Raw genomic sequence first — 72,089 nt, 5'->3', positions numbered from 1 at the left:
CAAGCTTTTCTCTCCAGGGAGATAACTTCTCATGATCAACTTTTTCAACATTTAAACAAGAAAATTGATTTTTAATCAGAGAGTATAGTCTGTACAGTTGAGAAGGCATTTTCTTTGAAGAATTATTTTCATTTCAATCAAGAAATTTATTCCAATCCAGTTCATTTTCAGAGTTAATTGATGAAAATGAAGAAGAGACTCTTTCTCTGATTATATGATTTGAGCTCATCTTTACAACTCTCAGAGTATAGTTCATACAGGCCTTTTCAAATCTAATAGCAGGAGGAGGAATTGAAGCTTCAATTTCCATTGCTTTAATAGAAGATGATTTGAATGCTCTCAGAATTCTTCTCAAGACTCTGTTTTACAGACTTTGAAAGAGTTCAGTGAAATTCTCTTGATTATTTCATCAAACTTGAACTCCATAATCAGCTACTGATGTAATACAGGCTATATATAACTGTCTCATAGTCTGGAAGAATAGACCCCTCTCTGTATTTGATAGTCTGATTATGTTGTTTAATAGTCTTTCTGCCTTGACAGTTCTTTGTTGAATGTGATATTTAAAATTCAACTTGAAGTTTAACCATACTTCTAATTATTTGATATTTACACTGGGTTTAATTTCTCTATTTAAAAGAGTTAGAGATAGTTCTTTCTCATTGAATCTAGAAAAGAAATGAATTAACTCAGTTTTATCTATATTAAATTGAATTTGATTGATATCTGCTCTAACAAAGATTTCCTTTGCAGCTTCTTCAATTACTTTTAAATTCTCTTTGATAGTTTTTGAGCTGTAGACTAGATCAATATCATCCACATAACTCAGAGATCATACTATTCTCATATTTCTATTTTTGAATAGATATGCAGTGTATATTGTAAATAAAATGAGTGAGATTGAAGATCTCTGTGATACTTCTATTTTTATCTCAGTCTTATCTTGTTTCATTCCATCAAAGAAGAGTTGTATAATTCTTTTAGATATAAAACAGTTAACTCATTTTATTAGAGAAAGTGACAGTTTTAATATCTTCAATGTCTGAATTAACTTTGACTTTGAAACATGATCAAATGCTTCTTTTATATCAATAAAAACTGCAGTTGAGACCAGATCCTCATGCTTTGCTATTTGAATATCATGAACAACTGAGAGAACAGTGTTAATTGCAGAACACTGTTTTCTATCTCTCATTTATTCACTGAATAAAAGAGAATCATCTATAGAGCTTCTAAAAGATAGTTGAGTAGCTATTATCTTTTCTAAAACCTTTTCTATGCAGTTCAATAGAGATATTACTCTATATGACTTAGGAATTGAAGTCTTTCTATTAGGTTTTGCAAGAATCACTTCAGTGACTTCTCTCCAGCATTCAGAATGATATTCATTTTTCAAGAGATTGAAAAAGAGCTCAAAATATTCATTCTTTAAGTAGGAATATGTATTTTGAATAATCAAGTGATTAATTGAATCAGGATCTGCAGCAGTTTTAACAGAACTTGAGAAGATAGCTGACTCTAATTCATCTTGTGTAAGATCAGGCCATTCTCAGTCATTTTCATTAATGTAGTTGAGAAGTGATATATTCTCTTCCTCTGAATATGAATCTGAATCTGATGAGTTCTGAAAGAGAATTCTCATGAAAGCTTAACATTTTGTCTTAAAAGAGTTTGCTGTATATGATTCATTCTGAAACTCACATTCTAAGGCTGAAAGTTTTGCTACACTTCTTGTTTTAGTATAGTTAAAAGCTTTAAAAACTTTCTTTTCTTATGCTTCTTCAAGAAATTTATTCCAGCAGTCTGTTTTAGCTCTTTTAATATCTGAAAAATATTCATTTCTGACAGTTTTGAACTCTTCATCAGATATTATATCATTCTTTCAATCTCTTCTAGTAGCAGCTAATTCTTTCCTTTTAGATGAGATATTCTCATTTCATCAAGATTTTGAATACTCAGAAGATTTTCTTTTTGAAATATTATCTCTAACACTTGTTAGAATAATAGATGTAATAAGCTTCACTCTATTCTCAAGCATTTCATTTGAGATATCTTGATCAGAATTTCAATATAGCTCATTCTGTCTTTCAGATTTTAACAGTTTTATACTTTCTTCAACTGCTTTTCAATCAGCTTTTTCAAAGTTATACTGATTAGAGAGAAGAGGATTTTCACTCATTTATTTTTCACTCAGTTCAATATCAAATTGAATAATCTCATGATCTGATTCTGATGTCTCATTTGAATCAATAAACCAGTTTACAAGTCTTCTTTTCATTAGATTTTGTGACATGAAGATTAGATCTATAATAGACTTCTGTTTCATATCTTTTCTAAAAAATATTTGTTAATCAGACTTATTAATCAAATCTATTGAATGCTCAAAAGTTCATTCAATCAGATTATCAGCTCTCACTGCTCTCTTACATTCTGAATTCTATCAGAGATGATGTGTATTGAAATCTCCTGCAATTATAGAGTTTCTTGATGAAGTTATGTTCAGAAATTCTCTATCAATTATTCAGATATTGTTATTTTTCTTCAATGACTTTTCATTATAGATATTTATGAGCTGTATAGTATCAAACTCATTTTCTTTATCTATAATATCATCTACCAGAATATCAGAGTCAGACATGATATCAAATCTTAGATTAAATTAATATCTTGATCTCTTTCTTTCATAGATTACTACTCTTGACTTTATCTCAGACTTTTGAGATAAAAAGCAGTAGTAGCTTGAGTGAGAAATGACATATTTTTACTCAGCATCAAAATTCAGCTTCTGAAACAGTATAAAATCAACTTTTTATTCAAATGCAATTTGAAGATAAGAATAAATACAATTTGAGTTTCTATTCACATTATTTTGAATAAATGTGATTTTTGAAGAGTTTTTAAACTTTTTTTGTTGTTTTTGTTGTATATTTATACTAAAAGAGAGTAGAGTAGAATCTAATCACTATCATCAGATAGTAGATTATAACTATTCTGAAAAGTAGAAATCTCAACTGCCTGTATTATATCTAGTTTATTATCAGAGTCATTTCTCAATTCTCTAATCTTAACAGAAGTTTGAGAATTCAAATTCTGTTTACATTTAGCTGAAGAATTGAAGTTTGAAGACTTAGATAGTTAAGAGTTTCTTCTTTTTAAGCTTACAGTTGTAAGTCTACTGGCTTGACTCTTCTCTTCAGTTCTAGATTAACTTTGAGCTTTATCTTTTCTCCAGTTCTTTTGAGTTCTAGAAGCAAATATACATTCTTTTAAGCTAGATACATGTTTTTCTTTGCAATTAGAGCACTTAAGCAGAGTATATTAACAAATTTCACCTCTTTTTGAGCATGTTTCACATTTATGCTCACTAGTTTTATGATCTCTGGCACAGAATGCACATTTTGAGTCTCTAAAATATGAGATTGCAAAGTGTTCATATCTTTGACAGTTTGAATACTGTGTTTGAGCTTTGAGATTCATTCTTGAGTCTTTGTATTCATGAACTCTCATTTTCAAATCTGCTACTCTTACTTCAGAGATCTTTGACTGTTTAAGTGTTTTTATATATACTAGAACAGAGGCATTTCTCCTGCTTTGTCTGAACTCAATTGAATTTAGTCATATAGGCTTCTTTCTCAGTTGAATAGAGTTGTATTCTTTCAATTCATTTTTGAGAAGTAGTATTCCTTCTTCACAGTCAAAAATTTCAACTGAAATATTATAAAGAATGAATTTGTCTCACTTTTCATCTCTTTTAGATAGAATTATTGTGTTTAGCAAAGATTCTACTGCTGACTTTCAGAGATTCTTATTCTGAATAAGGAATTCAGCACTGAATTCAGATATTGTAGTCAGAATGATAGAGTTTTCAAAGAATGATAACTCAATTGAAGCTATAACTGGTTTTTGAACTTCAATATCAGTCATTAACTGAGAAAAGAACTGCTGATTAATTTCATTTCTGATTCTGAAAATGAGATTTGAGTTTAGCTTATTTCTTTGCAGAATGTCCTGGTTTAAGACTTTGAGAATGAGTCTTCTATTTCTGAAGATTTGAAAGTTTTTCTCTTTTTGCATTTTCTTTTTCACTTTTCTATGAATAGAGACATGAGCAGTATTCTTCTCAGTTTTCTCAGGATTTTAAGCAGGTTTTGAGACAGTAGGTTTAGAGACAGCAGATTCAGCTGCTTGAGCATATATTTTCTTCTGATTCAAAGAAGAACAAGAAGTAGGAAAAAAGAAAGAATAAGAGCAAGATGAAGAGTCAGTGATTATACTAGGAATTTTCAAGGTTTTTTGAACTATGTTTGAGATTCCAAGTTTGAACTTGATCATCTTCTGTAGTTGTCTAGCCTGAGTATGAAGAATTAACAGAACTTCTTCATTCATCTCACTCAGACACTGCTTTTCAAGAATCTTGCTTACTTTTTCAAGTTTCTGTATTTCAAGAACTTGTTGTTTCTCTATTTCTTCTTTCTTTCTTCTCTTCAGAATTTCAATCTCAGGAATAGCATTTGAGAAAGCATCTTTTTCCACATCAACTGAGTGTATTTTTAAACTCATTGTTTTCACTCAATGAAAATGTGGTTCGGAAGAATGTACGACCGTCGGATAATAACGCGGCCGCTTCCGAACTACTAGCGTACGCGTACGAGTGTAAAGGGGCCATAGTGTACGCTAATTAATTTAGTGTATGAGATTACAATATAAGAAGCTGGTGTACACCTGTAATTGTACACTGGCTTAAGCAACCTTTGAATCACATCTGATAGCATGTCTAAAAACCAGTGAGAAGCACAGGCTCCTCCAGGGCGTGATAATTCCATCTACAAAGCAATTCATAGTTATCATGTCAGTGTGGTCCTAGAATGCCTCAAAAGATAGTGTATGAAGAGTGGTGAGTGAAAGAGCATTCAATTGATGCTGCTGCTTCACTTATTAAGGGAAAACTCCACACTCAGGCAAATGCCACATATGTGAACAGATGAGGTGTGAGAACAGAGATGAAAGCAGTGAACCAGATTCAAAGAAGACCACTCTCCACTCAAAGAGATAAAAGAAGGGAGTGGCCACCACTGAAGTTGTATGATGATAACAGAAATTATATAACAACACAGTGATATAACAATAGACATCATATAATCAACAAGAAACTACTAAAATGAATACCTTCTCTAGCTGATATGAACAACACTCTTCTCTGCTATCTGAATCAGAAGATATGCAGAACCTCTCAGAGAGTTTACTCAAAGCAGTAAGAAAAGCAGCTGAGACTGCTGAACCAGAATCAAAGCTCTGTATGTATATGAGGATTCTAAACAAGATTGAGACCTTGTGTACACAGTGACAGACTGAGACAGAAGTCAAATAACAATTAGCATTCACTGCAGATTAAGCATTCACTATGAAGAGCTTCACTGATACAATTATCATCATCAATAAGAATAGAGAAAACCAGATCTTAGGCCTGCAGCAGAAGATTGAATATTTACACAGATAGATAACTACACTGAATCTGAAGATCTTATCACAATTGTTCACAATCTCTCTAGAAGTATACACATCATTGAAGATCACTGTGCAGAATGAGAATCTGAGTATGAAATATATCAAGTTAGAAGATCTGCTGAAGTTATTAAGCTTCAATGATGACTGAAAAAATGATGCTGCAATCAGCTGACTAAGTCAGATGCAATCATATTATCAGATCAAATATGAACTCACAGACAGATAGTCAATGAAATTTTAACAAGTCTTAAGATCTGCTGCATTTCTACACAGAAAAGCAAAGTCATTATAAATAACTGATAAAAAGATGAATCTCACAGATCTGAAGCAATATTCATTCTCATAAATATGAAATGAGTTTTTCAAATGAATCTTGTACAACTTTGAGAAAGTGAATATATGAGATAAGTGTTATAAACACTTCACTGAGTGTAGATAAGTGAGTGATCTTATATCATACTTCACATACTTCAGTTTATACTATCTCATATTGAATGAAGAGCTTTCAACATCTTTCTGTTTACAGATCTTCATTCATGATCTCACACTTAAGTTGAGAGTGAAATGAAAATGCTTAACCTTACAGTCAGATATAGTGAAGAAAGCATACAACATTCTCATTGTATGAGAATAAGCAAGTCAATTGTAACAGAAAATACTGCAATCAAGTATATCTCAGCAGAGAACAGATAATCAGACTTCTATGACACAAGTCATACATCTGAACATGATGAATCTAGATCTGAATATCATTGCTAAAGCACTGAATTCTCTGAAAAAGAAATTCTCTGAGTGAAAATCTTGATATCATGAGCATTGAGCTTGTTTCAACTGTGAATGTCAAAATCATGATACAAAAGATTGCACTCAGTGTACATAGTTAAAAAACTAGCAGAATCAGTGAGCTCAGAGACACTCACTGATATTCTATAGAAAGTCTTCAAAGTGAAAGAGATGTCTGTGTTAGATGACTCTCTGAATCCTGCAAATGCAAAGAAGAAGCAGGCTCCTGACTGAGATGCAGGTGAGGATGAAGTGAATACTCATCTCAATGTCTTGAGGCCTGAAATGTTAATGTATAAGAGGCACTTGAATAAGAATTGAGAGATGGCTGCAAAAGTATTAGTGAACACAGAAGTTTCAATACAATATATTGATGATTATATAATCTGAAGATTGAAAGAGGTCTGCTAAGTGAAGAATCTCTGATACATAAGATTATCTGATAACTGATATTTAATATCACCTACAAAAGTAAGAGTTCTCTTGCACTTCAGAGAATGATCTTGCTATATTTGAGTGCAAGAGCTGCAGAACATAAAATACAACTTTATTCTCAGACTCAATTGATTTCAAAGGTTCAATCTGCAGATTCAATGACATACATGTCATATGCAGTTGATTAATAGGAAGAAAATGGTTCATACAATTCTATCAACTGATATGAGAAGAACATTCCATGTCCCTGATATAGAAGAGTTAAATCTGCTTACATATCAACAAGCAAAGAGAACAATTCACAAGATCTCATTCAAAAGCATTCTGTATGTCATATGAGACCTGGAAGCAGAGAAAACTAAGATAAAGAATATGCAGAAGAACAAGCATATGAAGAAGCTTCTGAAGAAGTATAGAAAGATCTTCTGAACAGATCTTTCACTGAAATTGCTGCTGAAATAAGAATTTGTACATGAGATTGATACAGAGGATGCAAAATCAGTCAATCAGAATGTGTACTCTCTGTCACAAACACATCTCAAAGAATAGAAGTGTCAGATCACAGATCTTCTAGAATGTGATCTCATATGACTCTTATTAAGTGTGTAAGACTTTCCAGTTCTATTTGTGAAAAAGGCAGGTGAGGAGTGACAGATGTGTATTGATTATCAAGCACTTAATAAGCTTATAATCAAGAATGAATATTCACTGCTATAGATTTAACAACAGTTGAATACAGTCAGAAACATTTGATATCTATTGAAGATTGATCTTCTCTCAGAATACTGACAGATCTGTGTAGATGAACTGTCAGTCTCACAAATCACATTTAATATGTAATGAAGAAAGTTCAAATTTCTGACAATGTCATTCAGTCTGACAAATGTGTCTGTCACTTTTCAAATGATGATGAATATGATTCTTCATAAACAGAATGAAACCTCATGTCTTGTATATCTCAATAACATTCTAGTCTTTTCAAACTCATATAATAAATATCTGAAGCATCTTGATGAAGTGCTTATAACTCTGACAGAGTATAAGCTCTATATTAAATCAATTAAGTGTGTGTTTGAAATGAAAGAGTTGAAGTTTGTGAGATATGTAGTGAGTGATGACTGTATACACCTCATTCTGAAGAAATTGAATGTCATAGTGAATTGACTGTGGCTGAGAAATGTACACTATGTATAACAGTTTCTTGAGTTAGTCTCATACTACTGCAGATTTATCAAGGATTTTGCATGAATATCTGCATCACTCTCAGATCTCTTAAGAGAAATGAATGCAAATCTGTGAAAGAAGAAGTTTCATTCAATTATCTGAAATGCTGCATGTGAAGAAGCTTTTCTTACACTGAGAGAATGTATAACAACATTCTCAGTGCTTATTTAATCAGATTGTAATAAATCTTTCTACATTGAGATGAATGCATCTGAATGAGCTATCAGAGGCACTCTTCTACAGATGAATAAGAATAACAAGCTGCATCTGATGATGTATGATGATAGGAAACTATCAGACACTGAGCTCAATTACTCAGTGTATGAAAAGAAATTGCTAGTGATTAAGCATGCACTGACATTGTGAGATAGATATATTGACAACAGGCATACAATAACAGTGATCACAGATTATGAAAGTCTCATCTATCTACAATTGATGATAAAACCTTTCAAATACTTAGTACATTGAATCTTGGAGTTTCAAGCATACAATCTTCATATCAAATACTGAAAGAAATCAGACACAGTGATGCCTGATGCAATCAGTTGCAGACCTGATTTCATGAATGAGAGTTCTGTGAATCAGATATAAGAGATGTTTGTGTTAAATACACTGAGAGAATGCAAGAAATTAGAATGAGTGAATGTCATGATCTCTCACTTGAAGAATGACAAGATATTGAATGATAAGTGTCTTATGAAAGTAGTAGAAGAGATGCTTCTGAACTTCAAGCTGAGAAAATTGGAAAATAACATTGTACTTTACTGTGATCTAGAATATGCAGAAGCTCTCTATCTAGAATCTTCATTTAGACATGACTTGATGGCTTATATGCACAAGGAATTCAGTCACTTAGAAAGCTCTGAACTCATGAGTGTACTTGAATCAAGAGTATACTGATCAAGCATGGCTAAGAACATTCAGACATACACTTACAAGTGTCTGAATTGTCAGGTTGTGAAAGAATCTAAGAAAGAATTAGAATGTGAGAAAGTGCAATATCAGATGAAGTGTACAATACAACTGTTTGAATGATGAGAGATGAACCTCATAGACATATTACTGTGAACATCAAATGGAAATTGATGAATAATCACTGCTATTGATTACACTACTGGCTGGCCAGTTGTGAAAGCAGTTTCAGAGATGATAGAGAAGATGATGACAAAGTTTCTATATGATAAGATCTATATCAACTATGAAATACTGCACAAGATTCTAACTGATAATAATGTGAACCTTGTGAGAGAAGTGATGAGGCATTTCATGAACTAGTTACAGATAAGATATTATAGAACAACATCATATCATCTGCAGATAAATAGAAAGATGAAATACTTGAATGAAATCTTAAGCAACATGCTGATGAAATATCTAGTGAGCAAGTCTACAAGACTATGAGATGAATATCTTGAGCAGGTGCTATTGGCCACGCGGATTTGACAGCATGCAGTCTTCAAGTGTTCATCATTCTACCTGTTGTATGAATTGCATCCGCGCATCCCAGAGAATGCTTTGAAAAAGATGAGAGAGAAAGCAGTTGTGAACACAGCAGGAACAGCAGTTGCAGATGCAGCAGGAACAGCAGTAGCAGTTGCAGATGCAACAGTCATGGACACAGAACCAAGATTGAAAGAGATCAGCCACACACGTGCAAAAGCTAACAAGTTACTTCTGAATTGAGCAATTCAATCAAAAAGAATATGAGACTCACTTGTTAAGAAATCAAGTCTCAAGATAAGAATGTGAGTTCTTGTATATAACAAGAGTTCTGAGAAGTTTCAATCTAGATGATTTGAGTCATATAAAATACTCAAATCACATTCTCTGAGAACATATGCATTGAAAGAACCAGAGAGACAGATCTTATGCAACTTAATCAACAGTTCACAACTTGTGAAAGCAAAAATGCAAGACTTGAGTGAATTATGATCATTCACAGCACTATCATCAGTATTGAAAAAGAAGAGACTTACAATTAAAAAGCCTTGTGAAGTAAGAGAAATCATAGACACTTACAAATCAGATAATCTCACTTATTTCAATCTTTTCATGATTACAAGGAAAGAATGAGAAGAAATGAAGAAATCAGATAAACATCACACTTTAATAAGTGATAAGACTGTAGCCAGTTATATGATAATGTGCTACAGACAGCAGGTGCAATGCAGCAAAGAGCAGTCTCAAAGTAGCAGACTTGCATATGAGTCAGATTACAGAAGAAAAAGGAATTCAGAGTTGAATTCAACTGTTTATATCAGTTCAATTGTGAAGATCACAGAGAACAAACTATCTGAAACATCTGTGAATGTGTGAGATTAAGTCATCTCAACCTCTGAAGACACTCAGAGATCAGATAAGATTAGTTTTAATAAGCTGTTTACTGTAGTGATCTGAGCAGGTGAAGAGAGACAGTATAATGCATGAGATAGAATTACAAAGATGAAAGCTGCTGAACCTAGTCACTGAATACTATACTATATAGAGGTTGTGTAAGAGTAGTGACTAGCAGATAAAGGAAAAGTGTAAGAAAAAGAAAAGAAATAATGAATTGATCATCAACTGTAAGAGTCAGCTGTAAAAAGATAAATGTTATCATACACATCTCATTCATTTTCATACATCACATGTTTAATCTATTTTCAATGCCATGTCATCTGAAAAACATCAAAAATAAAGGAAATCTCAAAACTCAAGATCTGTAAGAGATTCAAGAGCTGTAAGTCACTCTCACAACAACACTGTACATGTCTCTGATTCCTCTATCACTCTGTGTATAACATTAATGTCATTTATCACAAGATTGGCTGGAATGCCAATATAGAAATGTGTATGTGTATATATAGAGAAATTGAAGAAGAGCGCGAGACCCGCAGGACCAGGAGTCAGAACAGAGGGAATGAAGGCAGAAGAAATGAAAGAGAGAGACACAGGACCAGACAAACAACAGAAGTCACCCAGGACTGAATACTTATGACTCAGTGTGCACACAACCTTCTCTACAGAAGAGAGAGAGAAAGCAACAGAAGAAGCTTAAGAGTAGAAGAGAATAGTTTCAGCAGTGTTATCATCTTCAATTAAAATGATCTCTGACACTGAAGCAACTAAGAACTATTATTAGTATACAAAATCATGAAAACAGAGATAATAATTATCAAATGAACACCCACTGATCTTAGAATTGTACATGCAATTACAACACACACAAGGCTTCTCAGAAAGAGAGAGAAAGACACAGAGAAATGCAGAAAGCAGAACACAGTGTGTGAACAGCTCATTTTCATAATAACATCTCAGACAAGGTGTACAGGCCTCACACCTGCGGGTGTAAAAGAGTATAATATCCATGTTTCTATTTCTGAAAACATGAATATCTTTTGCCTGCATCATGAAGTCAGACAATAGATATCAGAGAATAGACTGATACAGATCTATCATTCTGAAGGAATTCATCAGAGTGAATATCTCTGTGATGTTGAACTTTACAGTCATAAAAAGCTTCTTGATATCTGTGAATGTCATGACTTCATGCATAGTAAAACCCATAATGATTTTCTCTAAGAACAGAAAAATCAGCATCAGAAAGAAAAGATGAAAAGAAAAAAGACTTATAATCTCAACACTGTTAAGAGAGAGAGTGATTCTCTGATATGAATGAACAATTGCTTCATCATAAATATTTAAAATAAACATAATAATCAGTGTTCATGACTGAGCTTCAGATAGTTATATTGTACACAGTCTTCATATAATAAATTATTCTAGAGGTCAGTAAGAAGGGCAGAAGTGTACACACTGAAAGAGATAGTTCATTAAGCCTATACAATATCTTCTTGAAACAGGGAGAGCTGATAACAAAAGCAGAGACAGTAAAACCAGAAGTAGCAGAAGTGAGAGTTGCAGAAACAGAGGTAGCAGGAGAGGAACCAGGCACAGAAGCAGGTATAGAAGATTGAGAGAGTGCAGCAGAGAAAGGAACAGAGAAGGCAGAGAGAGACACAGAAGACTCAGTCACACATAGCATGAGTAATTTCTTTATTATCATGTTCTTTAAGTTCTTGATCAATGATTCAACACTGAGTTCACTATCATCAGCAGACACAGATCTGTCAATGTGTGAAGATTCTACATGAATAAAAACAACATATCAGCATCTGCGTCCACACAAAATTATGTCAGAAAACATGATCAGAAACCTGCTGAGAAGAGAAACAGTTGAGAATGTATAAGAAGATGAAGAAGATGTGTCATCATTCATAATAATACATTGTTCTGATAAATGTTAGAAGATAAACAAGTTCTGATCACATTTCACAATGCATTACACTTACTGCTAATGAACTGCCTGGTATGAGCACTACAATGACACTTGTTATGAAAATGAGAGACCATTGCCAGAAACGTGTACAATGTAATAGATGAACAGATAGAAAGAGTTGAATAGAAGAAGAAGTAGAAATCTTGAATGAGATGATGATGTTTAATGATGACAATGATGAAGATGATGATTGAAGAATGAGAAAAGTTAGTGAATAAGTGATGTAATATAGTGAAAGTTTCTTTGTAAGAGTGTATGTGAAATGCTAGCTGAATCAGAGATAGATCACATGATTATAAAATGCTAGTGGCAAGCTAATCTGCATGAAGCTAGGGTGTACAACATGGTCACATGGGTGTGACTGAATCTGATGGGGGAGGATATGGTTCAGAAGAATGTACAACTGTCAGATAATAACACAGCCGCTTCCGAACTACTAGCATACACATACAAGTGTAAAGGGGCCATAGCGTACGCTAATTAATTTAGCGTACGAGATTACAATATAAGAAGCCGGCATACACCTGTAATCGTACGCTGGCTTAAGCAACCTTTAAATCACAAAAAGTTGGTCAGACTGTTTCAATTGAGATATTTCTAAGTCTGTTTTCAATTGAAAAGTTGGTCAGACTGTTTCAAAAGAAGGATAAAAGACTTTTATATATAAAACACCTGATTTTTTTCACACTAGTTCAGTAACTAGGTTAGATTTTTGAAGAGAATCTAATAAACTAAAATTGATTTTTAAGATAAATCAATAAAATCTTTACAATCTCTTTCTTGAGATACAGTGAGAAAAAGTATGATATCAATTGATAATAAATCAGATGATATGACAGTTTTTGAGAGAAAAACTGATAAAAAATAAATCAATTTTTTACAGAGAAATTGATTAAAACTATTTAATTTTATTCTAAATCATTCAATTCTCCTCACACAACAAGTGTGCAACTCAAATCAGTTAATAAAGAGTGTAAAAAAGAATTAAGTATTAATAAAAGCTCTTCAGTCACTGAAAAAGTAATTCTTACTTAAAAGAATATGAAATTATGACAGAAAACAACTCTGTTTTTAATTCTTTGTAAGAATATTGTATAAAATCCAGAGAAAAACATCTTACTTTTTCAAGAGAAGTAAAAAACTATTTCTAAGATCTTTTTTTTGCATTAAGTGCTGCAGAAGAATGAGATAGAAACTGCTAAGATATACACTACTGTATACTCTCTATTAAGACTTTCTCTCTTCAGAGTCTTGATATTATAGAGAATATAAGTCTGTTTCTATATAATAATATAAATATTATCAGTGAGATGTAGAGGAACTGGTTATTTATATCTCAAAATAGAAGACTTTGTCAATGATTATATCAATATAGAGTTAATTCTCAAATTCAATAGAAATCTAGTGTTGCTGTTCTCAATCCCTTGCAGAATCTATTGAATATTGAGGTATTAAAACTAGATTTAATATATCTCACTGTGCAGGGATCAAAGGCTCAGTCAGATCTTGAGGTATACTGATTTTATAGTTGTTATGTCTGCTGATTATGTATTGAGTACAGTTACTGAGGTATCTTTTTGTACTTTTCTGTTGGAAATGGGCCAGATTGAGAGAGGTGGTACAAGGGTGAGACTTGGCATTGATGTCTAGATACACTGAAGACAGACTGTGGAGGTTGCACTTCAGAAGTGGCTGTTGATTATGTGCTTGATATTATTGCCGAGGTATCTTTTTGTATTTTTCTGCTGAGGATGGGCCAGATTGGGAAGGGCGGTACAAGGGTGAGACTTGGTGTTGGTGTTTTGGAACATCAAAGATGGACAGGGTTTTCGCGGAGGTCACTCCTCAGATATCTCCACAACTACAGATTGGGGATCTTCCAAAATTGAGAGGATTGGTGCATATGGCTAGGTCTCTTCACCTTACAATTTGTATGGCAATTTGGCCCGGGGTTGTGGTGTGGTAGGGGAGAATGAGGGATAATCCCACGCAGGAGTTCTGAACGACGTCTGGTTCACATTTGGCTGGATAACTCCACCACCACACGGGGTATGCGGTCGGCGATGGGGTCAAAATGCTCGTATGATCGAGGGCTTTTCAATGGATCTATCGGCGGGTTCTTATTCGAAAAATCGAGCGAGTTCGTGGTGGAGCGGTTGATGAGTTGTACACTTGTTGTGTGAGAAGAATTGAATGATTTAGAATAAAATTGAATAGTTTTAATCAATTTCTCTGTAAAAAATTGATTTATTTTTTATCAGTTTTTCTCTCAAAAACTGTTATATTATCTGATTTATTATCAATTGATATCATACTTTTCCTCACTGTATTTCAAGAAAGAGATTGTAAAGAATTTATTGATTGATCTCAAAAATCAATTTTAGTTTATTAGATTCTCTTCAAAAATCTAACCTAGTTACTGAACTAGTGTGAAAAAAATCAGGTGTTTTATACACAAAAGTCTTTTATTCTTCTTTTGAAACAGTCTAACCAACTTTTCAATTGAAAACAGACTTAGAAACCTCTTAATTGAAAAAGTCTGATCAACTTTTCAAAAGAGTTCAATACATATCTCAATTGAAACAGTCTGACCAACTTTTCATTGAGTGAGAAAAATGAGTTCAAAAATACACTCAGTTGATGTGGAAAAAGATGCTTTCTCAAATGCTATTTCTGAGATTGAAATTCTGAAGAGAAGAAAGAGAGAAGAAATAGAGAAACAACAAGTTCTTGAAATACAGAAACTTGAAAAAGCAAGCAAGATTCTTGAAAAGCAGTATCTGAGTGAGATAAATGAAGAAGTTCTGTTAATTCTTCATACTCAGAATAGACAATTACAGAAGATGATCAAGTTCAAACTCAGAATTTCAAACACAGTTCAAAAAACATTGAAAATTTCTAGTACAATCACTGACTTCTTATCTTGCTCTTCTTTCTTCTTTTCTACTTCTTCTTCTTTGAATCAGAAGAAAACATATGCTCAAGCAGCTGAATCTGCTGTCTCTAAACCTGCTATCTCAAAACATGCTGAAAATCCTGAGAAAACTGAGAAGAATAATGCTCATACTTCTATTGATAGAAAAGTAGAGAAAAAAATACAAAAGGAGAAAAACTTCTAAATCTTCAGAAATAGAAGACTTATTCTCAAAGTCTTAAATCAGAATATCTTGCAAAGGAACAAGCTAAATTCAAATCTTATTTTCAGAATTAGAAATGAAATTAATCAGCAGTTCTTTTCTCAGTTAATGACTGATATTAAAGTTCAAAAATCAGTTATAGCTTCAATTGAGTCATTCTTCTTTGAAAACTCTATCATTCTGACTACAATGTCTGAATTCAGTACAGAATTTCTTATTCAAAATGAGAATCTCTGAAAATCAGCAGTAGAATCTTTGTTAAACACAAAAATTCTATCTGAGAGAGATGAAAAGTAAAATAAATTCATTCTTTATAATATTCCAGTTGAAATTTTTGACTGTGAAGAAGAAATACTACTTCTCAAAAATGAATTAGAAGAATACAACTCTATTCAACTGAGAAAAGAGCCTGTATGACTAAATTCAATTGAGTTCAGACAAAGCAGAAGAAATGCCTCTGTTCTAGTATATACAAAGACACTTGAACAGTCAAAGATCTCTGAAGTAAGAGTGACAGATTTGAAAATGAGAGTTCATGAATACAAAGACTCAAGAATGAATCTCAAAGCTCAAACACAGTGTTCAAACTGTCAAAGATATGAATACTTTACAATCTTCTATTTCAGAGACTCAAAATATGCATTCTATATCAGAGATTATAAAACTAGTGAGCATAAATATGAAACATGCTTAAAAAGAGATGAAATATATCAATACACTCTGCTTAAGTGCTCTAATTGCAAAGAAAAACATATATCTAGCTCAAAAGAATGTATGTTTACTTCTAGAACTTAAAAGAACTGAAGAAAAGATGAAGCTCAAAGTCAATCTAGAACTGAAGAGAAGAGTCAAGTCAGTAGATTTATAACTACAAGCTCAAAAAGAAGAAACTCTTAACTATCTAAATCTTCAAACTTCAATTCTTCAGCTAAATGTAAACAGAATTTGAATTCTCAAACTTCTATTAAGATTAGAGAATTGAGAAATGACTCTAATAATAAACTAGATATAATGTCAGCAGTTGAGATTTCTACTTTTCAGAACAGTTATAATATACTATTTAATAATAGTGATTAGATTCTACTCTACTCTCTTTTAGTATGAATATACAATAAAAACAATAAAAAAAGTTTAAAAACTCTTCAAAAATCACATTTATTTAAAATAATGTGAATAGAAACTCAAATTGTATTTATTCTTGTCTTTAAATTGCATTTGAATAAAAAGTTGATTTTATACTGCTTCAGAAGCTGAATTTTGATGCTGAGTAAAAATATGTCATTTCTCATTCAAGCTATCATTGCTTTTTATCTCAAAAGTCTGAGATAAAGTCAAGAGTAGTGATCTATGAAACAAAGAGATCAAGATATTAATTTAATCTAAGATTTGATATCATGTCTGACCCTGATATTCTGATGAGTGATATTATAGATAAAGAGAATAAGTTTGACACTATACAGCTCATAAATATCTATAATGAAAAGTCATTGAAGAAAAATAATAATATCTGAACAATTAATAGAGAATTTCTGAACATAACTTCATCAAGAAACTCTATAATTGCAGAAGATTTCAATACACATCATCTCTGATGAAATTCAGAATGTAAAAGAGCAGTAAGAGCTGATAATCTCATTGAATAAATCTTTGAGTATTTAATAGATTTAGTTAACAAGTCTGATCAACAAACATTCTTTAGAAAAGACATGAAACAGAAATCTATTATAGATCTAATCTTCATATCACAAAATCTAATAGAAAAGAGACTTGTAAACTAGTTTATTGATTCAAATGAGACATCAGAATCAGATTATGAGATTATTCAATTTAATATTAAACTGAGTGAGAAATAAATGAGTTAAAATCCTCTTCTCTCTAATCAGTTTAACTTAGAAAAAGCTGACTGAAAGACAGTTAAAGAAAGTATAAAACTGTTAAAATCTGAAAGACAGAGTGAGCTGTATTGAAAGCCTGATCAAGATATCTCAAATGAAATGCTTGAGAATAGAGTGAAGCTTATTACATCTATTATTCTAACAAGTGTTAGAGATAATATTTCAAAAAGAAAATCTTCTGAGTATTCAAAACCTTGATGAAATGAGAATATCTCATCTAAAAGAAAAGAATTAGCTGCTACTAGAAGAGATTGAAAGAATGATGTAATATCTGATGAAGAGTTCAAAGCTGTCAGAAATGAATATTTTTCAGATATTAAAAGAGCTAAAACAGACTGCTGAAATAAATTTCTTGAAGAAGCATAAGAAAAGGAAGTTTTTAAAGCTTTTAACTATACTAAAACAAGAAGTGTAGCAAAACTTTCAATCTTAGAATATAAGTTTCAGAATGAATCATATACAGCAAACTCTTTTGAGAAAAAATGTCAAGCTTTTATAAGAACTCTCTTTCAAAACTCATCAGATTCAGATTCAGAGGAAGAGAATATATCATATCTCAACTATATTGCTGAAAATGACTGGGAATGGCCTAATCTTACTCAAGATAAACTAGAGTCAGCTATCTTCTCAAGTTCAGTTAAGACTGCTGCAGGACCTGATTCAATTAATCACTTGATTATTCAAAATACATACTTCTACTGAAAGAATGAATATTTTGAGCTCTTTTTCAATCTCTTGAAAAATGACTATTACTCTGAATGCTGAAGAGAAGCCACTGAAGTGATTGTTATAAAACCTAATAGAAAAACTTCATTTTCTAAGTCATATAGAGTAATATCTCTATTGAACTATCTAGAAAAGATTTTAGAAAAGATAATAACTACTCAACTATCTTTTATAAGCTCTAGAAGTGATTCTCTTTTATTCAGTGAATAAATGAGAGATAGAAAACAGTGTTCTGCAATTGATACTGTTCTCTCAGTTGTTCATAATATTCAAATAGCAAAGTATGAGAATCTGGTCTCAACTGCAGTTTTTATTGATATAAAAAAAGCATTTGATCATGTTTCAAAGTCAAAGTTAATTCAGATATTGAAGATATTAAAACTGCCACTTTCTCTAATAAAATGAGTTAACTGTTTTATATCTAAAAGAATTATACAACTCTTCTTTGATGAAATGAAATAAGACAAGACTGAGATAAAAATAGAAGTATTACAAGAATCTTCAATCTCACTCATTTTATTTGCAATATACACTGTATATCTATTCAAAAATAGAAATATGAGAATAGTGTGATCTTCAAGTTATATAAATGATATTGATCTAGTCTACAGCTCAAAAACTATTAAAGAGAATTTGAAAGTGATTGAAGAAGCTGTAAAGAAAATCTTTGTTAGAGCAGATATCAATTAAATTCAATTTAATATGAATAAAACTGAGTTACTTCATTTCTTTTCTAGATTCAATGAGAAAGAACTATCTCTAACTCTTTTAAATAGAGAGATTAAACCCAGTGTAAATGTCAAATAATTAGAAGTATAATTAAACTCTAAGTTGAATTTTAAATATCACATTCATCAAAGAACTGTCAAGACAGAAAGACTATTGAACAACATAATCAGACTATCAAATACAGAGAGAGGTTTATTCTTCCAGGCTATGAAACAGTTATATATAGCCTGTATTACATCAGTAGCTGATTATGAAGTTCAAGTTTGATGAAATAATCAAGAGAATTTCACTGAACTCTTTCAAAGTCTGTAAAACAGAGTCTTGAGCAGAATTCTGAGAGCATTCAAATCATCTTCTATTATAGCAATGAAAATTGAAGCTTCAATTCCTTCTCCTGCTATTAGATTTGAAAAGACCTGTATAAACTATGCTCTGATAGTTGTAAAGATAAGCTCAAATCATATAATCAGAGAAAGAGTCTCTTCTTCATTTTCATCAATTAACTCTGAAAATGAACTGAATTGAAATAGATTTCTTGATTGAAATGAAAATAATTCTTCAAAGAAAATATCTTCTCAACTGTACAGACTATACTCTCTGATTAAAAATCAATTCTCTTCTTTAAATATTGAAAAAGTTGATCATGAGAAGTTATCTCTCTGAAGAGAAAAGCTTGAATCTCTTATAGACTTATAAATAAGTGAACTATCAAAAGAGAAAGAATATAAACAGCATTTGAAGAGAATCTCTACAATCAATATAAAAGACTCTATTCTGATTTATTCAGATGACTCAAAAAATGAGAATTTAAATAGATTAGGCACAGACATTGCTTATACTGAAGATAATATCAATTTTATCTCAGATTTCTGAAATCTAGACTGTGAATCTGAAGTCTTTGATGCTGAACTATTTGAATGAATCTAGATCTGAATGCTATCACTAAAGTACTGAATTCTCTGAAAAAGGGATTCTCTGAGTGAAAATCTTAATATCACAAGTATTGAGCTTGCTTCAACTACAGATGTCAAAATCATGATGTAAAAGATTGTATTCAGTGTGCACAGTCAAGAGAAGTAAGAGAGTTAAAAAACTAGTAGAATCAGTGAGCTTGAAGACACTCACTGATATTCTATAAAAAGTCTTCAAAGTGAAAGAGATGCTCATGTTAGATGACTCTCTGAATTCTGTAAATGCAAAGAAGAAGCAGGCTTCTGAATGAGATATGAGTGAGAATGATGAAGTGAATATCTATCTCAATGTCTTGAGACTTGAAATGTTAATGTATAAGAGACACTTGAGTAAGAATTGAGAGATAACTGTAAAAGTGTTAGCAGATACAGAAGCTTCTACATAATATATTAATAATTATATAATCTGAAGACTGAAAGAGATTCACTGAGTGAAGAATCTCTGATGTATAAGATTTTCTGATAACTGATATTTAATATCATCTGCAAGAGTAAGAGTTCTCTTGCACTTTGAAGAATGCTCTTGCTATATTTGAGCATGAGAGCTGCAGAATGTGGAATATGATCTTATTCTCAGACTTAATTAGTTTTAAAGGTTAAATTCACAGATTCAATAATGTATATGTTATATGTGACTGACTAATAGAAAGAAAACAGTTCATATAATTCTATCAACTAATATGAGAAGAACATTTCACATCTCTGATATAGAAGAATTAAATCTACTTATGCATTAATAAGCAAAGAGAATGATTTATAAGACCTCATCTGAAAGCATTCTGTATGTTATACAGAATCTGAAAGTGAAGAAAACTAAGATAAAAGATATATGAGAGAACAAGTGTATGAAGAAGCTTCTGAAGAAGCATGAGAAGATCTTCTGAACAGATTCTTCATCAGAATTGCTGCTGGAACAAGAATTCATACATGAGATTGATATGAGAGATGCAAAACCAGTCAATCAGAATGTGTACTCTCTGTCATAAAAACACATCTTGAAGAATAGAAGTGTCAGATCACAGACCTTCTAGAATGTGATCTCATACAACTCTTATTAAGTATATGAGGCTTTTCAGTTCTATTCATGAAAAAGATGAGTGAGGAGTGACAGATGTGTATTAATTATCAAGCACTTAACAAGCTTATGATCAAGAATTAATATTCACTGTCACAGATTCAACAACAGTTGAATACAGTTGAAAATACCTGATATCTATTGAATATCAATCTTCTCTCAGAATACTGACAGATCTGTATAGATAAACTGTCAGTTCTGTGAACTATGTTTAATATGTAATGAAGAAAGTTTGAATTTCTGATAATATTATTCAGTCTGATAAATGTGCCTATTATCTTTTAAATAATAATGAATATGATTCTTCATAAATAAAATGAAACCTCATATCTCATATATCTTGATAATATTCTAGTCTTTTCAAACTCATACAATGAATATCTGAAGTATCTTGATAAAGTGCTTACAACTCTGACAGAGTATAAGCTCTATATTAAATTAATAAAGTGTGTGTTTGAAATGAAAGAGTTGAAGTTTATAGAATATGTAGTAAGTGATGACTGTATATATCTCATGTCAGAGAAATTGAATATCATAGCAAAGTAACTGCAGCTAAGAAATGTACATTATGTATGATAGTTTCTTAAGTTGATCTCATATTACTGCAGATTTATCCAGGATTTTGCATGAATATCTACATCACTCTCAGATCTCTTAAGAGAAATGAATGCAAATCTGTGAAAGAAGAAGTTTTATTCAATTATCTGAAATACTGTGTGTGAAGAGGCCTTTCTCATGCTGAGAAAACATGTAACAATATTCTCAGTGCTTATTCAATCAGATTGTAATAAATCTTTCTATATTGAGATAAATGCATCTGAATGAGCTATCAGAGACACTCTTCTACAGATGAGTAAGAACAGCAAGCTGCACTCATTGATGTATGATAGTAGAAAACTATCAGACACTGAGCTCAATTACTCAGTACATGAAAAGAAATTGCTAGTAATTAAGCATACACTGATGTTATGAAATAGATATATTGACAACAGATATATAACAACAGTGATCACAGATTATAAAAGCCTTATCTTTCTATAATCAATAATAACATCTTTCAAACACTTAGTATGTTAAATCTCAGAGTTTCAAGTGTACAATCTTTATATCAAATACTGAAAGAGATTAGATATTATAATATCTGATGCAATCAGTTGCAGATCTGATTTCATGAGTGAGAGTTCTGTGAATCAGATATAAGAAATGTTCATGGTAAATGTGCTGAGAGAATGCAAGAAATCAGAATAAGTGAATATCATAATCTCTTACTTGAAGAATGACAAGATGTTAAATGACAAGTGTCTTGTAAAAGTAGTAGAAGAGATGCTTCTGAACTTCAAGCTGAGAAAATTGAAAAATGATGTTATGCTTTACTGTAATCTAGAATATGCAGAAGCTCTCTATCTAGAAGCTTTATTTAGACATGACTTAGTAACTCACATGCATAAGAAATTCAGTCACTTAGAAAGCTCTGAACTTATGAGTGTACTCAAATTAAGAGTATACTGACTAAGCATAACTGAGAACATTCAGATGTACACTCATAAGTGCTCAAATTATCAGATTGTGAAAGAATCTAAGAAAGGATTAGAATGTAAGAAAGTATAATATCAGATGAAGTATATAATACAACTATTTAAATAATGAAGAATGAATCTCATAGATATATTGCTGCAAATGCTAAATAAAAATTGATTTCTGTCAGAATAGAGATGTATACACTCTGAGAAATAATGTAGAGTTTTTCTCAGAGAGTGAGATCAGATCAGTCTCAGTATAAGTATATCAGATTATATCAGTCTATTAGAGCTCAACTAATTTAAACTTATAATCAGATTAAGTAATTTAAATTATAATATAATGAAACTGAAGCAGTGACTAGTCAGTGATATTATATAGAGATAATTATTGAGAAGCTGTATAAGTAAGCTTGACTATCTTACTTAAATAGTAAGCTTATAGACTACAGAGTTATTACAAGAATATCACAGATATAATACTTAGTATATTAAGAAGATTGTATAAGAAATTCAGTAACTCTTATATATATTTCAGTAGAAGAAAAATAAATCACTGATTTCTTTGATGAGAAGTCAGTATCTAGCTATTCTATATAGATAATAAGCTGATACTCTTCTCTTATTTCATGAGTGAGAATAACTGAAGTGATATCTCAGCAGTATCTCACTATTAAGAAAGAGTAATTTACTGATTTTATATAGAAGTAAGATTCTCTTATCTATTAATCAGATCTTTCTATAATATATCTGAATGATATTATAGAGTGATTGAAAACCGGTTTGAACAGTCTGTGAAATGAATGAAATTATTCATATAAAAGTAATAAGCCGTGTGAAATCACAGCAGAGTCTTAACACGGCTAGAAGTGTGACAGTCAAGCTGCTTTAAAAAGACTTAGAAATAGTTAGATTTATAATGATCAAATAAATCTTGAACTGATCTAAAACTCTGTTTTAAAAATTTAAAAGAGAAGAATATTAAAGCTGATAATTTATCTACACTAAGTTCTGACTTATATAAATATTCATGATAATGAATTGACTGATTCAGCTGTAAAAAAGAGTTTAGAATTAAGCAGATTTATTTAAAAAATTATATTCTGATCTTTTATAAAGAGAAAATTAAAAGAATCTCATTTAGATAAGTGAAATGAAAGCTGACAGAAATAAAAGAAGAGTATACATTATTCAAGATTTGAAATAAAACTCAAGTGAAAATCTTGTTTAATTAAATATAAAAAGAAAATATTCTCATCTATAATACAGCTGAAACTAGAACATGACTATTTCAAACCTTATATACAAAGATTTAATGATAGATTTAATTTAATAGAATACTTATTCTGCAATGTAAATGAGAATTCTGAGTATATTATAATACACTGTGTATTATATAATAGTCTCAGAGTCAGATTGAAAGAGAAGTATAATCTAAATTAATTAAATATAAGATTCTTATTCTCAACTGAGACAGAAATTAAATACTTAATAGACTTTCTATCAGAAACTCAAGCAGCTATAAGAAAATAGCTAAATTCAGAAATGTCTAAATATGAAGAGAAGAAAATCAATCAGATATAGTCTGTTAAAACAGTTATATACTATCTTTTAATAATTTATTTTATTACAGTCTCTCTTTACTTTATCTTTTTCTTTCAATTCTTTTCTATTTATCTATTTAATATGTCTATCTTTAAGACTGTGTTTTCTTTTCTTTTATCATGATATTATCAAATGATTGTAAAGTATCAGAAGATGTTAAAATACTGTAATTTATAAACAGTTTTTATATTCTGAGCTGAAATTTTCTGATTTTACATATCTGAAATTAATGAATGTATAATAGTTATCTTTATAGATATAGAAAAAACTCTGAGAACTTTTAATTCTCAGATTGATGTTATAGTCTCTGACTATATATATGTCAGGTCACGTGATCTGGCTTACTAATCCTTTCACCATATAACTTCTCACAAAGCTAGCAACCTTTCAATCACACAAGCTTTACACCTTTCACAGGTTATGAAACCTGTTTTGCACAAAAATCGCTGCCAATTCAGGATTCCTTGTCAATATAATCATTAGTTGAACTACTGCTTCATTCAATACGCTCATCAGGAGTTAAAATTGTCTTATTCTATCAGTATTGATGTGTTTGAGATCTTGATGATCAATAATACTACTGCTCACTTAAAAAAAAAGAGGCTTGCAGAAAATGCACCACATTTGCAAAAAAGCAAGAAAAAGAGAACAATATTGACAAGAATTCAATAAATGAATATCGAGAATTCAATAAATGAATATCGACAATTCAATAAATGAATATCAAGATGGTGGATTCAATACAATCTCGCTCACATACATGTTCGCGATCTCGCGTCCTTTTCACTGAGTCAGTTGCAGTTGATGATGATGATTCTTCACACTCACGCTCTGCCAGTGAACATTCTTCTGAAGCCTTTGAAAGCTCCATTGTCAAAACACTCTCTCAATTTGAAGCTGGTTTGAATACAGCTTCTGACACAGTCAGGCCGGCCCTCTGATCTACTCAACAGCTTGATGAAGCTGATTCTCTTGATGAGAATGATGAACACTCAGATGTCTACTATTCAGGCAAGGCAATATCAGATCAACAGATGAAGCATCTCAAGATAATACTTGAGATAAACAAGAAGAAGCAAAGAGTTCTAGAACTCAAACTACAACTGGAAAAACTCTGTCAATAGAGATTCTCTACAGATTGATCACAGAATGTCAACAATCATTCTGTCATTACATCAACAGTTATATGAAATTCTAATCTCAGTAAAAGATTGAAATTCAATCTTTATGAACTGAATAGCTGTGTTAGCAAGGCAATCTCTCAATTTAAGAAAGATATCAAGAATACTGTGAGACTAAACAGTCTGACTGATACATTCAATTACATCACATAAAGCATCTTCATGAAATTGAAACTGGTTGATACACAGTGTTGATATATGATAGAGAAATGACAGACTCAGAACTCTCTACAAAGAGATGATGAATGAGCATCATTCTGAGACATCAGAAACTGGTGACTCTACACATTCATCTCAAACTTCTTAAGTGCAGGTGTCAGACCACATTTCTCCAAGTATAATGAAAATCAGATCACTTATACTCTATGAAATGTGATTGAACAGGAATACTCTGTTCTTAAAACACAGTTACACTGTGAGGTAGTTCTGGAATTCATGTCTCTTGATGACACACAGGTCATCAATCTACACACATTCTTTGATAAGTTTCAGTCTGTCATCACAAAATTGAAGATGGTGAATGCTTCTCTCTCAGATGCATGAATATTTGATATCTTCTACTCAGTTCTACTCAACAATTGAAGGAATTATGTTCAGAAGAAGATAGAGAAGATACAGGATTTCAAATTCACAGCTGTGATATTGAATGTTGATCTTCTTATGAAGAAAATCTGTTCATAGCTTAATCCTTCAAAAGATAAAAAGAACCTGCAGAATATAGATTCTGCGGCCAATACAGCTATGACAGCTACAACAGCCACAATGACTATTAACAACAATACATCAAATTTGGCCTGTGAAGGCTGTAATAATCATGATAGTTCACAAGAAAGCTTCTGAAATCATTGAGAATTAGAAAATCCATCTACATGTTCTGAATGTGAGAGATCTCACTTTAACAACTGTTGATTAATCAATTCAGACAGTGCTTCAGATAATTGAAGAATCTACAACATTGCAAGAATAAAGAAATTCAAAGAAAAGAAGAAAAAGAACAATAGTGAGAGTGAGACTTAACTATTCATTACAGATGAATCAGAGACCTATCAGATAGCAAACCTTGCAGAGGTTATCAATGTGTCAGTCTGTTACAAGGATTTCTTCAATAAGTGTTTATACATATCAAAGAACATCATCTTTCAGAAGGATCTCCATCTTGCCAATTCATTAATACTGACTACTTCACACAATCTGAAGGTTCTACTCAATGCAGCCTGTAAAGCGGCTGCGGCAATTCCTTCGGAGACATCAGGCCTACTCACTGCGGCCTGTCAAGAGACTGCAGTGATTTCTGATTCATCAATTGATAATCTATTCATTGATGAGGAAATTCAACCTGAGTGTTCATTATTTCTCATACTCACTAATAATTGATGAATTGACTATGATATCTTCACAAGAATATCTACTCTTTTAGTGCAGAATACACTGAACTTCTCAGAACTCACAGTTGAATCTGATGATTCTCTGACATCTACAAGAGATATCACTATAGTGAGGGAATCAACAGTGAGGGAATCTTCAGTGATGAACAGTCTTGAAGACCTACTCATCAATTCCAAGATTGCTGCACTTCTGATCTCAAAAAACCTCACGCGTGCCAAAGCTTTCATGAAATAGAAGTATTATTACAAGGCCTGTGTTAAAGAGGTCAACTGTTTGAAATATACATGTTGAAAAGAGAATATAAAGAAGATAGAGAGACAGAGGGATAAAAAATAATGTATATCATAATTGGTTTTTCATTGCTACACATTTTCCAGTCATTTTTTGTACCTGTACTTGATTTAAAGGCGAATTTTGTATACAGCATCGTGTATAGTTACTCTGGTGAGTGAGGGTGTCAGGTCATGTGATCTGGCTTACTAATCCTTCCACCATATAACTTCTCACAAAGCTAGTAACCTTTCAATCACACAAGCTTTACACCTTTCACAATATATCTATAATTGAAGAATAATAATAATAATAATTATATAAACTTTTAAATACTTAGTATTTAATTACTCTGAAATTTTAACTCTTAAATATCAGATAATTAATAACAGTGTTTCTCAGATTATAACTAATCTGTAAATCTCAATTCATAAGTTCAGTAATATAGTTAATGAGAGTTATATAACTAGAAATAAAGACTATAAAAGAAACTTAATTCAGTTAATTTAAAAAAATTTTAATAGAAGTATCTATAATTTTCAATAGAAAATAATACTGATAAATAAGATAATTTTTAAAATTAGTAATTGTATAGATTGAATTCAGTGATATTACTAAATATAATACTTGATTTTTTCAGTTTATAACTTATTTATGATGATTTCATCATTCATTCATCATTATACTATGATTTACAGCTCAGTGACCGTGTTGCCAATTGAAATGATGGAACAACCATAATCCGGTCGTGTAATAATCCTACGTTCTTCCGGTAAGGATGCCAGGTGATAAACTCACGTGACATGTTGTCTCCTTCGGACAATGGAGAGCCGCATTCAAGAAAACCTATCTTGAACTTCTCTCTCCCCCCATGCCCTAATTAATTGATATCTCAATCTCCTATCTCCTCCTTTCATCCATTCCTCTCTCCCTTCTGATTTGTACTGTACCTCTATTACCTAATAACCCTCTCCTCCCTCTCTCTGTCACCGCAGGCAATTTCAAATAGTCCCCCAATCTAACCCCCGGACACCTCCCTTCTCCCCTCTCCCACTTCCCACTTCACCCCGTTATCCGAATGAATAACATATATAATTAAAAGATAAGAAGGTTAGAACAGGATATGATGGACCTGCACGAAACCCAACGCCTCTTCCTCGAGTACCTGCACGATTTGAGCAACCAGTTCCACCGCGTGCCGGGCTCCGCCATCCTCCTGCGCTACATCAAGTCGTCGTACCAAAATGACCCCGTCCGCTCCGCCGTCGAGCTATTCTTGTTCCTCTTCGCGGTGAGATACCTGCTTGCGCCCAAGTATTCAACGAAGCCGAATTTCGTGCCGTTATCGGAGGAGGTTAGTTTTTTTTTTTTTTTTTTTTTTTTTTTTTTTTTTTTTTTTTTTTTTTTTTTTGGCGCGTGGGGGAATTGCGGGTTAGGGGATGCAAGCTTGGTATGAGATGGGATATGGGATATTGATATTGGGTTGGTTGGGTTGGTTTCATTGTGCTAACTGGCTGGCTGGTTACATTGATGCGTTGCGGATATAGGAAATTGATGACCTGGTTGAGGACTGGACTCCGGAACCGCTTGTAACGGCTCCTTCAGCGCGGGATGAGGCGGAAGTGGAGAAACGGGTTGTGCTCGCTGGGTATGTGTTGTTCTCTTTTCATTTAATTTTTAAAAGAGCGAAATGCCAAAATAAAGACGATATTGTGACTCCATATACTACACACCGTGCTAACATTTTTTTTTCTGCTTTCAAAATAAACAGACCAACAGGCCCTAAGTCGAAACTCACCAACGGCCGCACCGTGATCAATCTCGCCTCTCACAACTTCTATAATCTTGTCACGAACGAAAACCTCAAGGAAAAAGCTATCCAGACCCTCCGCACATACGGCGTCGGCCCCTGCGGACCACCCGGCTTCTATGGAACACAAGACGTACACATGCGCACTGAGGCAGACATTGCGGCCGCCCTAGGCGTACCTGCCTGCATCGTCTACGCGCAAGCGTTCTCTACGATATCTAGTGTTATCCCGTCTTTTTCGAAGCGTGGTGATATCATTGTTGTGGATAAAGGAGTCAATTATGCCATTCGGAAGGGTATACAGATCTCGCGTAGCGCCGTGCGTTGGTATGAACATAATGATATGGAGGATTTGGAACGGGTCTTGAACAAGATTACGAAGGAGCAGGCGAAGAAGCCCTTGACGAGAAGGTTTATTATTACCGAGGCGCTGTTTGAGAGCAGGGGGGATATGGTGGATTTACCGGCTATTGTGCGTCTCGCACTTTTCTGTCTACCTCTTTTCTTTTTGCCCCTTTTCATCCCTTGGTCTGCCGTTGTGACAAGCAAAGCAGCTGTAGAAGCTAACTTTTCATAATGAAAAGATCGAGCTTAAATTACGTTACAAATTCCGATTAGTCCTGGACGAGACCTGCTCGTTCGGCGTCCTGGGCCGCACCGGCCGCGGAATCACAGAACACCAAAACGTCGACGCGACAGAGGTTGATATGATCGTCGGCTCGCTGGCCGGGCCCCTTATTGCTGGAGGCGGCTTCTGCGCTGGGTCAGAAGAAATTGTCCACCACCAGCGCATCTCCGCCAGCGCGTACTGCTACTCCGCCGCGCTTCCCGCCCTGCTGGCCACGACGGCTAGTGAAACCATCACCCTCTTGCAGAATAGTCCCGACCTTATCACGCAGCTGCGGGAGAATATCAAGGCGATGTGGGCCCAGCTGGATCCGCGGAGTGACTACGTCTACTGCACGTCTGCGCCGGAGAATCCGGTTATCCATCTCGTGCTGAAACCGGGTGTTGTCGCGGCGAAGAAGCTCTCCAATGAGGATCAGGTGGCTGTGATCCAGGATATTGTTGACGAGGTATGTTTCCTTCCCTCACATTCTTCGTCGTCTCTCCTCCGTTTAGCCTCTTTTTTATTCTTTCTCTTTCTTTTTCCTCCCCGCGCCTTTTCTTTTCTTTCTTCTCTTTTCTCTGCCAATTTAAATACCATTCACCTCATCCCAAGCCTAACCAACATATAAAACGTTCCTCAGGCTCTCGCCAATGGCGTCCTCATCACCCGTTGTAAGGCCATCGAGGACGACGTGATTCCCAAGCGCATTGCAACTCCCGCCCCTCCTGCTCTCAAAGTAAGCTTAACGACAGGCATATCGCGGAAGGAGGTTGAGAAGGCGGGAACCGTAATCCGCCATGCTATTACGAAGGTTCTCAGACAGAGGCGATGATATTTGTTTCGAGGTGCGGCTGGCTTGGCTTTATGGGGGCTTGGGGGCTTTCCAGCGTTCTTTTCTGATTTTCATGATGCTGGCTTTTTTTTTCTTCTTCTTCTTTCCCGCATGGTTGTGGGGTTTTGGTTTTGTCTTTTCTTTCTACTACTAAGATAAAGGCTTGGGAGACTTCTTGTAATTCAGTACCACCCCCCCCCCCCCCCCCCCCCCCGGGGGGGGTTTTTATATTCTTATATAATAATGTTATTCACCTGGTCACCTACTTTTGTTCAACTCACCTGTACCCTATTATCCTCCTTATTTTTCTTTCCCCGTTTTGTCAATACATGTTGCCTTGTTTACGACGAGACTGGCGCGAACTACTGGCCATAGCTTCACTCTTGTTCACTCCTGTCCGACGCCTGTTGATTCTGTTCCCCCTTCCCTTCCTGGGCTCCTCAAGGATAATGTTACATGTATGAACCCCATAAGTGTAACCGCAGAGATTGCTTATCTGTACAGGATATTTCATGTCAATTCCAATTCCCTGGTTATGTGCCGGCCCAGGTATGTGTGTATATACATACATGCATCCATATACAATAATTCGTTCGATGTTTCAGAAAACCTCGACACCATCATCGTCATACGGCTTACATCAAACTGGTCAGCCCGTCTTATCCCCTCTGCTCTGCCCAATCGATCCCCCCATACTAAGGATGCGTCCTCAATCACCCAGTTTTTCTGTACCACCCTCCACAACATGTCATTCTATGAAACAGGACTGCTTATTGAATGAACTGCGTTTGTTATTTAATCAATGAGACCCAAGGGGAAGAGGAAGGTGAAGTAGTACATCAGCAACCTGCTAGCTGGTGATTCTCGTTTGGGTTTGGGGAGGTTAGGGTAAGTTTTTCTCAAAATTTTGAAAAAGAGAGAAGAAGGAAGTTTCTTGTTGGATCGTTCCCTGCTTGGATTGGATTGGATTGGGCTTTTGGGTTTGGTTTTTCCATCGTACCTGAGCTCCATACGTGGGTGAGGATGAGTCGTTGACAGTTGGCAGTCGGGATGATTGAGCGTATGTAGTTGGGAGCGGGTTTTTGGCTAGGGTTCTACTCTTTCTTCTTTTATATATATCATTTTTAACTAAGGTGTATCTTCTCATTCGCTTCATCTAATTCAACGGGAGTGTACTATTATTTAGTAGAGAGGATTGTTGTTTGCAGCCTGTTATTTGGTTAAGAGCCTCATTCCCACGACAACCAAATCAGGCCAACCGACTTGGGAATCCAACACCATTCCATTCACTCACATGCACAAAGAGAACCAACAACAACAACAACAACAACAACAACAACAACAACAACAACAACAACGCCGCCTCAAGTCTCTTTTCACAACAATAATGTCTTAGTTGTATCCGGGACAGTTTTCCTTATAAATAGAACGCTACATTGAAACCAAACAAAGAAGCAACATAAAACCTCAACTGCGACCTTATTTTCTAATGAACAGATCGGAAAAGGCCACATTGTCAGCCAGCTTGCTGTCCTGTTAGGTTTGCGCTACAATCGCAACAGTACTCTTGACCAGGCCTCTTTGGAATAATGAACGCATCAAGCCTCGGGTATCCCCTGCCAAGCCAGAGTCTTGTGTCACGCATCGTGTGTCGATTGATCAAGCTGGTTAGGTAGACCCGACGTTCAGTCCAATTTGATATTCCCAACTACTCTGGTTTGGTTCCTGGAATTTGCCCCGTCTCTCTTGAGAAAGTCTCTCTTGGGAACGAAAACGGGGCGTCCCGGAAAACTTGCCAACGAAACAAAGCAGCGAATGAGGGAAACAGAAAACGAAAATCCAGAAGGTTGTGTCGCGTTTGAGATGTCGTGGCTCCAAAGGAGAAAAAAAAGAAAAAAAAAAATCAATGCTGCGCTTGGCTTCGCTCTCTTGTCCTGGACCCTCAGTTAGATTTTTGATACAGTGATACAGGGGTATCTCTGAACGCTATATGTCAATCTTCACTAAATAGGGGCCGCTACAGTTGGCTGCATTGCCTGTTCAATAATGCAGTCGCTGATTAATGCGCCGAGGATACACCCTGCTGATTGGCTGTCTGTCTACCTTGCATATCCCGTTCGACAAGCATCCAAGCCATAAGGAGATGAGATGATGAAACCGGACAAACACGGACGCGGAGACGTCTACGGGAAATGGCGGTGTTAATTCGACTCCCATAAACAACTACGCACAAACGGTGAGAATGAGGTACGGTACGTCCCATTTGGACAACTCACCGACAAAAGCGTAGAGAAAGAGAATGGTATCGGATCTCCTCAGGGCAACATATGTGGCACTTCTTTAATCAGTTTACCGATTTCGCCTTTTTGCTACTTACAATCTTCTCTTCAAAGGAGAAAAGAAATTACCGTGTTTTCCTGCTTTGGGTTACCGCTCAGCCAATCTCTACACCCCATCGCCAACTCCCAACTACTAACAAGCACATGTACATGTTCCAATATGTATAGCAGTTCTTGCACACCCTAAGAAAAATAAAACTGGATCATGTTGCGTTCCTGGCCGATTTCGTTTCTTTCCAGTTCAACGCCGCCATTGCCTGTCCTTATCACCTCAATCTCCTCAGACCATCATTCATTCCCTTTGTTGGCAAGAGTTGATGCGCTGCCTGAAGTCGCCTTTCTCCGCGACTCCGGTGTTGGTGTTGCCATCTTGTTCGCCTCTAAACTAAGTCGATCTGTACTTCTTTCACATAACACTCGTTACTTTATTTTATTCCTTCTTCTTCTTTTTTTTTTTTTTTTTTTATCTGTTTTAAATTCTTCAGGCCGAGCCTGGGGTTGGCTGCTGGTAATGCTCCTTTTTGTGAGCCCCGGCTTATTCCACTCCTTTTCTATTTTTGAAAGCTTTTATCTTTCTCACTACTAGTCAGTCTTTATCGAGCTATACTCGGTTGTCATTGCTCAACTAGTGTCTGAGATTTCTCCAGTCGGGGATTTTTATTTTTTATCATTCATTTTATTCTACTTACCTTCGTTACTTCTTGAGGGAGTCCTCGGCTTTGACCTTGCACCCAGTGCGCGATGGCCTCCTGAATACCTACCTGCTTCGTCTGGTAGTGATATATTGAACTCAGTCCCTCCTTATACCCTCCCTATTCAGACACCCTTGCCTTTCGCCCCTGCGAAGCAGTCCTATCTTTTACAAATACAAACTTAACCATGCGTTGTGAATCTCTTGAACGCCAATCTCTCAATTAGCTTGTTTCATCAAGCTCCAACAACCTTGCACTTCATTGCAAAAGGAAAGAATCCCGTCGTTCATATCGCCGGCGTTGACAAATACAACCCTAGCTTCTTCGTGCACACACCAACATATTGATATACTGGAGTGGCCAGGGTCTCATTTTCCTGTTGCTGGGGCTAAATACCACCACGAAAACAGTCTCACGTTCACAACTTATACTAGCTCGTGAACTTCGAATCAGTGGGCTGTGGAGATATATATTCAACCCACTTGTTGTATGCCCTATTTCCGGGTGAGTGAAGTTTCCTTCTATCGTGTCAATTTGTGAGATCCAACCTTTTCTTCCCTGTCAAGGCTGTCCTCATATTGCTCCATTTAATTAGAACGAGGGTCGCTGAAAAGTTTTAAAGCTGCATTCTGGGCATTTACATATACTTGTTTACCTCTGCTCTTGTAATTACGGCTTCCTCTTGACTGACTGATAATGCACACACAGCGCTCCTCTCATCCCACATAGAGGGCCATCCATCCTTGGGAAATCTTCACATACATTGCACAAAAGTAAATACATGACAATGAAGACTGGTATCTTCACTATTACCGCGCTCTCTTTTCTAGGAGTAACAGAGGCCCTCCCGAGACGTAAGTTCTCTTGTTTTCTGCTTGTAATATGTACTACTATACTAAACTTAGCCATGAGATTGGAAGCTGATATATCTTGACGGCAGCCTACCGACCTCAAAATGCCAAGCGCGCGACCTTGACTAAATATGTCATCGTTGATGTGCCTGGGGTCGTCGTTTGGGTCAACCAGAATGGGAAACCTATTAAAACTGAGACCAAAGGCCTGGTGTCTACTTACACGGCTCCGCTGTCCACTGTCACGCAACACCTCCACTCGCCCAAGGGTCTAGCAACCAAAAATGTCCAACTTCCAGTTTCACCACTGCCTCCACTTCCACTTCCACCACCACCTTCAGCTGCTGCTCCCACACCTCCTGGAGGCAAATCTAACGTTGTTGACTTACCCAACTTGCCTCCACTTCCTTCGCCCAGTAAACCTTCACTTCCACTCCCTCTACCACCACCACTATCATCTCCGAAGGACCCCGCGGCCCCTAACTTACCCACGAAGGGATTGGGAGTATGCTACGCCCCATACCGAAGTGACGGCGGATGCAAATCTGAGAAGGAAATCGACGACGACTTCTCCAAACTAGGCAAATACAACGTCATTCGTTTCTACGGCGTTGACTGCGATCAGGTCCCCAAAATCGTAGCTGCCGCTAAGAAGCACAACAAGAAACTGTTCGCCGGCATCTTTGACATCAACGATCTCGACAACGGTTTACACACTTTGATTGAGGGCGCCAAATCCGCCTGGCCAATCATCACTACAGTCTCTATCGGCAATGAACTTGTAAACAACGGCCAAGCCTCTGCCGATGCGGTCGTCAAAGCAGTAAACACCGCCCGCTCGAAACTGCGCGGAGCGGGTTACAAAGGCCCTGTCGTCACTGTTGACACTTTCGTCGCGCTTATCGACCACCCAGAACTCTGCAAAGCCTCCGATTACTGTGCTGCGAACTGCCATGCCTTCTTCGACCCCAATATCGACGCGTCTCGTGCGGGGGAGTTTGTCAAGGACCAGATGAAGCGTGTGTCTGCTGCTGCAGGAGGGGGAAAGATGACTATTATTACGGAATCCGGCTGGCCGAAATCCGGACAATCGAATGGGAAGGCAGTGCCGTCCAAGAAGAACCAGCAGCTGGCGCTGCAGAGTTTGAACAACGCATTTGCGAATGATGATGATGCTGGATTGTTTTTGTTTTCTGCTTTTGATGATCCGTGGAAGAAGGATATTGCGGGAACATTTGGATCGGAGAAGTTCTGGGGGATTTTGTGAAAAATGTTTTTGGGGCTGCTGTTCAATTTTTGGAATTTGGCATATTTATCTTACATTTTTCTGTTTTCGGAGGGAGTGTATCTGTGAGCTATTAGCGAGCTTGACTCTCTTCTATATTGATTTATAAGTGCAGGTGTTGGAGTAGAGAACAAACATTGAAGAGGTGAGTGAGAGGAATGTAGCAGCAGTGTTACCACAGTAATCACCTCACAATTCACACATGTAATAATATAATCTAGCTACAGTGTCACACAATGAAACTTTTAGGGCCTGTTCGGTGACCCCGTCCAGGGCCCTATAAATCCGTAGAGTGCCAGCTTGTACGACCCTGGACGGCTCTGGCCGGGGTTATACACGCTAACCTGGCCGGATACCAAGCATGCCAAGCTGGCAGTCAGATTCATATTATAGAGTTCAACGGTGTAACTATTTAGTTGAAAAAGTGATAGATCTAAACCTATTCAAGTTAAATCTGTAGTTACTGTATACGCTGGAATGATGTGCTGACACATTCCAGTGTGGCCTGCAAATTGTGGAAGGTGTAAAGCTTGCTTGATTGAAAGGTTGCTTGCTACCTTGCAGGAAGCAGAAAACTTGACCTCGCTAAGTGCGCCACTTGACCTCGTTATGTAAGCTGACCTCGCAAATGTGGCCTGTGCCACTACCTGACCTCGCTCAATACATCTTTTCTTGTAATTTGAAACCACTCAATTATTTATCATCAATTCTACAATCAATTCAAAATCAATTTAAAATCAATTTAATACTGAAATTATTCTTGAATTTAATAATAAAGTAAGTATTTATATAATTTACACTGAATTAATTATTAACTGATTTTCAATCAATTATTAATTACTTAAATATACAGATTGAATTTATTTTATTACTATAATTAATTAATAATTAATTCAGAATCAATTCAAAATCAATTCAAAATTAATTTAATACTGAAATTATTCTTGAATTTAATAATAATACTGAATTGATTATCAACTGATTTTCAATCAATTATTAATTACTTAAATATATAGATTAAATCTATTTTTATTACTATAATTAATTCAGAATCAATTCAGAATCAATTTAAAATCAATTTAAAATCAATTATTAACTATTTTTATCTTGATATATTTTAAAATTCTGTAAAACATCTCTTTATATTCTGTGAAAGGTGTAAAGCTTTGTGTGATTGAAAGATTGCTAGCTTTGTGAGAAGTTATATGATGAAAGGATTAGTAAGCCAGATCACGTGACCTGACATATTCTATATGAATTTATCTGTTTATTTAATTGATTATAAATCAGCTATACATGCTTTGATTGATTGATAAGCTGAATAAATAAGTGAATTGAAAGATTGAAAGTCAATTATCAACTGATTATTACTGTATTGTGCGAGGTCAGAGTCATGATTATGTAATAAGATTAAGTGACACACTTAGTGAGGTTAAGTTTTCTGTATACACCTTGCTTCTATATACACGCTAGCTTGTGAAAAGTTATATGATGGAAGAATTAGTAAGCCAGATCACGTGATCTGACACTCTCTTGAAGAATAACGTTGTTGTGTTATATGTGAAGAATAGTTGAAGATTCACTTATTCATTCAGCTCATCAATCAATCAAAGTATATATAGTTAATTCATAATTAATTAAATGAACAGATAAATTTATATAGAATATAAAGAGATATTTTACAGAATGTTAAAATATATTAAGATAAAAATATTTAATAATTAATTTTAAATTGATTCTGAATTAATTCTGAATTGATTATAGTAATAAAAATAGATTCAATTTATATATTTAAGTAATTAATAATTGATTGAAAATCAGTTGATAATCAATTCAGTATAAATTATATAAATACTTACTTTACTATTAAATTCAAGAATAATTTCAGTATTAAATTAATTTTGAATTGCTTTTAAATTGATTCTGAATCAATTGTTAATTAATTATAGTAATAAAATAAATTCAATCTATATATTTAAGTAATTAATAATTGATTGAAAATCAGTTGATAATTAATTCAGTGTAAATTATATAAATACTTACTTTATTATTAAATTCAGGAATAATTTCAGTATTAAATTAATTTTAAATTGATTTTAAATTGATTTTAAATTAATTGTAGAATTGATGATAAATAGTTAAGTAATTTCATATTATAAGATAAGATGTATTGAGTGAGATCAGATAATAATATAAGTTACATTTATAAGATTAGCTTATATAATGAGGTTAAGTAATACACTTAGTAAGGTTAAGTTTTCTACTTTCTAAGATAAAGTTTTCTGCTTTCTGACTAGATTGTGAAAAGTTATATAATGAAAGAATTAGTAAGTCAGATCACATGACCTGACACTCTCACTTATCAGAGTAACTATACATGATGTTATATACAAAATTCACCTTTAAATCAAGTACAGGTATAAAAAATGACTGAAAAATATGTAGTAATGAAAAATCAGTTATAAGATATATTATTTTTTATTTCTCTGTTTCTTCATCTTCATATTCTTCTTTCAACACATATATTTCAATGTTTTAAGTGATTTAGTAAGCTTATCTGCTGTGTTCTTAGCAGATGAAATATATCAGATAGTTATCTTATTCTTATAGATAAGATTCTGAAGAATGTGAAAACAGACCTCTATATACTTCAAGTAGTATGAAATTGCTTTGAAAGAGAATAGCTCTGACAGATTTATTATCAGTATAAATTATATAAGTCAGATTATTAGCTGTGATAGAAATAAGATAATCATCAGTATTCAGATTATTAAGATAGAATGAAATAAATTCAGTATCTTCTAGAAGCTCTCAGAGACAGATAAGCTTATATATAGTCTCAGAGAATGCAATATATTCAGCCTCTGTTAATAATTTAGAGATCTCTGTTTATCAGTAACTCTGTCATACAATAAGACTATCTGTTTTATAGATGATATAATCAGTAGTTGAATAAGATTCTGAATCTCTATCAGCTTAATCAGTATCTGTATATACTACAGGTTCAATTTCAGCACCTCTGTGATAGATTATACTCTTATTAAGAACTCTGTAGATATCAGAGTGTATACTTGTATATACCTCAGTTCTTTGATATAGACTGAAAGCTGAATCATTTAAGAAATTCTGTAGCAAAGCTCATATCAGAATATGTATTGAATATTAGATATTACAGAAATCTGATACTGAAGTAATAGAATTATAGAGTAAATTCTGCTATATATGTAATTAATTTCTCATTATTATTTATAAAATCAACATTCTTCTTTATAGAAGTGAATGTAGAATAATAGTTATTTATTGAAAACTTCTTCAGAAGGTTTCTTATAAAGAGAAGTTAAAATAATGTTAATAAAGTTAAATCTCTATCAATCTTTATACTCAGATAGTGATTGTGTGATTCAAAGATTGCTTAAGTCAGTGTATGATTACAGGCGTACACCGGCTTCTTATATACATTATCTAAATTAATTAGTGACTGCTAGAGCTTCTTTACATTTGTAAGTGTGTTCAGAAGCAGCTGTATTATTATTCAGCAGTTATATATTCTTCTTCTTGAAGAATAACATTGTTATGTTATATGTGTGTAGTCTATCTACGCGAGTTACACTAAATGAATAGGTTGAGGTGGCACATGACTAGAGTAGATATAGTAATCACTAACACTCTCCCTTGCTACACTGTGATCTATAAGCTGCCACTCAGAGCCTCTCTCATTCTCAAATCTTTCAAAAACATAATAATAATTAATTACATTAATCAGACTTTGATTTTCTCATTAGAAAAGATGTCTGTACAGCAATAACTGTAAAAATTAAGAAATACATACAAAATTCATTGATCTGCTGTATTATTATTATTATTCAATCATTTCTTTCTGATCTCTTTCAAATCAATTCTTTTGATAAAATCTTCAAATGCAGGCTTTATCAGTGACTTGATAAGTCTGATAGCTATATTCACTGTAGAATTAACATGTTTCATCATGATTTTCTCTTTTTCAATTAAATTGTGAAGAATATGATATCTGATCTTGATATGATATAATCTTCATATTAAGAATTCTCTCTTTGCTAGATTAATTACTCATTATTATTAACTTATAGATATAAGTATATTTTTGCTTTTTCATCATTCATCAACCTGATATCATATAACATATCATTTAAGCAGACTATCTTATAAGCTGTCTTACTAGCTGTAATTTATTCAGCTTCTGTGATTGATTTAGTGATAGATATCTGTCTCTCTGACTGTCATGAGATCAGTAACTCATTAATCAATATAATATAGCTGATAGTCAATTTGTATTGAGAATTCACTTCTACTCAGTTCAAATCACAGTATATTACAGAACTCAGACTGTTATTACTGATCTTCTTTCTGTATAATATGCTATAATTTTTTATCTTCTTGATATAATGTAGAACATGCTTCAATGCTGCTTAACATACTTTGTATGAATATGAGTTAAAATATGAGAGATAGTTGATCATGAACATCAGGTCTGACTGACTGCTTGAGATTAAATACTGCAATGATCTCAATTCTTGATGATATCTTATAGCTGTAAAGTTGTTATTCAATTCATCATTCTAATCAGGTGAAAATTTCAGTTGTATGCCTGTCATCATTGAAGTTCTCACAGAGTTGACCTTATTCATTTCAAAATCTTTCAATATTTCTTCAACATAACAGCTCTGTGTAATCACTAGATTTTCATCTCAGTATTTAATCTTTATTTTCAGATAAGATTTATTCTGTTTAACTTCTTTTATCTTGAATCTTTTTCTAATTTTTATTAAAATTCACTCAATTTCACTCTCTTCAGGCTCTGTGATTTGACAGTCATTGATATATAGTGTCAAGAATAACTTATAAATTGAATGATAAAGAAATCTGTTATTATAAGATAAGATCTTGAATTCTAGATTCATCAAGTATTCTGTTATAAGAAAATATGATGTTCTTACTACCTGTTTCATTCTGTATAAGCTCTGATATACAAGCTCTACTAATTTACTACAACTGTGCTTAATCTCTGTAAGTAGTTACATAAATATCATCTTATTCTGAGGCAATACTCTATTCAAAAATGCAGATATATAGTTAATTAATCTGACTTTTCAACTCCTTACTGTTAATATAGTGAATAAGCTCTGTAATGTAGATTCAGACATCACTACTGTATATAACTTATTATAATAAATATCTTGTTATTGTAGAAATTCTCTAATCACTTAATAAGCTCTAAAGTGAATGATTTTATTCTTGTTATTCAATTTTCAATTGTACACTTATTTATCTGTAAGAATGTTCATTTCTAGAGTCTTTTTAATAATAATATATGTCTTCTTCTATTCAAAAGTTTTCACTTTCTTCTTCATTGTCTGATATCAATGTTTTCAGTCATGACTTCTTTTAATCTCTGTCAGTGTAATTGAATAATCATTAAGAACACTGAGTACAGAATCTTCATCATTCACAGAGTTATTTATATTATCATTGACAAGTTCTGTCTTATCATCTAGTAAATATATTAGTTTCAGCATGCTGTTCATATCACTATCAGTAAGCATTTTTAAAACATCAGGTTTATTCTTTATAAGTCTTCTTAGAAGGCAGTGTTATCATCTCTTTATAGTGTTAAGAATATTCAATTTCTCTGACAGTTTAACTACTTCTTTAATAGCATTTACTTATACTTCTTCTGTAGTCAATTCTTCATTAAAAATAACATCTCTTACAATCTCAAGCTTTCAGATTGCAGGGTCTCAGATATGATATTAATGCAGTTCTTAATATTCAATTAATTATTATTACTTACTGTCAGTTCTATCTGTAAGCTTATTGATAATGTTCAGATTCTTCTTATATATCTTACATTCTCATCTGCATATTCAATGAGCAGAAGATTGAACATCTGTTCAAGCTTTAAAAGAGAATAATAAGGTTTCTCTCTGACATCTGTAAATCTTCATTGATGTTGAGAATGTGTTGATTATTATGACTGTAGCTTGAATAGCTTCATCTCAAAGTTCTCTTACAAGCCTGCTGTTAAATAGTAAGCTTCTTGTCTTTTCATCTATAATATGATTCACATGTTCTGCAGAGCTGTTGAACTGTGATGTATCAGATATAGTAATCTCATATATAATCTCTTTTCATCAGCAGTAGATCTTTAATTCATCACTTTTAAATTTATCTCTATCATTTCAGTGTAAAGTCTCAATTTAATATTGAGTAGTGATCTCAATTCTGTTAATAAAGATTATCAAATGTGCAGTGATCTCACTCTTTGATATTATAAGAATAATTTATCTGTAGTATATAATATTATCTGTAATACTCATTCAATAATTAGCTCTCTTATGAGTAGAGAGGTTAATTTTATTATATAGTATACATTTATCATCTGCAAGGTTCATGAAGAATTTCATTACAGGTTTAACAGTTCTTGTCATTGATATAAATGTTGAATGTGTCATTTTTGTCTGTATACAGATCTTGCAGAATGGTAAAGCTCTGTCACTCTTAATTCTCATTCTCAGTTGAAAATCTGCTGCTAATTTAGTGATATTTATAGAATTGAGATAATCAAGCTTTTAATGCTATTGTAATATTGTGTGTTCAACAATCTTAATATTCTTATTAAATAATGCTAGCAGAGAATCTTTTTTCTCTGCAGACTGTAGAATTTTTACAGGTTCAAATTTATTATTTAATATTATAAATTGAATCAAGTCTCTAGTCATTGATTGTTTTTCCAGAATGTAGATATTCTTATCACTTAATTTAACAGTAAAACTCAATATCTTGTCAGAAAAGATTAGTAAGATTGAATGAGTGTTTTCATAGATCAGTTACTTATATGTATAGCTCTGATGTACAAGCTTCTCAAAACTTATAAGATTAATCTTCAGCTTGAGAATGTAGTAGATGTTCTGCAGTAGCAGATTCACTTCTTTAACTAATATATTCATCTTTTCTATAGCTGTTGCAGAAGCTGTTAATCTGTCAGTTATCTTTAATATAATATTAATCTTCTGCAGTATTATCAATATGAGATTCCTGCAAGATATAGCATGAGCACTGAATTCAGAGTTCAGAACCCAGGTATCTTTGTCAGTTTAATCAGTAGAATAGACTGTTTCTGTTGTATAAAATACTTACTCAATGACATTATGAACTGACACTGAGCCTGTTTCATTCTTATTCTTATTCTTACTGCAGCTAGTAGAGCATTTTTCAGGAAATTTCAATCAGCAATCTGTTTGAATGTGGCCAATCTTCTGACAATGATAATACATTGTGATTCAAAGGTTGCTTAAGCCAGCGTACGATTACAGGCGTACGCCGGCTTCTTATATACATTATCTAAATTAATTAGTGGCTGCTAGGGCCTCTTTACATTCGTAAGTGTGTTTGAAAGCGGCTGTGTTATTATCTGGCAGTTGTACATACCTCTGAATCACATTCTCTCTCATCAGATTCAGTTATACTTACATGATTATAACATACACTCTAGCTTCATGCGGATTAGCATGCTAACTACTAGTATTTGTGATAGTGTAGTCTATCTCTGATTCAGCTAGTGTTCTGTGTACACTCTTACAAAGAAACTTTCACTATATTATATTACTTATTTACTAACTTTTTTCATTCTTCAATCATCTTCTTCATTATTATCATTATTAAACATTATCATCTTATTCAAGATTTCTATCTCTTCTTCTATTTAACACTTTCTATCTGTTCATCTATTACATCTTACACATGTCTGGCAATGACTTTCTATTTTCATAACAAGTATTATCATAGTGCTCATATCAGGCAGCTCATTAACAGTGAGTGTAACACATTGTAAAATATAATCAGAACTTGTTTATTCTCTAATAATTATCAGAATATACTACTATAAATGACACATCTTCTTTCTCTTCTTATACACTCTCAATATTTTTTTTCTAGCAGGCATCTAATCATGTTTTACATGAATACAGATGCTGATATTTTATAATGTATGAAAATAAGTGAAGTGTGTATAATAACATTTGTCTTTTACAGCTGACTCTTACAGTTAATAATTAATTCATTATCTCTTCTCTTTTCTTACACTTTTTCTTTATCTGCTAGTTACTACTCTTATACAATCTCTATATAATACAGCATTCAGTGACTAGGTTTAACAGGTTTCATCTTCTATGATTCTGTCTCATGTATTATACTGTCTCTCTTTACTCCCTCAGACTACTACAGTAAATAACTTATTAAAACTAATCTTATCTGATCTCTGAGCATTCTCAGAAGTTGAGATGACTTAATCTCATATATCTGCAAATGTTTCAGATGCTTTCTCCTCTATTGTCTCTGTGATTGAACTGGTGTAAACAGTTAAATCTAACTCTGAATTTCTTTTTCTTCTGTGATCTGATTCATGTGCAAGTCTGCTGCTTTGAGACTGTTCTTTATCATATTACATCTACTGTCTGTGATGTATTATCATACAATCAGCTACAGTCTTATCACTTATTAAAGTGTGATATTTATCTGATTTCTTCATTTCTTCTCATTCTTTTCTTATAATTGTGAAAAGATCAGAATAAGTGAGATTATCTGATTTATAAGTATCTATAATTTCTCTTACTTTGTAAGGCTTTTCAATTATAAGTCTCTTCTTTTTTAACACTGATGATAGTGCTGTGAATAATCATAATTCACTCAGATCTTACATCTTTGTCTTTATAAAATATAAAATATTTATTAAGTTGTGTAAGACCTGTCTCTCTGATTTCTTCAATGTATAAGTTCTCAGAGAATGTGATTTAAGTATTTTATAGAGCTTAAATTATCTAGATTGAAACTTCTTAGAACTCTCATTATATATGAGAACTCACATTCTTATCTTGAGACTTGATTTCTTAACTAGTGAGTCTTGTATTCTTTTTAATTGAATTGCTCAATTCAGAAGTAACTTATTAGCTTTTACACATGTGTGACTGATCTCTTTCAATCTTAATTCTGTGTCTGTGACTGTTGTGTCTGCAACTGCTGTTCTCTCTTTCATCTCTTCCGAAACATTCTTCAGAATGCGCGGATGCAATTCATACAACAGGTAGAATGATAAATGCTTGAAGACTGCATGCTGCTGAATTTGTGTGATTAATAGTGTCTGACTGAGATAGTCATCTCATAATCATGTCAGCTTACTCACTAGATATTTCATTAGCATGTTGTTTAATATTTCATTCAAATGTTTCATCTTTCTGTTCATTTGTGAATAATATAACATTGTTCTACAATGTCTTGTCTGTAACTGACTTATGAAATACCTCACTACTTCTTCTATGAGATTCACACTGTTATTAGTTAGAATCTCACATGGCATTTCATAGTTAACATAGATCTCATTATGTAGAAACTTCATCATCATCTTCTCTATTATCTCTGAAACTGCTTATGTAACTGATCAGTCAGTAGTATAATTAATAGCAGTGATTATTCATTGATTTTCATTTGACATTTACAGTAATATGTCTATGAGATTCACTTCTTATTGTTTAAACAGTTGTATTGTATATTTCATCTGATATTATACTTTCTCATATTCTAATTCATTCTTAGATTCTTTCACAATCTGATAATTCAAGCACTCATGAGTGTATATCTGAATGTTCTCAGTCATGCTTGATTAGACTGGCCGCCGGGACCATGAATTTCATGTTTGATTCCATTTGATCTGGTCTCATACATTTCTTAGCGTGAATCCCGCTGGGACTGGCTATCAAAAAAACATGCAAAGTGACTATATATCAGATGTCAAAATGAAACCATGACTTGAAAAAAATGAGAAAGGGGTCCCATTTGGTCCCATTTAGTCTCATTCTTGGCATAAAGTTACTATTTTTAGACATTTTAAGGTTTTTTTTAGACTATTTTTAATTTTTTAAAAAGTAACACTTTTTGGTAACACTCAAATGAGATTTAAAGCCATTTAAAGCAATAAAAATAATTTAAATTGAGAAGTGAAAATCATGATCTCATTTGAAAAATGTGACAAGAGTAGACAGTAAGTCTCACTGGAACAGTATGGGACTACTATCTAATGTTAGAACTGTGTAATGAGATCTGTCGAATTGACAATGAGACTATCAAAAATTCTGGTCCTGGTTTCAGACACGGTCACACGGTCAGTCTATGCTTGATCAGTATACTCTTGATTTAAGTACACTCATGAGTTCAGAGCTTTCTAAGTGACTGAATTCCTTGTGTATGTGAGTCATTAAGTTGTATCTAAATGAATATTCTAGATAGAGAGCTTCTGTATATTCTAGATTGCAGTAAAAAATAATATCATTTTTCAATTTTCTTAGCTTGAAGTTCAGAAGTATCTCTTCTATTACTTTCACAAAATACTCATTATCTGATATCTTGTCATTCTTTAAGTAAGAGATTATTGTATTCACTCATTATGATTTCTTATATTCTCTCAGTATATTTAATACAAACTTCTCTTATATCTGATTTATAAAACTCTCACTTATGAAATCAGATCTGTAACTGATTATATCAGATATCACAGTGTTTAATCTCTTTCAGTATTTAATATAAAGATTGTACACTTGAAACTCTGAGATTCAATATACTAAGTATTTGAAAGGTTTTATTATTGATTGTAGATAGACAAGACTTTCATGATCTGTAATTATTATTGTTATATATCTGTTGTTGATATATCTATCTCATAACATCAGTACATGCTTGATTACTAGCAATTTCTTTTCATACACTGAGTAATTGAGCTCAGTGCCTGATAATTTTCTATCATTGTATATTATCAGATGCAGCTTCTTTTTCTTACTCATCTGTAGAAGAATGCTTCTGATAGCTCATTCAGATATATCTGTCTTAATGTAGAAAGATTTATCATAATCTGATTGAATAAGCACTGAGAATATTATTATATATTCTCTCAGTGTGAGAAAAGCCTCTTCACATATAATATTTCAGATGATTGAATAAAACTTCTTCTTTTACAGATTTGTATCTATTTCTCTTAAGAGATCTGAGAGTGATGCAGATATTCATGTAAAATTCTTGATAAATCTGCAGTAATATGAGATTAACTCAAGAAACTGTTGTATATAGTGTATATTTCTCAGTCATAGTCAATTCACTATAACATTCAATTTCTCTGAGATGAGATATATGCAGTCATCACTCACTATATATTCTATAAACTCTAACTCTTCTGTTTCAAACACATACTTTGTTAATTTAATATAGAGCTCATACTCTGTCAGAGTTATAAGCACTTCATTGAGATACTTCAGATATTCATTATATGAGTTTCAAAAGACTAGAATGTCATTGAGATATATAAGATATTGTAAGAATAAGTGCTCGCAGGCAATTTTTCGGGTGTTTGCAGCTTGGCGTAATATGTACTGTTAACTACTAGAAGTATTCGCGGTAGAAAGATAAAATGTAGAGATCAAATGTATAATAGCATTCAAGCTGAGTTACAAATAGTATTTGCAAACTTCAGTTTATATAGTTATGTGTAGTCAAGAGCTGCTAGCTCTATTAATTATGTGAGAGATAGAAATAGAGATAAAGAATCTGTGAGAAGTGAGATTTCTTACATATTTCTCTCTCTCTAAGGCTTTGTCTGTGAAGTCTTTCACTGAGTGACTTCATAGAATCAGCTCAGTACTGCAGTGATACTCACTAAAAACTCTTCACATCTATAAAAAACCTCAGTGAGGAAAAATCCCTTGTTACTGTGAAGAAAAAAGAGTCTGTCACTCAGTTTCTTATTCTGCAAGATTCTTTGTAATCTACAGATTCTTCTCTAACTATTATACAGATTCATCTCACATCTTTCATACTGAAGAGTTCTGGTTGACTCTCAATCATTTTCATGAGATTCTTGTGTAATCATTATACAGATCTATCTTACAGATGAATCACTCTCTGTGAGATTATTCTCATCAAAGAGAAATATTCACAAGTTGATCTTTCACTTATTCTTGCAAATCATTGTTCTTTGACACTGTAGAATTGTGAGGAATTTTCCATTCTTTTATCAACTCTATAGAATTGTAGAATCAAGATGTCTGTGATCTGTAATCACTCTTTATAGTTATATAGAAAGATTCAGATCTGCAATTCATAATCACTCTTGTTTATTAGAGTGATCTGACTATTCTATGAAATCACTCACAGTGTAAGCAAATCTCTCTAAAGTAGTATAAATATTCCAGGTCTGTCTGTGAAATCTCATCTTCTTTTCTCTTTTTCTGTAATAGCTCTCATTCTTATAAACTGTGAGTATTCTTATTCATCTGTGAAGTGTTTTCACTCAGATGACAGAGAAAGAGTATTTCTGACAATATTTATATATTGATTCAAGAACTTCTCAAGAATAAAAATTTTTTCAATTTCAATATCTTTGTAAATGATGTCTGACTGCTGCTGAGCTTCTTGTGAGTGTTCTCATAACTTCTCTGATTGCTTTTTGCTGGCTAATGAAGCAGAGATACTATCACTCACAACTGTATCTTCACTCTCTTCAGCTCTGTCATCACACCTGATCTTCAGGCCAGCAGCTCACTTCATTTCTTTCTCAGATCAGTCTCTGACTTCAAGCAGTGCAGTCTCTCTCTTTGCTGTAAGTCTTCTCATAAGTAATTTCTTATATATTCTAGCTAACAGTTCTTGCAAAGCTCTCAGTATTGTCAGTGTCTTCTATGATCTCACAGATCTATAATCATTCTTTCTCTGTCTGCACAATCTCTGACCAGATATATATGAATATGCCTAGGTTCTCTATCAATGATTCTCATGCTGCAGCGCATTTCCACAATCTCATTATCAATAAGAGATGAGTTCTCAAGTACCTGTAAAATCTAGGTAATCAAGGTAATGTGAATGTCATGAATTCATGATAAGAGTTGATCTGAACAGATGAGCTCTCTCTCTGTGTCTCAATTGTTTTCAGACTGAATACTTCAGCACAACTGAGAGAGTGAATACAGCTTTGTAAGAGATATCTGATCACACACACAGACAGTCAGCTTTCAAGACTCTGCTGCAACTGTATATATTCTGATGTTCAGCTTCTCTGAAGTCTGTGCATTTCTGACAGTCTTCATATCAAATGTAACAATTGTCTGTACTACAGACATAATGCTCTCTGCTTCTTTGAAGAGAGAAATTAGTAGTTATGAAAGAATTGAGTGTTACAGATATTAAGAATATGAGTGTGAATTTTCTTTATTTTTTCTTTATTAATCTCTAAATTATGTTTACAGCTCTGTTTATTTTCTGTTTTTTAACTTTAATAAGAATATGATTTCTTCTTTTCTTGTATACACTGCAGACTATTCATCTCAGTAGAAACTCATTATCTTATAGACTAGAGTTCATAAATAACAGTGTTAATATCTTTATTATAATCAGATTCTTAGTGAAGATTATATCATTCTGACTTATCAGAATTCATAGTATAAAAGTCATGTCTCAGCTTCTATAGATATCTTATCTGTCTGAATAATTTTCAAGTGAACTCATTCATCTTGTCAGAATACTCTTATCACTGAACCTTGAATCAGAGCTTATGATCTTGCTTCTCTGAGTCAATAATTTCTTTAATCTGGTATTCTCTTTCACTCTCTAGTACTTCACAGATAGAGTGATAAGTCACAGAATTCTCTTCTGAGAATTTCTTATATTCACAGAGTAAAGAGATATGAAAAACATTGTATATCTATAACTCAGATGACAGTTTCAATCTATAAAACTGTGAGCTGATTTTCTTCATAATCTTGTAAGACTCTGTCTGCAAGAGATTCAGCTTCTTACTAGATCTTCATATAATGATATTTTCTAGACTTAGTCAGACTCTATCATCTTTCTTGAAACTCTTTATAATATGTTTAAAGTCATAGTATCTCTTCTGATACTCTTGAGTCTTTCTCAAGAATTCACAGACTTTCTCTCAGATCTTCTGAATTCTCTCAGCTCATTCACAGACATCACTACACTCTATAGTGTACTCTCATGGGTTCATCAAGATCATCTGCAGATGAGTCTCAGTGAGCATCTCAAAGAGAGTTTTACCTGTACTGACATGCTTTGAGTTATTGTATATAAATTCTGTGAGTAGTAATCAATGCATTCAGTCATTCTGATTGTAATTAACAAAGCATCACAAATACTGTTTTAATATACTCATCAGACATTCTATCTGATCATCTGTCTGTTGATGAAAAGCTGTGCTTAGATCTCATGAGATCTTCAGTATAGTTATCAGATCAGATCAGAACTCTTCTGTGAAGATTGATTCTCTATCTGAGATAATATTTGCAGATAATTCATGCAACTGAATCATATTATGAACAAAGATATGAGTTAAATCCTTTGACTTTAAGTTCTTGTGAGTGGGTATAAAGTGTGTCATCTTGATGAAGTGATTCACTATTATCAGCACACTGTCAAAGCAGATATCATATATGTTCTTGCTTTCAGAGAGACTCACAAGAACATTCATTTCTAGCTGTTTTCAAGATTCTCACAGAATGAGTAGAGAAGTAAGTTCTTTATATAATCTGAATCACACTATCTATGAATTCTGATAAACAGTACAAGAATTCACTATCTTCTTCATAAGTTCTCATATCTTCAGTTAGAAGTATTTTCTTGTAAGCAACTCATGAGTTCTAGTATCTATAAAATAACCTGCTAGAGAAGAGTCACGATACCTTTTAATAAGTTCTATATATAGAAACTCATTCACAGGCATATAAATTCAGTCCTCTCTTCATAAGAGATCATTTAAGTCTCTTCAACTCTTTATTTCTGCAGAATTGATCCCTGCTGTGAGCAGTTTCTAAATATACTGAGTATATTCATTCTTCAGTTGCAGTTCAGATAATCTGAATAGAAGATCTTACAAAGATTTATACTCTATTTTCTCTTATATCAGATCTTTTACAGTGCTTCTCAAAGCCTGCAAACTCTTCAGATTATAGATACTCTCTTCAAGAATTCTTATGAAGATTCTCAGAGTGTTGACTCTCAGTGTTATAGAGAGTAATTGTACAGGCTTCTTCTCTCTCTCTTCTCTCTTCTCTTATAGAGGATTGAGAGACTCTTCAGTCAATCTCTTTGCAACACTTAGTCTGAGCATCTTATAAAGCTTTTCTGTCTTCTCTAGTCTCTCTGTATCTGTTATTCTGATCTTCTTAATATAGTCTGATCTGTGAGAGAGTCTGTCTGCTGAGTTCTTAGTTCTCTTGATATATTCTATCTTGAATCAGAACTCACTCAGTCTCTGAGCTCAGTGAACCTGCTGTCATGAGAGTTTCTTGATTGAAGTAAACTATTATAAGCTATCATGATCAGTTCTAACAGTAATCACTATTATAAAGCTCTTGAAGTAGTGATATCAGTGACAGAAGAATTTCACTATTATAAGAAGCTTCTGATTATGAATGTTATAGTTAATCTTCATAAGTTACATCTTTTATAAGAAAAAGATCACTGAAACTCAGTTCTCATTTGACTGTAGTTATGAGACTATTTCTGAAATTGCAAAGAAGAAGACATCTGTCTTTAATCTGATTAAAAGTAAGAAATCAAAGTGAAACAGTATCACTGCATCTGTGAATATCTGTTTCAATCTTGCAAAGATCTCATGAGCTTCTGAAATAAGAAGATTCTCACAGTTCTTTCTTCTCAACAATCTTTTCATTCTTCATTTGTAAGATGACTTCTTCTTATTTTCATTCTTCAGTATGTCTGTAAGGATTAAGAAGATTCTCATGAATACAAAGATAAACTGTCTATAGAAATTCACAAAGCTCAGAAAGATCTGAATCTTATGAATACTAGTTAACTCTGATCATGATAGAATAGTCTTAACTTACAAAGATTTCATCTGAATATCATCTGCAGTGATTACATATTCTAGGAAATTAATTCAATAGACACTGAAGTTGCATTTTACAAGCTTAATATACAGTTCTGTCTCATCTAGAGTCTTCAACACACTTCATATATACTCAGTATGTTCTTTCTTCTTCATGAAGTACATCATTACATCATTCAGATATATTATCATAAAGATATTCAGATAGACATAAAGTATTTTATTAATGAAAGACTGAAATGCTGCAGAGATATTAGTCAGATTAAAAGACATCACTAAATATTCAAATAATCTCAGTGCAGTTTTAAAGACAGTCTTTTATTCATTCTCAGACTGTATTTACAGCTATGTATATACATTGATCACATTCAGTTGTGTGAATATAACAGCTTCTATGAGACAGTTGATCACATTCTCAATCAGAGATAGAAGATAGCAGCTCTTTATTATCTTGAAGTTCAGATCACAGTAATCTACACATAATCTGAGATCTTCATTCTTCTTCTTTATGAATATCACAGAGACTCTCATGAAGATCTGTAAAGATTGAATAAAGTCATTCTTCAGATTCTTCTTTATATAGATCTGCAAGACCTCTGTCTCATAATGAAAGAGCTTATAGATTGATTCTCAGAAGGATTTCTGCTCTTCTATTAAATCTATTATCAGATTCTTCTCACAGTAATAAAAAAGCTTAACTGTCTTAGCTGAGCTGAACATCTCTGCAAGGTCTCAGTATTTCTCTGATATCTGAAGCTCAGTTTCTATAACTGCAAGGTTCTCAGACACTTGTAAAGTCATTATATAGATAAGCTTGTCTTCTCTAATCAACTCTGCAGTATTAACTGATTCTATCTCTGTGAATGAGTCTGTCAACACTGATTGAAAGTATAAATCTGACTCACAGACAGCTATGTGCAGATTGTGTCTTTGAAGTTATACAAGTCTTAAATACATATTATCTGTGATGTTCATAATAATCACAGTTTTTATAAATCTTCTTCAGATTTCAGAGAGATCTTGCAATTCAAAGATGACTCTTATAAGTCTCTCAGCTCTCAGGTCTGAGTTCTCATGCTCTGCTTATTATAACAGCAGATTCTCAGTTTTCATCTTTCAGCTCATTTACTCTGTGAGCTTTAGAGACATCACAGTGATCTGAGATTCTGAGTTTATTAATACTTTTCATACTTGCAGAGCAGTAGCACTGCAGTGCAGTCTCTTTCTGTAAGTAAGCATTTTTATCAGAGAAGTAACAGATTCAGATATCAGCTTCAAGACTCTTAAGAAGGCTGTTGCTGACTCTGTTCATGACTCTTCAAATTTCTATTTTAATTTGTTTAAACAGTTTGCACAGAGATATTCTGATTTAGAATAGATAAAGCAGAGTTTCTTTTTCTTGATCTCTCTGTTATATACTCTGTTTATAGAAGCTTATAAAGCTCTCTCTCTCTACTCAGCAGTCAGATACAAATCTCTCTGTGTCTTATTATCTTTTTCTAACAAATCTGTTCTCTGTTGTTCTGACTCTTACAGAGTCAGTTGATAATCTGCTCTCTACAGATCTGTGACTCTCACAGTGATCTGTAAGTGATGAATAAGAGTCATCAGTTTCTTCAGAATCAAGAGCTTAGAGTCTTGCTCAATGAGCTTGTTCTGTATATCTTTATTCAGCTTCTTCATAAATATCATCATTCAGGTCTTGTTTCAGAGCTCTGTTTTCACAGGTCTTAATTTGCATCACAATTTCATGAAGCACTGTGAGTAGTCTTTATCAGATTTCTCATCTCTTTTTCTAATATTAATGATTGTGACTCAGATATTCTCTGTTTAACTCATGAAGTTTCTTAACTTATTCTCTAGATAGGTCTTGAGAACAGATTAGCAGAATCTCTCATAATTATTCTCTAGATAATTCAGCCAGTTCTTGACTTCAGTGTAATAGAGATCTGTCATTATATAAATAACAGCTTCTTCATCTTTCATATCACACAGTCAGACTTGTGAGTCAATTTCAAATACAAACTTACAAAAGCTTTTATAGATTGTAGTTCAATAAGTGATTCTAAGTGATCACAGCTTAAGAAAGTTTCTTTTCAGTTTATAAGTATCTCTGAAGATTATGTCTAGAGACTCAGTTTGAGAGTGTTTGCAGACAGTAAGCATTTCTTGTAGAAAAATAGCTTGATTCTGTGAAAGATGCTCAAGAATGTTCTTCACTAAGATTGATTTATTCATGAGTTCAAAGAGTTTCTCTGTCTGAGATGCAGAGAATGATGTTCTGTAAGTGATTGATAAGTTCTCTGAGACTTCTTTTATAGAGATTATTCATGATTTAAGTGACTGCTTCTGAGTGTCTGCAGTAGAGTTCACAGAGATGAGAGTATGTAAGTTTCTAGTTCTTTCAGTTATAACAGGTGATTACTGACTGACTGAGCTTGAAATGTAAGAATAAGTACTTACAGACAATTATTCAGGTGTTTGCAGCTTGATGTGATATATACTGTTAACTACTAGAAGTATTCATGATAGAAAGATAAAATGTAGAGATTAAATGTATAATAGTATTCAAGCTGAGTTACAAATAGTATTCGCGAACTTCAGTCTATATAGTTGTGTGTAGCCAAGGGCCGCTAGCCCTATTGATTACGCGAGAGATAGAAATAGAGGTAAAGAATCCGTGAGAAGCGGGATTTCTTACAGATATGAGATTTCATTCTGTTTACAAAGAATCATACTCATCATTGTTTGAAAGATGACAGGTACATTTATCAGATTGAATGATATTATCAGAAATTCAAACTTTCTTCATTATGTATTAAATGCAGTTTATAATACTGATAGTTTATCTACATGAATCTGTCAGTATTCTGAGAGAAGATTAATTCTTGATAGATATCAGACATTTTTAACTGTATTTAACTGTTATTGAATCTGTGATAGTGAATATTCATTCTTGATTATAAGCTTGTTAAGTGCTTGATAATTAATACACATCTGTCACTCTTCATCTGTCTTTTTCATGAATATAACTGAAAAGCCTTACACACTTGATGAGAGTTATATAAGATCATATTCTAGAAGGTCTGTGATCTGATGCTTCTATTCTTTGAGATGTATTTGTGACAGAGAGTATGCATTCTGATTGACTGGTTTCATATTCTCTGTGTCAATCTTATGTATGAATCCTTGTTCTGACAGCAATTCTGATGAAAGATCTGTTTGAAAGATCTTTTTATACTTCTTCAGAAGCTTCTTTATATACTTGTTCTTCTATATATTCTTTATCTTGATTTTCTTCACTTCTGAGTTCTGTATAATATACAGAATGCTTTCAGATGAGATCTTGTGAATTATTCTCTTTACTTGTTAATGTGTAAGCAGATTTAATTCTTCTATATCAGAGATATGAAATGTTCTTCTCATATCAGTTGATAGAATTGTATGAACTGTTTTCTTCTTATCAGTCAATTACATATGACATGTACATCATTGAATCTGTGAATTGAATCTTTGAAATCAATTAAGTCTGAGAATAAGATTGTATTTCATGTTCTGCAGCTTTTATACTCAAATATAGTAAGATTATTCTCTGAAGTGCAAGAAAACTCTTACTCTTGTAGATAATATTAAATATCAGTTATCAGATAATCTTATATATTAAGAATTCTTCACTCAGTGAATCTCTTTCAGTCTTCAGATTATATAATTATTAATATATTATATAAAAGCTTCTGTGTCTGCTAATACTTTTACAGTCATCTCTCAATTCTTACTCAAGTACTCTTTATACATTAACATTTCAAATCTCAAGACATTAAGATGAGTGTCTGCTTTATTATTCTTACCTGCATCTCATTCACAAGGCTGCTTTCTCTTGATATTCACAGAATTCAGAGAGTCATCTAACATAGATATCTCTTTCACTTTGAAGACTTTTTATAGAATATCAGTGAGTGTCTCTGAGCTTACTAATTCTGCTAGTTTTTTAACTCTCTTACTTCTCTTAACTGCACACACTGTGTGTAATCTTTTATATCATGATTTTAATATCTGTAGTTGAAGCAAGCTCAATGCTTGTAATATCAAGATTTTTACTCAGAGAATCTCTTTTTCAGAGAATTCAGCACTTTAGTAATAACATTTAAATCTAGATTTATTATATTCAGATGTGTGACTTGTATTGTAGAAGTCTGATTATTTATTCTCTATTAAAATATACTCAATTGCAGTATTTTCTGTTATAATTGACTTGCTTATTCTCATATAATAAGAATATTATACACTTTCTTCACTGTGTCTGATTATAAGGTTAAGCATTTTCATTTCACTCTTAACTCAGATGAAAGATTATAAATGAAGATCTATAAATAGAAAAATGTTAAAAGCTCTTCATTTAATACAAGATAGTATAAGCTGAAGTATGTGAAGTATGATGTAAGATTATTCACTTATCTATACTCAGTGAAGTGTTTGTAATGCTTGTCTTATATATTCACTTTCTCAAAGTTATACAAGATTCATTTGAAAAACTCATTCTATGTTTATAAGAATGACTATTATTTCAGATCTGTGAGATTTATCTGTTTATTAGTTATTCACAATAACTTCACTTTTTCATGTAGAAATGTAACAGATCTTAAGACTTGTTAAAATTTTATTAACTATCTGTCTGTAAGTTTATATTCAATCTGATAATATAATTGCATCTGACTTAGCCAGCTGATTGCAGCATTATTTTTTCAGTCACTATTAAAGTTTAATGACTCTGACAGATTTCTCAGCTTAATGTATCTTATGTTCAGATTCTTATTCTGCACAGTGATCTCTGATGATGTATACACTTTTAAAGAGATTGTGAACAATCATGATAAGATCTTCAGATTCAGTGTAGTCATCTATCTGTATAAATATTCTATCTCTCACTACAGATCTAAGACCTGGTTTTCTCTATTCTTATTAATGATGATGATTGTATCAGTGAAGCTCTTCATAGTGAATACTTGATTTACAGTGAATGTTAATTGTTGTTTAACTTCTATCTCAGTCTATCACTGTGTACACAAGGCCTTGGTTTAATTTAGAATTCTTGTATATGTATGAAGCTTTGATTCTGATTCAATAATCTTGATTACTTTTCTTACTACTTTGAGTAAACTCTCTAAGAGGTTCTGCATATCTTCTGATTCAGATAGCAGAGAAGAGTGTTGTTTATATTAACTAGAAAAGATATTCATTTCAGTGATTTCTCATTGATTGTACAATGTCTATTATTATATCACTATATTATTATATTGCTATATTATTATATCACTATATTATTATATAATTTCTGTTATTATTGTATAACTTCAGTGATAGCTATCTCTCTTTTATTCTTCTAAGTAGAGAGTGATCTTCTTTGAATCTGATTCACTACTTCTCTCTCTTTTCTCACATTTTATCTATTCACATATGTGGCATTTATCTGAGTATAAAGTTTTTCTTCAATAAGCAGAGCAGTATCAATCACATACTCTTCTACTTATCACTTCTTCATACACTATCTTTTGAGATGTTTTAGAATCACACTGACATGATAACTATGAATTGCTTCATAGACAGAATTATCATGCTCTGAAGAAGCCTGCACTTCTCACTAGTTTTTAAACATGCTATCAGATATGATTCAAAGATTGCTTGAGTCAGCATACAATTACAGGCATACGCCCGCTGATCACAAGCCAAAACCGCTCCACCACGAACTCGCTCGATTTTTCGAATAAGAACCCGCCGATAGATCCATTGAAAAGCCCTCGATCATACGAGCATTCTGACCCCATCGCCGACCGCATACCCTGTGTGGTGGTGGAGTTATCCAGCCAAATGTGAACTGGATGTTGTTCGAAACTCCTGTGTGGGATTATCCCCCGTTCTCCCCTACCACACCACAACCCCGGGCCAGAGTGCCATACAAATTGTAAGGTGAAGTGACCTAGCCATATGCACCAATCTTCTTGATTTTGGAAGATCCCCGACCTGTAGTTGTGGAGATATCTGAGGAGTGACCTCCGCGAAAACCCTGTCCATCTTTGATGTTCCAAAACATCAATGCCAAGTCTCACCCTCGTACCGCCCTTCTCAATCTGGCCCATCCCCGGCAGAAAAATACAAAAAGATACCTCAGTGATAATATCAAGTATATAATCAATGAACTCTTCTGAAGTGCAATCTTCACAGTCTGTCACCAGTGTATCTAGACTTCAACACCAAGTCTCACCCTTGTACTACTTCTCTCAATCTGGCTCATCTCTGATAGAATGATACAAAAAGATATCTCAGCAACAGCATTCAATACATAATCAGTGAACAATGAGTCAACAGCATATCAACAACTATAAAATCAGTATATCTCAAGATCTGACTGAGCCTTTGATCTCTGTACAGTGAGATATATTAAATCTAGTTTTAATATCTCAATATTCAATAGATTCTGCAAGGGATTGAGAACAGCAACACTAGATTTCTATTGAATTTGAGAATTAACTCTATATTGATATAATCATTGACAAAGTTTTCTATTTTGAGATATAAATAATCAGTTTCTCTACATCTCACTGACAATATTTATATTATTATATAGAAACAGACTTATATTCTCTATAATATCAAGACTCTGAAGAGAGAAAGTCTTGATAGAAGATATACAGTAGTGTATATCTTAGCAGTTTCTATCTCATTCTTCTGCAGCAGTTAATACAAAAAAAAGATCTTAGAAATAGTTTTTTACTTCTCTTGAAAAAGTAAGGTGTTTTTCTCTGAGTTTTATACAATATTCTTACAAAGAATTAAAAACAGAGTTGTTTTCTGTCATAATTTCATATTTTTTTAAGTAAGAATTACTTTTTCAGTGGCTGAAGAGCTTTCATTAATACTTAATTCTTTTTTACACTCTTTATTAACTGATTTGAGTTGCACACTTGTTGTGTGAGAAGAATTGAATAATTCAGAATAAAATTGAATAGTTTTAATCAATTTCTCTGCAAAAAATTGATTTATTTTTTGTCAGTTTTTCTCTCAAAAACTGTCATATTATCTGATTTACTATCAATTGATATCATACTTTTCCTCACTGTATCCCAAGAAAGAGATTGTAAAGATTTTATTGATTTATCTTAAAAATCAATTTTAGTTCATTAGATTCTCTTTAAAAATCTAACCTAGTTACTGAACTAGTGTGAAAAAAATCAGGTGTTTTATACACAAAACTCTGCTATTCTTCTTTTGAAATAGTCTGATCAACTTTTCAATTGAAAACAGACTTAGAAACCTCTTAATTGAAACAGTCTGACCAACTTTTCAATTCAAAAGAGTTTAATAAATATCTCAATTGAATTAGTCTGACCAACTTTTCATTGAGTAAGAATAATGAGTTCAAAAGTACACTCAGTTGATGTGGAAAAAGATGCTTTCTCAAATGCTATTCCTGAGATTGAAATTCTGAAGAGAAGAAAGAAAGAAGAAATAGAGAAATAACAAGTTCTTGAAATACAGAAACTTGAAAAAGCAAGTAAAATTCTTGAAAAGCAGTATCTGAGTGAGATGAATGAAGAAGTTCTGTTAATTCTTCATACTCAGACTAGACAACTACAGGAAGTGATCAAGTTCAAACTTGGAATTTCAAACTCAGTTTAAAAAACTTTGAAAATTTCTAATATAATCACTGACTCTTCAGTTTGCTCTTCTTTCTTTTCTACTTCTTCTTCTTCTTCTTCTTTAAATCAGAAGAAAATATATACTCAAGCAGCTGAATCTGCTGCCTCTAAACCTGCTATCTCAAAACCTGCTCAAAATTCTGAGAAAACTGAGAAGAATACTGCTCATACTTCTAGTAATAGAAGAGTGAAGAAAAAAATGCAAAAAGAGAAAAATCTTCAAATCTCCAGAAATAGAAGACTTATTCTCAAAGTCTCAAATCAGAACATATTGCAGAGAAATAAGCTAAACTCAAACCTCATTTTCAGAATTAGAAATGAAATCAATCAGCAGTTCTTTTCTCAGTTAATGACTGATATTGAAGTTCAAAAACCAGTTATAGCTTCAATTGAGTCATTCTTCTTTGAAAACTCCATCATTCTGATCACAATGCCTGAATTCAGTACAGAATTCCTTATTCAGAATGAGAATCTCTGAAAATCAGCAGTAGAATCTCTGTTAAACACAATAATTCTATCTGAGAGAGATGAAAAGTGAGACAAATTCATTCTTCATGATATTTCAGTTGAAATTTTTGACTGTGAAGAAGGAATACTACTTCTCAAAAATAAATTAGAAGAATACAACTCTATTCAACTGAGAAAAGAGCCTGTATGACTAAATTCAATTGAGTTCAGACAAAGCAGAAGAAATGCCTCTGTTCTAGTATATATAAAGACAATTGAACAGTCAAAGATCTCTGAAGTAAGAGTAGCAGGTTTGAAAATGAGAGTTCATGAATACAAAGACTCAAGAATGAATCTCAAAGCTCAAACACAGTATTCAAACTGTCAAAGATATGAACACTTTGCAATCTCATATTTTAGAGACTCAAAATGTGCATTCTGTGCCAGAGATCATAAAACTAGTGAGCATAAATGTGAAACATGCTCAAAAAGAGGTGAAATTTGTTAATATACTCTGCTTAAGTGCTCTAATGGCAAAGAAAAACATGCATCTAGCTCAAAAGAATGTATGTTTGCTTCAAGAACTCAAAAGAACTGAAGAAAAGATGAAGCTCAGAGTAAATCTAGAACTGAAGAGAATAGTCAAGCCAGTAAACTCATAACTGTAAACTCAAAAAGAAGAAACTCTCAACTATCTAAGTCTTCAAACTTCAATTCTCCAGCTAAATGTAAACAGAATTTGAATTCTTAAACTTCTGTTAAGATTAGAGAATTGAGAAATGACTCTGATGATAAACTAGATGTAATACAAGCAGTTGAGATTCCTACTTTTCAGAACAGTTATAATCTATTATCTGATGATAGTGATTAGATTCTACTCTACTCTCTTTTAGTATGAATATACAATAAAAACAACAAAAAAAGTTTAAAAACTCTTCAAAAATCACATTTATTCAAAATAATGTGAATAGAAACTCAAATTGCATTTATTCTTGTCTTCAAATTACATTTGAATAAAAAGTTGATTTTGTACTGCTTCAGAAGCCGAATTTTGATGCTGAGCAAAAATATGTCATTTCTCATTCAAGCTACTACTGCTTTTTACCTCAAAAGTCTGAGATAAAGTCAAGAGTAGTGATCTATGAAAGAAAGAGATCAAGATATCAATTTAATCTAAGATTTAATATCATGTCTGATCCTGATATTCTGGTGAGTGACATTATAGATAAAGAAAATGAGTTTGATACTATACAGCTCATAAATATCTATAATGAAAAGTCATTGAAGAAATATAACAATATCTGAACAATTGATAGAGGATTTCTGAACATAACTTCATCAAGAAACTCTATAATTGCAGAAGACTTCAATGCACATTATCTCTGATGAAATTCAGAATGCAAGAGAGCAGTGAGAGCTGATAATCTGATTGAATAAATCTTTGAGCATTCAATAGATTTGATTAATAAGTCTGATCAATAAACATTCTTTAGAAAAGGCATGAAACAGAAGTCTATTATAGATCTAATCTTCATGTCACAAAATCTAATGGAAAGAAGACTTGTAAACTGATTTATTGATTCAAATGAAACATCAGAATCAGGTCATGAGATTATTCAATTTGATATTGAACTGAGTGAAAAATAAATGAGTGAAAATCCTCTTCTCTCTAATCAGTATAACTTTGAAAAAGCTGATTAGAAAGCAGTTGAAGAAAGCATAAAACTGTTAAAATCTGAGAGACAGAATGAGCTATATTGAAATTCTGGTCAAGATATCTCAAATGAAATGCTTGAGAATAGAGTGAAGCTTATTACATCTATTATTCTAACAAGTGTTAGAGATAATATTCTAAAGAGAAAATCTTCTGAGTATTCAAAATCTTGATGAAATGAGAATATCTCATCTAAAAGGAAAGAATTAGCTACTGCTAGAAGAGATTGAAAGAATAATGTAATATCTGATAAAGAGTTCAAAGCTGTCAGAAATGAATATTTTTCAGATATTAAAAGAGCTAAAACAGACTGCTGGAATAAATTTCTTGAAGAAGCACAAGAGAAGGAAGTTTTTAAAGCTTTTAACTATACTAAAACAAGAAGTGTAGCAAAACTTTCAGTCTTAGAATATGAGTTTCAGAATGAATCATATACAGCAAACTCTTTTGATGAAAAATGTCAAGCTTTTATGAGAATTCTCTTTCAGAACTCATCAGATTCAGATTCAGAGAAAGAGAAAGAGAATATATCACTTCTCAACTACATTAATGAAAATGACTGAGAATGATCTGATCTTACATAAGATGAATTACAGTCAGCTATCTTCTCAAGTTCTGTTAAAACTGCTACAGATCCTGATTCAATTAATCACTTAATTATTCAAAATACATATTCCTACTTAAAGAATGAATATTTTGAGCTCTTTTTCAATCTCTTGAAAAATGGATATCATTCTGAATGCTGAAGAGAAGCCACTGGAGTGATTCTTACAAAACCTAATAGAAAAACTTCAATTCCTAAGTTATATAGAGAAATATCTCTATTGAACTGTGTAGAAAAGATTTTAGAAAAAATAATAGCTACTCAACTATCTTTTATAAGCTCTATAGATGATTCTCTTTTATTCAGTGAATAAATGAGAGATAGAAAATAGTGTTCTGCAATTGACACTGTTCTCTCAGTTGTTCATAATATTCAAATAGCAAAGTATGAGAGTCTGGTCTCAACTGCAGTTTTTATTGATATAAAAGAATCATTTGATCATGTTTCAAAGTCAAAGTTAATTCAGACATTGAAGATATTAAAACTGCTACTTTCTCTAATAAAATGAGTTAACTGTTTTATATCTAAAAGAAGTATATAACTCTTCTTTGATGAAATGAAATAAGACAAGACTGAGATAAAAATAGAAGTATCACAGAGATCTTCAATCTCACTCATTTTATTTGAAATATACACTGCATATTTATTCAAAAATAGAAATATGAGAATAGTGCAATCTCTGAGTTATGTGAATGATATTGATCTAGTCTATAGCTCAAAAACTATCAAAGAGAATTTGAAAGTAATTGAAGAAGCTGCAAAGAAAATCTTTGTTAAAGCAGATATCAATCAAATTCAATTTGATATGAATAAAACTGAGTTAATTCATTTCTTTTCTAGATTCAATGAGAAAGAACTATCTCTAACTCTTTTAAATAGAGAGATTAAACTCAGTGTAAATATCAAATAATTAGAAGTATGATTAAACTTCAAGTTGAATTTTAAATATCACATTCAATAAAGAACTGTCAAGGCAGAAAGACTATTGAACAACATAATCAGACTATCAAATACAGAGAGAGGTCTATTCTTCCAGGCTATGAGACAGTTATATATAGCCTGTATTACATCAGTAGCTGATTATGAAGTTCAAGTTTAATGAAATAATCAAGAGAATTTCACTGAACTCTTTCAAGTCTGTAAAACAGAGTCTTGAGAAGAATTCTGAGAGCATTTAAATCATCTTCTATTAAAGCAATGAAAATTGAAGTGTTAATTTCTTCTTCTGCTATTAGATTTGAAAAGGCCTGTATGAACTATGCTCTGAGAGTTGTAAAGATGAGCTTAAATCATATAATCAGAGAAAGAGTCTCTTCTTCATTTTTATCAATTAACTCTGGAAATGAACTGAATTGGAATAGATTTCTTAATTGAAATGAAAATAATTCTTCAAAGAAAATGTCTTCTCAACTGTACAGACTATGCTCTCTGATTAAAAATCAATTTTCTTCTTTAAATATTGAAAAAGTTGATCATGAGAAGTTATCTCTCTGAAGAGAAAAGCTTGAATCTCTTATAGACTTATAAATAAGTGAACTATTAAAAGAGAAAGAATATGAACAGCATTTGAAGAGAATTTCTATAATTAATATAAAAGACTCTATTCTGATTTATTCACATGACTCAAAAAATGAGAACTTGAATAGATTAGATGCAGACATTGCTTATACTGAAGATAATATCAATTTTATCTCAGATTTCTGAAATCTAGGCTCTGAATGTGAAGTCTTTGATGTTGAACTATTTGTAATAGTGAAAGCTTTCAAACTCATTGAAATAAAATCTCATAAAAGAGGAAATTGTTTGAAAGAGATATGAATATTCTCTGATAGTCAAACTACTTTAAAAAGACTTAGAAATAGTCAGATTCATAATGATCAAATGAATCTTGAACTGATCTTAAACTCTGTTTTTAAAATTCAAAAGAGAAGAACATCAAAGCTGATAATTTATCTGCACTGAGTTCCTGCTTATATGAATATTCATGACAATGAATTGACTGATTCAGCTGTAAAAAAGAGTACAGAATTAAGCAGATCTATTCAAAAAATTATGTCCTGATCTTTTATAAAGAGAAAAATAAAAGAATCTTGTTTAGACAAGTGAAATGAAAGCTGACAGAAACAAAAGAAGAGTATACATTATTCAAGATTTGAAATAAAACCCAAGTGAAAATCTTGTTTAATTAAATGTAAAAAGAAAATATTCTCATCTATAATACAGCTGAAACTAGGACATGGCTATTTCAAATCTTATATACAAAGATTTAATGATAGATTTGACTTGATAGAATGCTCATTCTGCAATATAAATGAGAATTCTGAGCATATTATAATGCACTGTGTATTATACAATAGTCTCAGAGTCAGATTGAAAGAGAAGTATGATCTAAATCAATTAAATATAAGATTCTTATTCTCAACTGAGACAGGAATTAAATACTTAATAGACTTTCTATCAGAAACTCAAGCAGCTATAAGAAAATGACTAAATTCAGAATTATCTGAATATGAAGAGGAGAAAATTAATCAGATATAGTCTGTTAAAACAGCTATATACTATCTTTTAATAATTTGTTTTATTACAGTCTTTCTTTATTTTATCTTTTTCTTTCAATTTCTTTCTGTCTATCTATTTAATATGTCTATCTTTAAGACTGTGTTCTCTTTTCCTTTGTCATGATATTGTTAAATGATTTCAAAGTATGAGATGATGTTAAAACACTGCAATTTGTAAACAGTTTTTGTATTCTGAGCTGGAATTTTCTGATTTTGCATATCTGAAATTGATGAATGTATAATAGTTAACTTTACAGATATAGGAAAAACCCTGAGAACTAAAAGTTCTCAGGTAGATGTCATAGTCTCTGACTGCATACATCTATAATTGAACAATAATAATAATAATAATAATAATAATAACAGGCATACGCCGGCTTCTTATATACATTATCTAAATTAATTAGTGGCCGCTAGGGCCCCTTTACATTTGTCAGCGTGTTCGGAAGCGGCCGTGTTATTATCCGGCGGTCGTACGTTCTTCCGAACCACAATATTTTAGTAGCATTATTACTCTTTCTATCTGACTTGATGAAATCTTTGTTCTTGTTCTCAGAGATCTTCTTCTTCTTCTTATTCTTTTTATTCTTTCTGTTGAAATCTTGAGTATTATTTACAGAGGTCTTTTCACTGAAGATGAGAGATTCATCAGTAGCTGGCAATTATAGAAGAATATCTTAAGATAATCTCATGAAATTATCTTTAAGTATTCTAATATTCTCATTTTTCTCTATTACATTTATTTAATTCTTTATAAAAGATAATCAACCTTTACTAATCTCTGTAAGAAGTCTGTCAAAAAACATGAAATCTTCAATATTATATCTTAATCAGATATAATCAGTTCTGATTGTAATTAAATTTTTAATAAATATGTAATCAGAACTCTTTGATTTTAATATCATCTCAATTAATTCTTGAAACAGATAAGTTCTGTGAATAGCAGACCTCTCAGTAAAATTATTCTCTATAATAGATTATAGAGAATAAGCACATAGTTTAGACTTCTTAAGTATAATAAAGTGAGATTTGATCTGCAGAGTGATTACAGACTATATATAGTTATATAACTAGATATTTCATTCTGATTAAAAATGTTGTATATTCATACTGATATTCTCATCAGAATTAATCTGCTTATTATTAAGAATATTATTCATTTCAGATTATCTCACTATAAGCAGATTCTCTTCTTTTTATATAGAGTAATTTACAGAGTCAGTGAGTATAACAGACTTCTTTATAGATCTTACTTAATCTCTAAATTCATTAAAAATCTTTATTAATGCAGATATTCTACTCTTCTGTTAAAGATAGTTTATCAAATTTATACTAAGCTCTTTATTTTTATCTCTGTCTATCTTGATTCACTTAACTTCATACTGAAGTCTTGCAATTTCTAGTCTCATGCAAGTCTTCTCACTTATAGAGCTATTATCATTTCAGTCACTTAAGCTCTCTGCATTGTCTGACATCTCACTGATACCTTCAATCAGATCTTTATATTTATTAAACTTATCAGACTGTTTCTCTGCAATGATTTTATCTGACTTAAATATCTCAGAAGTTATCTTCTGATTTATTATTAATATTAACAGTGATCTGTGATCTTGTGTTTACTACTCTGATATTTTCTCATTTCTCTATCTTGAAGACATATATTCTTTTATTAAGTCAGATGTTCTCTCAGATCTTAGATTAATCATGAATTCAATCACTTAATGAATTATCTAGATATGCTTGTAACAATGCATGAAGATGTCAATTGCATGTTATTTTACAGCTTTTCATTGCATAGAGAGCTTGATAACCTCTTGAAGAATAATATTATTATGTTATATATAGAATCTATCTACGCGAGTTACACTAAATAGATTGAGATAGTACGTGACTAGAGTAGATGTAGTAATCATTAACATTTTCTGCTTTCTGACTATGTATCTGAGCGGTAGCTTACAAATCATTTACAGCGCGGTTATGATTTCCCTTGAGTCAGAAAGCAGAAAACTTGACCTTGCTAAGTACGTCACTTAACCTTGTTATGTAAGCTGATCTTGTAAATGTAACTCATACTACTATCTGACCTTGCTTAATACACCTTTTCTTATAATTTAAAAGCACTTAATTATTTATCATTAATTCTATAATCAATTCTTAATTAATTCAAAATCAATTCAAAATCAATTTAATACTGAAATTATTCTTGAATTTAATAATACAGTAAGTATTTATATAATTTACATTGAATCAATTATTAACTGATTTTTAATCAATTATTAATTACTTAAATATATAGATTGAATCTATTTTTATTATTATAATTAATTAATAATCATGTAAGAGGCCTACACTGAATAGATTGATATGATATTAATAGATCTTATATAATAAAGAGAAAAACATTAGAGAAGGAAAAGAAAGAGAAAGTACAAGAATCAGCAATCAAAGTAGATATTTATACATATATGTAGTGACATACACAGTGAGGCTTCAGAGCAGAAGAATCTATACATGTTTATAGCAACTGAGAATCAGCAATTAAGAGTGACTGAGAATCAGAGTGTATATATTCAAGAATGCAGCAGTTGAAATCTGTGAAGTATAACAGAATAGTCTATATAATTGATCAGACACAGCTTATCATATTAACTCTTCTCTTTCAGAAGCAGTTCTCATCAGTTAAGAGCTACTGTTTCAGATAATATAGAACTTGAAGTTCAGATCAGTTGATCATAGTTAATCTATTTCATGAGATATTATCAGCTGCAGCTGCAGAGTCTCTTATCAAGAATATTCTCAATCTCTCACTTAAGCTCATTATCTTCTTCTATAATGCCTGGTGATTGTCAGTCAGAAGTCAGTTGAGAAGAGAACAGATCAGTGACAGTGTAGCAGAGCAAGCTTGTATGAAAGAGATTATGAATCTCTGATAATGTGTCAAGACAGTAGTTATAGCTATCTAGAACTTCTATCACTTTATACTTGATGTAATGATAATTCAGTATACAAGATAAATATGTGATCTGTATATTCTTAAGATTCAATCATATCAAGTCTTCTATCTTATATTGTTCAGCAGAGTCTCAGTGAACATTGATTTAATTCTCTTAATCTTGTTTCACAGTTGTCATGAAGGCCTCTGCTCAGTTGCAGATATCTTGAAGCTTTATTACTATATTATCAGCAATCTGAATCAGACTGCAGAGATTCAGTGTGAACTGTGTGATCTCTCAAAGATTCAACATCTTTATGTGATAACTATGTGTAAGAAAGAACAGGCTTACACCTGTTGAAATAACATCTCATTCATTGATAGCACTCTCTGTGTGTAGAAGTAGATCATGTCAATTTTCTTGTAAGTGATTGCAGAACTTATAGAGATAATTCTTTACAGTCTGAATTGTTTATTCTGATGCATCATCAGTCTCAGAGTGATAGACAGTTAACAGACAGTGTGTAATCTTGAGAACTTGATAGATTCTTGTTCAGAGAGTACTTATAAATTGACAGCTCTGATCTGATACTATAGATTTCAGCAATTCATACATTCAATATGTGATTCAAAGGTTGCTTAAGCCAGTGTACGATTATAGAAGTACGCTGACTTTTTATATGCTGTACACTAAATTAATTGATGACTGCTATGACCTCTTTACATTTGTAAGGAAGTTTGAAAGCAGTCATGTTATTATCTGATGATTGTATGTTCTTCTGAATTACATCCTTTCTCATCAGATTCAGTCACACTCATGTAATTATAATATATGCTCTAGCTTCATGCAGATTAGTGTGTCACTAGTGTTCACAATTGTGTGACCTATCTCTGATTCAGCTAGCATCTCACATACACTCTTACAAAGAAACTTTCACTATATTATATTACTTATTTACTAACTTTTCTCATTCTTCAATCATCTTCTTCATCATCATTATTATTGAATATTATTATCTCATTCAAGATTTCTGCTTCTTCTTCTGTTTAACACCTTCTATCTGTTTATCTATCACATTGTATGTGTTTCTGATGATAATCTCTCATTCTCATAATAAGTGTCATTGTAGTGCTCATACTGAGCAGTTTATTAGTAGTAAGTGTAATATGTTGTGAAATATAATTAGAACTTGTTTTCTTCTAACAATCACTAGAATATATTATTATAAATGACACATCATCTTCATCTTCTCATATACTCTTGACTGTTTTTCTTCTTAGTGAGCTTCTGATTATGTTTTCTGACACAATTTTGTGTGAATGCAGATGCTGATGTTTGTTTTTATTTATATAGAATCTTCATGTATTGACAGATCTGCATCTGCTGATAATAGTGAACTCAATGTTGAATTATTGATTGAGAACTTGAAGAATGTGATAATAAAGAAATTATCTGTGCTATGTATAGCCAGGTCTTCTGCATTCTCTTCTACTTCTTCTGTCACTGTTTCTCTCTCTGTCACTCTCTCTCAATCTTCTATTCTTGTCTCTGTTTTCAGTTCTCCTGCTTCTACTATCTCTGTTTCTGTAATTCTCACTTCTGCTACTTCTGCTCTCTCTGCTTCTGCTGTCTCTGCTTTCATTATCAGCTCTCTCTGTTTCAATGAGATGTTATATAGACTTAATGAATCATGTTTCTCAGCATGTATACTTTCATTCTTCTTATCAATCTCTAAAATAATTTATTGTATGAAGACTGTGTATATATGACTATCTGAAGCTCAGTTATAAACACTAATTATTATATTTATTTTAAGTATTTATGATGAGATAATTATTCATTTATACTGAAGAATCACTCTTCTCTTTAACAGTGTTAAAATTATAAGTCTTTTCTTTTTTCATCTTTTCTTTCTGACACTGATTTTTCTGTTTTTAGAGAAAATCATTATAAGTTTTATTGTGTATGAAGTCATGATATTCACAGACACTAAGAAACTTTTTACAACTGTTAAATTCAATATTATAAGTATATTCACTGTGATAAATATCTTCAGAATAATTAATTCATATCAGTCTATTCTCTAGTATTTATCATTCAACTTCATAGTACAGGTGAAGAATATCTGTGTTTTCAGAAACAGGAATACAGATGTTATACTCTTTTACACCTGCAGACATGAGGCTTATATATCTTGTCTGAGATGTTATTATGAAAATGAGCTGTTTGCATACTGTATTCTACTTTCTGTATTTCTCTGTGTCTCTCTCTCTCTTTCTGAGAAGTCTTGTGTGTATTGTAATTATATATATAATTCTAAGATTAGTGAGTGTTTATTCAGTAATTGTTACTTCTGCTTTTACAGTTTTATATAGTAATAATAGTTCTTAGTTACTCTGACATCAGAGATCATTTTAATTGAAGATGATAATACTGTTGAGACTACTCTCTCTCACTCTTAAGCTTCTCTCAACACTTTCTCTCTCTCTTCTGCAGAGAAGATTATGCACACACTGAGTTATAAGTGTTCAGTCTCAGATAACTCTCACTGTTATTCATTCAGTTCTGTGTCTTCTTCTTCTTTTATTTCTTTCATCTCTGTTCTTTCTGCTCTGACTTCTGATTCTGCAGATTCTACACTCTTCTTCAATTTTTCTACATGCATGTGTACACATTTCTATATTAGCATTTCACTCAATCTTGTGATAAATAATATTAATGTTATATGCAGAGCAGTAGAGAAATTAGAGATATGTATAATATTATTATAAGAGCAGCTTACAGCTCTCAAATCTCTTATAAATCTTGAGTTTTGAGATTTTCTTTGTTTTTGATGTTTTTTGAGTGATGTGATGTTGAAAATATATTAAATATATAATGTATGAAAATAAATAAAGTATGTATAATAACATTTCTCTTTTTACAGCTGATTCTTACAGTTAATGATCAATTCATTATTTCTTTTCTTTCTTACACTTTTTCTTTGTCTGCTAGTCACTACTTCTATATAATCTCTATATAATACAGCATTTGATAACTAGGTTTAGCAGCTTTCATCTTGTGATTCTGTCTCATGCATTATACTGTCTCTCTTCACTCACTCAGATCACTACAGTGAATGACTTATCAAAACTAATCTCATCCGACCTCTGAGCATTCTCAGAAGTTGAGATGACTTGATCTCATATATCTGTGAATATTTCAGATGCTTCATCCTCTGTTGTCTCTGTAATTAAACTGATATAAACAGTTGAATTCAACTCTGAATTCCTTTTTCTTCTGTGATCTGATTCATATAAACGTCTGTCACTCTGAGACTGCTCTTTACTGTATTGTGCCTGCTATCTGCAGTATGTTATCATACAATCAGCTACAGTCTCATTACTTATTAAAGTATGATATTCATCTGAGTTCTTCATTGCTTCTCATTCTTTTCTTATAATTGTGAAAAGATCAGAATAAGTGAGATCATCTGATTTATAAGTGTCTATGATTTCTCTTACTTCGTGAGACTTTTTAATTATAAGTCTCTTCTTTTTCAACACTGATAATAGTGCTGCAGATAATTATAATCTGCTTGAGTCTTATATCTTTATCTTTATAAGATGTGAATCATTTATTAAGTTATATAAGATCTGCCTCTCTGGTTCTTTCAATGTGTATATTTTCAGAGAATGTGATTTGAGTATTTTATATAACTTAAATCATCTAGATTGAAACTTCTCAGAATTCTCATTATATATGAGAACTTATATTCTTATCTTAAGACTCAATTTCTTAACTAGTGAGTCTTGTATTCTTTTTGATTGAATTGCTCAGTTCAGAAGTAACTTGTTAGCTTTTACATATGTGTGACTGATCTATTTCAATCTTGATTCCATGTCTGTGACTGCTGTGTCTGTGACTGTTATGTCTGTAACTATTGTTTCTGCTGCATCTGTAACTAATGTATCTGTAACTACTGTTCTCTCTTTTATCTTTTCTGAAGCATTCTTCAGGATGTGCAGATGCAATTCATATAACAGATAAAATAATGAATACTTGAAGACTGTATACTGTTTAGACTGACTGTGTGACCGTGTCTGAGATCAGAATCAAACTTTACAGTTATCATGTTGTCTAAAAGCATTACTTCTGATTATGATTTGTGTTTATCACATTGATCTCAAATCATGTTATTTCAAATATTAAAGATTCCAGATTCACTTTTCAAATAAAAATCTAGTCTCAGATAAAGAATATGTTTGAATTCTTAGTCACATTTTCATTCTAATTTCATTATTGAGAATAGTATTAAATGAGATTATGAAATCACTTCTCACTTATATAATATCATAACATAGTGCTCATTTATTGAAAATTCAACAGAGAGTATTATTAAATATCATTACTTTTCTGAACACAGATTATAATTCATATAATTTTAATTATGAAAAAAATATAAAATACAAAAAATAAAACAAAAAACAAAAAATAAAACAAAAACAAGAAAAAATCAGCAAGAGTAATGAGTCAACCGCTTCACCACGAACTCGCTCGATTTTTCGAATAAGAACCCGCCGATAGATCCATCGAAAAGCCCTCGATCATACGAGCATTCTGACCCCATCGCCGACCGCATACCCTGTGTGGTGGTGGAGTTATCCAGCCAAACATGAACCGGACGTTGTTCGAAGCTCCTGTGTAGGAATATCCCCTGTTCTCCCCTACCACACCACAACCCCAGGCCAGAGTGCCATACAAATTGTAAGGTGAAGTGACCTAGCCATATGCACCAATCTTCTCGATTTTGAAAGATCCCCGACCTGTAGTTGTGGAGATATTCAAGGAGCAATCTCCGCAAAAACCCTGTTCATCTTTGATGTTTCAAAACACCAGCACCAAGTCTCACCCTCGTATCGCCCTTCCCAATCTGGCCCATCCCTGGCAGAAAAATACAAAAAGATATCTCAGTGATAATATTAAGCACATAATCACTGAACTCTTCTGAAGTGCAATCTTCACAGTTCATCACCAGTGTATCTAG

At 32.5% G+C, this 72,089-nt stretch overlaps 3 protein-coding genes across 3 annotated transcripts; 2 read left to right on the top strand and 1 right to left on the bottom strand.

Annotated features, from left to right (window-relative positions):
* The first annotated feature begins 27,533 nt into the window (after positions 1 to 27,533).
* BDCG_08330 (serine palmitoyltransferase) lies at positions 27,534 to 31,159 on the top strand. The gene is made up of 5 exons (XM_045424112.1): positions 27,534 to 28,114; positions 28,308 to 28,408; positions 28,532 to 29,042; positions 29,155 to 29,646; positions 29,821 to 31,159. Exons 1-5 carry the CDS (start codon positions 27,884 to 27,886, stop codon positions 30,010 to 30,012), a joined length of 1,527 nt encoding a protein of 508 aa, XP_045272896.1. The 5' UTR covers positions 27,534 to 27,883; the 3' UTR covers positions 30,013 to 31,159.
* A 188-nt stretch (positions 31,160 to 31,347) lies between these two features.
* Positions 31,348 to 35,711, top strand: BDCG_08329 (murein transglycosylase). Its single transcript, XM_045424111.1, has 3 exons — positions 31,348 to 33,547; positions 33,752 to 33,897; positions 33,984 to 35,711. Exons 2-3 carry the CDS (start codon positions 33,825 to 33,827, stop codon positions 35,159 to 35,161), a joined length of 1,251 nt encoding a protein of 416 aa, XP_045272895.1. The 5' UTR covers positions 31,348 to 33,547; positions 33,752 to 33,824; the 3' UTR covers positions 35,162 to 35,711.
* A 21,086-nt stretch (positions 35,712 to 56,797) lies between these two features.
* Positions 56,798 to 57,247, bottom strand: BDCG_08328 (uncharacterized protein; the record flags this gene model as incomplete). The annotated part of the gene is made up of 1 exon (XM_045424110.1): positions 56,798 to 57,247. One exon carries the CDS (start codon positions 57,245 to 57,247, stop codon positions 56,798 to 56,800), a length of 450 nt encoding a protein of 149 aa, XP_045272894.1.
* Positions 57,248 to 72,089: the final 14,842 nt, after the last annotated feature.

Source organism: Blastomyces dermatitidis, assembly GCF_000003525.1.
Source record: "Blastomyces dermatitidis ER-3 genomic scaffold supercont1.11, whole genome shotgun sequence".
Lineage (NCBI taxonomy): Eukaryota > Fungi > Ascomycota > Eurotiomycetes > Onygenales > Ajellomycetaceae > Blastomyces > Blastomyces dermatitidis.
The sequence above is the reverse complement of the archived record's forward strand: the minus strand, read 5'-3'. Positions and strand labels throughout refer to the sequence as shown.

Bases quoted from the DNA above. Each gene is read 5' to 3' on its own strand.
- BDCG_08330 (XM_045424112.1), top strand. From the start codon at position 27,884: ATGATGGACCTGCACGAAACCCAACGCCTCTTCCTCGAGTACCTGCAC. The intron at 28,115-28,307 runs GTTAGTTTTTTT...TTGCGGATATAG, and splicing joins TCGTGCCGTTATCGGAGGAG to GAAATTGATGACCTGGTTGA. The intron at 29,647-29,820 runs GTATGTTTCCTT...AACGTTCCTCAG, and splicing joins TCCAGGATATTGTTGACGAG to GCTCTCGCCAATGGCGTCCT.
- BDCG_08329 (XM_045424111.1), top strand. From the start codon at position 33,825: ATGACAATGAAGACTGGTATCTTCACTATTACCGCGCTCTCTTTTCTA. The intron at 33,898-33,983 runs GTAAGTTCTCTT...TCTTGACGGCAG, and splicing joins AACAGAGGCCCTCCCGAGAC to CCTACCGACCTCAAAATGCC.